This window comes from Corythoichthys intestinalis, chromosome 9, assembly GCF_030265065.1.
Source record: "Corythoichthys intestinalis isolate RoL2023-P3 chromosome 9, ASM3026506v1, whole genome shotgun sequence".
Lineage (NCBI taxonomy): Eukaryota > Metazoa > Chordata > Actinopteri > Syngnathiformes > Syngnathidae > Corythoichthys > Corythoichthys intestinalis.
Genome location: NC_080403.1, coordinates 33,312,693 through 33,372,529, shown reverse-complemented (window position 1 = coordinate 33,372,529; position 59,837 = coordinate 33,312,693). Strand labels below are relative to the sequence as shown.

At 38.7% G+C, this 59,837-nt stretch overlaps 3 protein-coding genes across 6 annotated transcripts; 1 reads left to right on the top strand and 2 right to left on the bottom strand.

Annotated features, from left to right (window-relative positions):
* Positions 1-8,770: 8,770 nt before the first annotated feature.
* Positions 8,771-26,534, bottom strand: taf4a (TAF4A RNA polymerase II, TATA box binding protein (TBP)-associated factor). Of its 3 annotated transcripts, none has more exons than XM_057847079.1 (16): positions 26,202-26,534; positions 25,108-25,867; positions 21,455-21,585; positions 20,208-20,327; positions 19,816-19,890; positions 19,556-19,675; positions 19,389-19,478; positions 19,106-19,318; positions 18,876-18,999; positions 18,689-18,791; positions 15,757-15,926; positions 15,271-15,401; positions 14,838-14,963; positions 14,665-14,721; positions 14,463-14,585; positions 8,771-9,878 (listed from the first exon to the last, which is right to left on the bottom strand). In XM_057847079.1, the coding sequence occupies exons 2-16, from the start codon at positions 25,610-25,612 to the stop codon at positions 9,720-9,722; spliced, it is 2,247 nt and encodes a 748-aa protein (XP_057703062.1). In that variant the 5' UTR covers positions 25,613-25,867; positions 26,202-26,534; the 3' UTR covers positions 8,771-9,719. The 3 variants fall into 3 exon arrangements, with proteins under 3 accessions (XP_057703062.1, XP_057703061.1, XP_057703063.1); XM_057847078.1 differs by lacking the exon at positions 26,202-26,534 and adding an exon at positions 26,101-26,194; XM_057847080.1 differs by lacking the exon at positions 26,202-26,534 and adding an exon at positions 26,014-26,160 and having other exon boundaries at positions 25,108-25,863.
* A 6,610-nt stretch (positions 26,535-33,144) lies between these two features.
* lsm14b (LSM family member 14B) lies at positions 33,145-39,541 on the top strand. Of its 2 annotated transcripts, XM_057847120.1 has the most exons (8): positions 33,145-33,340; positions 33,427-33,590; positions 34,279-34,405; positions 34,472-34,651; positions 35,860-35,937; positions 35,994-36,134; positions 38,795-38,918; positions 38,993-39,541. In XM_057847120.1, the coding sequence occupies exons 1-8, from the start codon at positions 33,214-33,216 to the stop codon at positions 39,141-39,143; spliced, it is 1,092 nt and encodes a 363-aa protein (XP_057703103.1). In that variant the 5' UTR covers positions 33,145-33,213; the 3' UTR covers positions 39,144-39,541. The 2 variants fall into 2 exon arrangements, with proteins under 2 accessions (XP_057703103.1, XP_057703104.1); XM_057847121.1 differs by lacking the exon at positions 35,994-36,134.
* Positions 39,542-39,986: 445 nt separating this feature from the next.
* LOC130922376 (dysbindin-like) lies at positions 39,987-57,610 on the bottom strand. The gene is made up of 4 exons (XM_057847122.1): positions 57,402-57,610; positions 45,741-45,893; positions 45,529-45,672; positions 39,987-45,454 (listed from the first exon to the last, which is right to left on the bottom strand). The coding sequence occupies exons 1-4, from the start codon at positions 57,442-57,444 to the stop codon at positions 45,210-45,212; spliced, it is 585 nt and encodes a 194-aa protein (XP_057703105.1). The 5' UTR covers positions 57,445-57,610; the 3' UTR covers positions 39,987-45,209.
* Between the last annotated feature and the right edge of the window lie 2,227 nt (positions 57,611-59,837).

Here is a 59,837-nt window from a genome sequence, read left to right as displayed (position 1 = left end):
ACATTATATATGTATGTAGAGAAAGTGCTATCGCTAAACCATATAAACATTAAAAGCCCTAGCTCTATTGACAAATGACATGAAATACATTAGACTCGACAGTGGATGTTAGCAAGAACAAAAGATTTTGAATTGAAAATTTCATAACTCACCTTCCCGAGGACAAGATAGATTCCTACCGAATTTTCGTGGACGAGGACCTGTTTCACCCAAGCAGCAACGAAGTATTTATATGCCTCCAAGCTCTTAAAGTTTTTCAAACTTTCGTGAGAATAGGCTGATTTTGTGTGGACAAGATAGTTGTAAATACCAGGGTAGCAGATGTCAGGCAGAGACGGCGAAGACAGCGGGTCGAAAAACATCGATTTGGGCATCAAATATGGATCTGGCGAATGGATAAACTGAAGCTTTTCCACATAACGCCTTTTATGCAACGCATCCAATGAGTTTACAGCGTCAGATAACACCGGGGCTTCCATGAATTGCTCTATAAATTGCACGACTAATTGAAACCATTGAGAATAGGGCTAAAAAATGACGGACAATATGGCGGCCGGATACAGCGACACGTCATTTTGTGACGTAGGTGAGTAGGGTCTATAGCAGCGTAAAGTGGCCATCTGCCCAGAGAGTGATTCATGCCAAAATGGCCAGTGCAAATAATGTTTTTCCTTAATGTGAAATATGTGATCCTTGGCTCAATAAATGTTGTGAAATGCTGCTTAAATCAATACTGTTGTGAAAGTCCATTAAATCTGAGCATTATTGTTTTGCTGATTTTTTTTTTTTTTTTTTAATGATACTGTCCGTGCGTAGCTAACGAGTTCTAAGACTGAAAGCGGGTCAGTGCAACAGCAAGCAGCATCATGTAAGAGTGGCATATCAGCTTGTTAGTTCCAGCGAGAGACATGCATGTCACAGATTTCTCTGTGTAAACCTCAAGAGAAGATACAACGCATTTTTGTACCTGTCCTGCCCCACAAATGCAATGACTTTGTAAATGGGATGTTCCCTCTCCTGTGGGCTGCCACGGCCTGCTGCCAGACCTGATGTAGCCCCATTAAAGAGGGCAACAGTCTATTAACCCCCACATCAATACCTCGCAGGTGCACACCATACTTACAAACCCATTTCAACAGCAGTCATAAACACTGGTCCTATAATAGCATCTGTGGGCCAAAGCAAACGGCCCTGGTCAACCTCGTGACAAAAGAGTCCTCAAGTCAGCATTAACCCAAGGGCCACAAGGTCATGGACACATAGGAAATGGAGTTGTTAAGCAGGGCAAACAGGCTGAAACTGCTGATGCACGGGCCTTAAAAAGTTATTATTTCATAAGAAAGGTGGTTAATGGTCAATGCATTTGTGGCTCTTAGCAAAATATAGATAAGGACTTTTCATTATGATTTTTTTTTTTTTACTTTCATTTATTCGTTTAAGGGCAGGGGTTTCAAACTTGTGGCCTAGGGCCCAATTGTGCCACAAGGGTTATTTGCCGTCCCCATTTGACATCCAAAGACCCTTTCAAACGGGTAGCCCTTATGTGTGAAAAAAATTTCCCGGGTCGACTGACACGGAGGTTACGCGAACATTTCACGGGTTGCGTCTTAGGGGCCGTTTACATGGTGACACGCCGAGAAGACGAAAAATTTCAGGTTTACCTTTATATGGGCCCGTCTCCATTCGAACAATGTCGCAATTCCACATGAAAACGATGTAGTATTCATGCCAGGCCCTAGGGGGCAGTGCAGATTTACAAGGCGACAGCGAATGATGCACTTTGACCCCACCAAAGTTCCTCAGCCTGGAAAAAAATACACCCGCCCACTGGAAGCGATGGCATTTTTCTGTTGTTCAAAAAGGCACAAAAATGGAAACATTCAACATATTTAAAAACATTATTAAAACAGTAAATTAAAGCCAACGTTCCGCTATATTTGATGTTATCAATGTTTAGTAGCACCGCTGCGGCCAATATGACATGTACAAGTGCTGAAGTTATCGGCGCGGTGTCGCGCCGTGGGAGCCTTTGATATGCATGCGGAGCAAGCCCCCCTCAATCCCCCGCAATCGAATTCTTCCACTTTGGAGGCAGGATTCAGAATTTTTCGCCTTCGCCGTCACCATATGCACGCGAGGCCACTCCGCAACTCAGTCATTGCGTCTTCGTGTCGCAGAGTCGCCATGTAAACTCCCCTTTAGTATAATGTCCGGGACTCTCTTGGGAAGCGGTGTGCGTGAAAGCAGGCGTTAAATTCCCGGGTCACAGCACAATTGCTGATGACGTAAATACCATGGCGGGTCGAACGTCACTTCCTCTTTCTTCGCAGTAAGATGAAAAGGGGTAACCAAACATCACAATTATCAACACAGCAAGTTTGAAAAAGCTAAATTAAACTGAAAACATGATGAAATTAAATTGCTATGGGGTCGTAGAGCCAAGGAAGAGAGTCCATCATCCATCTTTAGAAATGCGTGGTTTATTTTGCTGCCGATGTTAGGGTCCGCTACTGCGGAAACAAGGTTGTACTTCAAAGCACAAAACAACAGAGGGACGCGTTCAAGGGTTTATTAAATACAAACAAAAAGACACGCGATCGCGGAAAAGGGGAAAAACATACTGGGTCCATAACAGTAGGTCGACGGGGATCAATAAGTAAGCGGTAGGCAGAGAGTCAATAAGACAACAAAAAAAATACAGTACATTCAAATACCAGCACAACGTAGTGGCTTTCAAAACAAGGGCTGCAGAGGTGTCGAAAGGCGCCCAGCAAGTAATATCTTGACACCCTTCAATTGGATCGCCTGGGCTTAAATACAGTCTTGATGAGATTGAACTGGTTGTAGTTACGACGTCGGAAACGCTCACTCTGGAACAAAACACGATTTGACCAACATTGTGACAGCCAATGCCGACCAAAAATGACGTAATTTCCGGGATTCAAGCCAGAAGCACAGAGAGCACCAGTGGGCAAGTCTGTGAAAGTGTCCAACCCATGTCATTCTCGGGACATCTCTACATGCGTGAAAGCAATGACACAGGTAAATCCCACATGACCTTACAAGGGAATTTCCCTGCATATACTGTGTGAAAAGGGCTCAATTGTAGTATTGGTGTTGCCTGCATGTATTTTGCGATGGGCAATGAAAAAATATATATGAATAATTTTAGTTAAAATTAAGTGGAAGATCCATTTTGAGGGAAAAAATGTTCAATATCTAAGCATTATGAAATAATATATATATATATATGGTCGAAAACACTCAGGTGACTTGAAGTTCCGCTCTGAGCCCCCAATTTGGCCAAATTTCAAAATTGTCCGATATGCACATGTAATACATCATTGGATAGCTTAAAATCTAAATTTTCTGAGGAAAGAACAATTTTGAACAGGAGGTCTATTTTTTTTTTTAATGTTTTTTTAAACAGCAAAACCCTATCTGGAGGTGAGACCACACGAGAGCAGAATTACAGACGCCATGATTTTACCGAGATATTGTCGCGTACTTACCTCGTTTCGTTCCAAAAACTTCACGTAGCATGTATCACTGAGTATGAAGACACAGCTGTGAATGGCTAACGCTGGATTTTTGGGGGGATTTTATGGGTGAAACATGGTACTATAACAAGTGTCGTGATGCAGAAATCGCAGACATCAAGGAGTGGTCGAGATTTTTATTTTCATATATTTACCCTTTTAAACGTTATTTTTCAAATTTTCTTTGTTTGGATCGATTATTTATCATCTAGCATATCGGAGAAAGTGTGACGGTAACAAAAAAAATACATTTAAGCGATAGTTATGAGGTAGATATCTGACTTTTTTACAGACGCCATTTTTTTCATTGTGACATAATTTGTTTAGAAGTTTAAAATATGCGAGTGAATATTTTTTTAAGCCGTTTATTTATTTATTTATTTATTTTCAATAAAATATGAGACATCAATTAATGATTCTAAGCTAAACACGACAGACATTTTGAATAATAAATATCATTAATTACCTTCGTTTTATGGCTGGGTTGAAACAAAAGTGGTTGTGCGACGTCTGTAAACGAGGGTTTTCAGGGTAAAACGGACAAATTAAAAATAGTTAGGGGGCTTAATGCGCCAAGAATCTGCTATGGCAGCATATAGACTTACTGTTCTATCAAATACAACAACACTGTAATATTCTCCAACCTGTTCTCCTTCCCTTTAAAACAGCTGACTTTAAAATGAGGAAGTATAGAAGACAGTGATGTTACTTCACTCTTGTTCCCTCTGGCAAGCTCAGGGTGTTTACCCAACACCCTCAGGTGCAGTGACTGAGACGTCGCTAGGCAACCTCATCATCCCCTGTTGCTGCTCTGCCTCAAGCACTCAAGTGGGAGCTTATGTGGACTTAAGTCTGAAAGAGCAGCGGTGTTGATGAGTGGAAGGGGGATTACCATGAAAAATATTAGATTGGTTGGAGGCAAAATGGGTGAGGTCTCACCCGTTTCACCACTACCAGACAAACTTGCGGAAGGGTATCAAAGCCCTTAATCAGGCTGATCTTTCTCTCAGCATTACAAGTTCAGAAATGCAATTTTGAGCAACGGCTAAACTTGCAGGAAATTCAATCCATTTTCCATTGGTGCAAATGCATGCCGCAACAAATGTAAGTACTATAGTATCTTTGGTATCTGTACTTATATATTGCAATCAGTGTTGTTAATATCGGCGTTAGAATATAACGGCATTACTAACGGCGTTATTTTTTTCAGTAATGAGTAATCTAATTAATTACTTTTCCGCGCAGTTACCGTTACTGAGGTGGGAAAGGCGTGCGTTACTATGCGTTACTAGGTTGGTTGAATAAAAAAAGTCTGAGACAGACGGACTCACGGAGACGAGAGAGCAGAGCAGGAGTGGGGAAGACTGGTGCTAGGTGGCTCCAATAATACCTGACTGTAGCCATAGCCTACAAACTACGCCCACATGATACGGTAGATATCAAATATTATAGACCCCAATCACCAACGTCACACAATCACGTGATCGCTGTATTGTGCCGCCATATTGTCCGTCATTGTGTGTCGTATTGTCACTGATCGTAGTTTGAAAAGGTGGATTCACTTGCAAATTATGGAAGCTCCGGTGCTTTCAGACGCTGTAAACTCATCGGATGAGTTGCATAAAAGCCGTTATTTGGAAAAGCTTCAGTCGATCCAGTTGCCAGATCCATATTTGATGCCCAAACCGATGTTTCCTCCCGTCCAGTCCCGTCCCGTGCGTCAGAGAGCGTCCTGAGACCACAAAATTTCCAATCATACTCCAGTTTATGTCACGATGAGGAGTCGGGTACCCAAAATCGGCACCGGCCCGAATATAAACCGACATTTGGTCAGCTGAGCGTCAACGTTGTCACGATTGTAAAATGAAATTTGATCGACAACGGGTCGGTGTGTGCTGAAAAATAGCTGCCCCGCGAGAAATGTTCCCCCTGCCGGGAGCGCTTATTTATAACGCTTTATTGATGTGAAAACATCAAATGTTTTCATGGACGCATTACAGTAATGGATTTATGACTGTAAGATCAGTTTTAAATAATTAAATCACACAAAATACTAGTAATGTAATTTAGTAACAAATCGTGGACTGGGCCACATAACCATCTTTGAACAGAAATGTATTAGTCTACAGGTTTTCACGACTATATCCCAATGACAATCACACAGGTATGACATTTATTACTTCAAGCAGTGTAAAATAATACATATTCACGGTACAAGAAAGTCGATTCCGTGTGTGCGCTCCCGTCAGGGGGGACATTTCACGCAGGGCGGCTATTTTTCGGCACAACACCTGTTGTTGCGGTCACCTTCTTGCTGCGCGAATGTGGCGACGAGCTTCGTAGTCTCAGTCTGACGATGTCTGTGATCGTGTTGGCATCATATTGATGTTTTCACCGCTGTCGACACAAACGCATCATGGACCGAGATAAACAAACCGTGCTGCTTTCAAGATTTGCCCTTTTAACAATGGGCACACAGAAAATACTAAAATAACCGTTTATCTTCTCTGTTACTGCAACCAACCGCCACACATCCCTTCACCAATGATAACGATTGTCAGGAAGGTTTTTGGGTTCGTTTACTAGGCGGTGATTCCTTAGACAAGCAGAAAAACATGCAGTAATAGGAGGAATGTACGTAGCTGTAATATGTAAACACGATGAGCTGACAGACAATATGGCGCCACCAGTCAGGGCCAGTCAGGCGTCACGTGATTGGGGTCTATAGACCCTACTCACATGACGTCACAACCACGCCCCCGCGCCATATTGTCCGTCAACTCGTCACGGTTGATGCATTACCGCTACGTAAATTCCTCCTATTATGGCGTGTTTTTCTGATCGTTAACATTAATCATCAAAATGGTGAAGGCGTGTGTGGCGGTCGGTTGCAATAACAGAAAAGATAGATGGAGAGACTTGAAGTTCTACTGGATTCCGAGAGACCCGGAGAGGAGAGCGAGATGGGCTGCTGCAATTCGACGAGAAAACTGGGCTCCAAACGATTACCACAGATTATGTAGTAGTCATTTTATATCTGGTAAGATGCATTTAATATATATTTAGAGGGTTTTGGGCTGACAACCACAATTAAGATCATTGCTAGGCTAATCGCCGACAACATAGACTCAGACGTTGTGAAAATATATAATTATAAGGGGATAATAAGACAGTTGTCATAAAATTAATTTACAATTTCACTATTGAGGTCAAAAGCCAAAAAATAAATTCAACTAGGGACAATCTGGAGTAGTGCTATCGCACTTCATATTTATTACATATTAAATATGTATGTAGTGAGAGTGCTATCGCTAAACCATATAAACATTAAAAGCCCTAGCTCCATTGACAAATGACATGAAATACATTAGACTTGACAGTGCATGTTAGCAAGAACAAAAGATTTTGAATTGAAAATTTCGTAACTCACCTTCCCGAGCACAAGATAGATTCCTGCCGAATTTTCGTGGACGAGGACCTGTTTCACCCAACCAGCAACGAAGTATTTATAAGCCTCCAAGCTCTTATAGTTTTTCAAACTTTCGTGAGAATAGGCTGATTTTGTGTGGACAAGATAGTTGTAAATATCAGGGTAGCAGATGTCAGGCAGAGACGGCGAAGACAGTGGGTCGAAAAACATCGATTTAGGCATCAAATATGGATTTGGCGAATGGATAAACTGAAGCTTTTCCACATAACGCCTTTTATGCAACGTATACAATGAGTTTACAGCGTCAGATAACACCGGGGCTTCCATGAATTGCTCTATAAATTGCACGACTAATTGAAACCATTGAGAATAGGGCTAAAAAATGACGGACAATATGGCGGCCGGATACAGCGACACGTCATTTTGTGACGTAGGTGAGTAGGGTCTATAGAACTAGATGCAAATGACAGACACGGCTGCATTGGCAACATGTTTTAAGGACGACATGCGTTAGTAAACAGCCGCCATCTTAAAGCAGTAGACCTCTCAGGAAGCAAATGAGTTAAACATTGCCTTTTTTACGTTCAGTACGTATGTTACATTATACGACAGAAAAAAAAAAGATATTTATTGATGGATGGGCCATGATTTAAAACCTCGTAGATCACTACATCACCAAAACATAGAAATCAAGCAAATCAGTGCAGGGCAGTGGCTCCGCCCAAGGGATACAATTTTTGACGGGGGTAACTACATTGGCACGACACCAGGCAGGCGTACCATATTCAATGGATGACGATCTTGCCGAAAAGTAGAGATGTCCTGAGCAGCCTGATTTAGAATCCCCCGCAAGAATGATAGTAAACAAAAAAACGCTCATTTTCAACTTATTAATATAAATATTCTTGTAAGCTAATTTTATCACTGACACTACGTTTCAGGGTCATCAACATGTTGTGCCCTCCCTGCCCCAAAAGTCAAACTCCGCCTATGTATTTGTTGGCAATAGCATACAATTCTAAACTATTGGGGAAAAAGGGGTTGGATACCGAAACCCAGTATCAAGTTTGTACCGGTTCCAAAGCAAACACTGGTAGCCGGACTGTTAAAAAAAAAAAATGTTGCCTCATTTGGGTGCTTGTTTTTGTTTTTAACCCAACAGCTTGTTCTGTAAACATCAGTCGCACTATTCACAACCAACAGATTCAGGCAGCACAGTAGATACATTGCATATATTTATAGTGTTTTGTAATTATTTATTAAAACCAAGTTATTTGTATTTATAATGTTGAAACATTTAGTCTAAATTGTATCTGATAAAACCCAAACATTGGGCAACCCGAATTAGAGGTGACCCATTGTGACTGCATTGTGATTGTGAAGAAGCATGGAAATGTAATTTTTTTATTATTGGCCTTTGTGGGAAACATGAATATAAACAAATATAAAACCTTGCGTGCAGTTTATATAACCAAATAACACTTTAAAGTAGACCCTTTATCTTGTATGCATATGAACAGTTGCAGTGTGCTCTGCTCATTTAGGATCAGTAAGAAACAATGCACCTATACAGTAGTATAGTGTTTTCCATTCATTATAATGTTAGCTAGTTAAGCTAATTAAAGCTTTTAAACGTTTGAAATCCGCGGTCCAACTACTAACTACTAATTTCAAGTGTGCAAGGTATTTAACAAGTCATGGTCATAGGGAAACGCTTTCGTGTCACTATACAATGCTGCCCCCTAGTGTGGCATAAGAAATCAAATGCACCACAAAGAATAAGGTTACTGCAAAAATGTTAATTTATTAAAAATGTTCATTTGTGGAAACATTTTATTATATGGATAAATTCTATAAAACATGTAAAAGATGAAACATTTACAAATATACACCCCACCCCCCAACCATAGATACTAAAAGGGCTTCGAGCAAAAAAATATATTTAGATAGAATTAACTGCAGTAGCTATGAGAATGAGTAGAACAGCGCTGGGGAACTTTAAAAACAAATCAATTGCCTTCAACTTGAGTTATATAAATCAAGAAAATTGTTATTCGAACAGAAGCACACTTCACACACACACACACACACACAAATCTACACACCATGAGTTAAAAAAAAATAACGTATACATTTAAGGTACAATGCATCAAATAAATTAAACAATTATTTAATTTGGTAAATAAATATGAATCAAAATCTAGTCTAAAAAGGAGCTAGATATTTACGATTTACAGCAGAGTATGCTATGGCTTATAGTTAAGAAGGCAATTCAGTAGGACACACAGTGTGACTGTAAATTTGTTAATTCACTTAAAAACAAGTAAGTTTATGATTTAATATAAATGTGTGGAGTTAAAACGAAAATGGTTGTTTTCAGTGCTTTAAATTGTAATCCATTTACCAACAAGGAACAAAAAAAAAACTAAACAAAACGAGTGAGTGCATCATAGCATAATTTGAAATCAATAAAATTATTAACATTCATTGATAAATCTGATTTTTCAGAGCGAAGGTGCAGAGAGTCCATTGCTGTTCAGGAAGTAAATAAGCCTTTAAAGGGGAGGTAGAAAGGTGATTTAATATATCTTTACAGTATATACTTAACTGTTGCAGGTCCTTTATCTGCCAAAGTGAAGAACCCCAGTTTCAAATAGTCTGCTCGGGAGCCTTGTATGCCCTCGGTGTGCTGGGAGGGATCGGTCTCTCCGCACACTCCATTCTGGCTCCTCTCTTTGTTGATATCAAGTCTATTTGAGAAAGCCTTTGTAGAGAAAATTGGAGCTACTGGTAAATCTCTCGTTCTCCAAACAGAAGAGCAAATCCCTGAGATTGACACGTGTGATGCGCTGCCGTGTGGGCCTGCAGCCCGTTGAACCAACACCCCCTGAAATAATGGAGCCCGATCCCTGCAGAGCAAGAGAATTGAACAGAGGTGGGAAGGTTAGCCGCAAATTGTACTTAAAAGTACAGTCACTTTGGAATAATATGATGCAAGTAAAAAGTAGTCCTACAAATAATTACTTGACTAAATCTAATCTTCTTTTCCTTTTCAGCTTTTCCAATCAGGGGTCGCCACAGCCTCTAACCCAGTCTTCTGAATCCTCTTCACTCACAACAGCTATCTTCATGTCCTCCCTTCACCACATCCATAATCCTCCTCTTTGGTCTTCCTCTAGCATCCTGCCTAGCAGTTAGAGGCTCAGCATCCTTCTACCATCCCAGCCTGGCCTCTCTTACTTGACCTCCAAATCCGCCAACATGTGCTGTCCTTCTGACGGACTCATTCTTGATTCTATCCATTCTATTCACTCCCAAAGAGAACCTCAGCAGCTTACTTGACTAAGAATAATTCAGTTAAAAATTACTTATGAAATGTGAAAATATAAAATGGCAACTCAAATTATTACTCTAACTGGCAAATAATACAGATAATCATGAAATAGCAAATTGATGCAAATTCTCTTGAAAAGTGGCAAACTGCATTCAAATTGATCACACAATTTACATCATACTTGCATGAGTCACTGAAAATGTTCAAATTTGACAATCGTGACGATTGGGGGAAAAAAAACTTACTCGCCTCTGATCTTTTTGGCAGTCATTTTAAAACTGCAAATGTTTATTTGGTAAATATAAAAATTTTAATTTTTTGATCTAGGAAATCCTAGCATTTCGATCATTTCTTATTACCATCTCTTATTATTCTCTTATTATTACTTATTATTTCTTATTGCGAATCCTGCTCGTTGCACGCCTAGTCAGGGGCGCGTACAAACAAGGACTTGAGCTAAAAACTAATGTAAAACTAACGAGAAGTGTCAATGTTCACGGCAGGGTTAGGTAAACGAACAATTTAACAATCCAATAAAACCAAGAGTGATGGCACAAAAATCTTATTCATAGTAATTGAAACCTTAAAGCATGCCAATTAACCCCTTCAGACCTGCATTTTTTTCTGCTGGGCAAAAATAAAACCTGCTGATTTTTACTCAAATACAAGAAAGTGCAATTTTTGGGTTGGGGATATTTCATGCTTTTACTAGTTATTTTTTATGTTAAAGTTACATTGTTTTTTTTAATGAGAAATGAGCACGTACATTGCGTTTTGTCTCAGCCATTTTCCAAGCGCCAAAAATAACAAAGAGGGAGTGCTATAGGGCTGCAGCTATCGAATATTTTAGTAATCGAGTAATCGGATAAAACGTTTTTTAGGTAAAGAGCAATTATAAATACACATGAGAAAAAAAGACATTTCATTTAATATTGAACCATTTTCAGTCAGTCAATGTCTTTATTTTCAATGTACATTGTTGAAAACAGCCAACAACTGCCTCTCAGATGTGACTAGAAAAAAAAAAAAGACCAATTCACTGCTTTCACTCCAAAAACTTTTAGATCTTATAAAATATATATATTTCTTACCTAAAAATGCCATTACGCTTGATAACACACATCACTTAAAAGTTTTCCCACGTGTTTCAATTGAATTTCCATTTGTGTCAAGCCATTTTTAAGCTCTAGTTAAGTTTTAAGTTAGTCTAAACTGTAAGTCCTGATAGTAAATGTATTGTAACATATCAGGTTATAATATGGCGGGGATATTTGCATGCGTTCCTGAATGCACCGCGTGACGTGCGGGGGTGAGGGAGGTGCGGGAGAGCGATAGACGTGCCTTCCTGTTGTTGTTGTCGTTTCACAAGTTCCCAAAAACAGAAATAATTGCAACCTAACGAAGCGGGTGACTCTTTGTCAACGTTACAGTATGATACCTGCTGTATTGGAGCACATTAGGGGCCAGTGCTACTTGGTGTTTTATCCATCAATGACTACTGAGCTAAAATTGACAGTTAGCATTATCATATTTTCATTTTACACCCTCATCACTCTACAGCGCTATGTTTCACAGATTAAATAAAGCCTGTATGTAGGACACATTAGCCACGCATAGACAGTGGTCTTAATAGAAACCTAGCCCTCCGCAGGGCTAACGTTACGTATGTGAGCGAGTGACAGTAACGTTTATCTAAGTTATTAGCGCTGAGAAGTGTACTGCTTTAAGATGGCGGCTGTTTACTAACACCGGTGACTCTGTCATTTCAACATACATGTGATATCTATGAGACGCATCAGATTCTAACTGCTACCACCGCATCTTGCGGGTTAGTTATGAGCAATGACGGCGTAGTTTGTAGCGGCTGTCGGCTGCAAAAAAGTTTTTTTTTTTTACATCTTTTTATTGCTTCTTCCTCTACGCATGTGACATCAGCGCGTTGTCCCGCATTAAAAGTAACCCGGGCAAAACTTGATGCTTAGAGCAGGAAAAATTAAACGATTCCTCGAAGGGAATAAAATTACTCGGATCAGTTTTTAAACTCAAGTTACTTGAGTTGCTTGAGCATTCGTTTCAGCTCTAGAGTGCTAAACCTCATGATTTGATTTCGATGGGTAAAGTTCCATCCAATCATCTCCCAGAAGTGGCAATAGCAACTAAATTCAGTGTATTTATTGATTTAGAGACGCGAACGCGTCATGTACTTCAGCAGCATGCTCAAGGGGTTAAGAAACAATTATGGAATTTTGATTAAAAAATTATGGCCTTTAAATGGCATCCTCCAGCACGAAAGCATTCTTGAAATCTGCTGTTGATAAAATGTGAATTTTTGCGTATTGGCAAACATGAGCAAGTGGCAGCACTGCGAGACAGTGACCTTGAACAAGTAAACAAGCTGCCATTTTATCAACCATGCAGAATTCAGGATGAAATTCAGTATCCCAGCTAGGCATGTGCCGATTACCTGTTTCAAGGCATACCGTGTTATGAAAACGTCAAGGTTTCAAAACCACAAACATTTTCTGTCATAGCGTCCCTGAGGTATTATCCATTTTTTATGTCCTGAAAATGCATGGAGAGATCCCTCACTTGCAGCTGTAAAGCTCAACCCTCTCCTACTGGTTGTTGCTCACTGTCAGTGAGTCAGCTGTGCTACACGATGGCTGGAGGAGGTAAAACTCCTGAACTTTTTCCCCCATCGAAGAAAACAAAATCGCTGGTATTGGAATACTTTGGCTACAGAAAACCTACAGACAGCCGCGGCTTAGAGAAGAAGGGGCCTTCCAACATGTTTTAAAACATGTTTGCAGAGGGTGGCTGCCTAGGAGGCAATGCCTCCAATATGATTTCGCATTTATACAAAATTAAAAGTTAGTAAACACTGTCATCAATGCTTCCCACCAGCTAAGAGCGTTAACTCCAGCGTGTCTAGTGTGTCTAGCGGTGGTAAATCACGTGTTTTTTTTTCCTCTCTGGCAACTGTCTGTGTTGAGAAAGAGAGTGTGTGTGTGTGTATAATGTAAACATGATACGAGGCATACACACGTGCTTTTTATGGGAAAAATAATTGAATTATTTTTGTTCTGATTGCAATAATGTTGAGCTGAGGCTGTGGGCTTAGGCTCACCTAAAGGACAGGATTTATTTTTATTTAGAAATATATAATTTTTCAAAAAAATTTTTTAACATTATTCTTATGTTCCAATTTGCTCATATGTTTTGAAAATTAAAAATCTTGTTCAATGGATTTTTTTCCCCTTTTTTTTTAAACCCAGATATCTCAAAGTAACACATTTTAGAGCTGTAATTGCAATACCGTGATATTTTGGCTAAAGGTTATCGTACCGTCAGTATATCATACCAGCACATGCCTAATCCCAGCTCAGATGAGGAATCTGTCAAGAATGCATTCGTACAGGATGAAGGACGCCATTTAAAGAACATTTTTAAAAAATTAAAATTCCATCATTGTTTCTTAAATGGTATGTTTTAAAGTTTCAATTACTTCAAATATTTATTTTCCAATCACTCTTGGATTGATACAAAGTTCTCGTTTTTTGGGTCACACTGTATTTAAAAAAAGAAAAAAAAAACTTTTTTTTTTTTTTAATTCCCTTTTCATTTGTTTTTTTCCACATTTTGTTCGCTCTATAATCTTTGATGACCTTTTATCAGGGTTTCAAGATAACCTGCATTGAGTATGCTCAGAATGTCCTTTTTCAAGTTAATTCTAGTTGCTCTGCAAACAGCTGGATTCTCATTAATATGCGACTTAACCACAATCCGACATATGCATATTTATTATTTAAGATCTCAGTGATCAAGGATATATAACATAATGACCTTGCGTATTCATTTGTTACAGGGTCTTGGTAGGGTTACTCCCATTGGGAAGCAGAATTAATCAAGCGTTCGCCTTCCGCACAGAGGCACGCAGGGGGAGGAAATAAAAGCGAGGAAGAGATTTTGTTGAAGCCCTCACATTCAATTGACTGTAAATTCACTTGACTGGCTGAAACTGAATCTCTTGCTTACATTTTGCATCAGTGCTTAGGTATTTAAACGGGATGCAGTGAAGATTTATCGGCCAAAACATAATTTAAGTTGTGTTTTGATAATCATGGTAATGTGGCTAAAGTCAAAATACTGCAGATTTTACCTCTGTTACAGCTGTGGAAGAAGGCGCTTCAGGAATCTTCCTCTTTTTTCTAGGGCCAATGGCGGCAAGGGCAGTCAAATTGGCTTCCCTCTGTCTCATCTGTGCCAGCTCCTGCTGCTGCATCTGAAAGAAAAGAACACCATCCCCGACATAAACTGCACTGCATTTAAAGGAATTTTTAAAACTTAAAACTCCCTCTCACCTCCTTAGCTTTCTGTTTCAGACGTAGCTGCTCGGGGTCCTCTTGACGAGCTCGAGACTGCGGTGACAAAAAGGAGAAACATCAATACAAAAAACTTTATGTTAATAATGTGATTCGATGACAACGTGTGTTGCTACCCCTCAGCTAACTACATGAACCTTTTAATAATATACCTTAGCTGCTTTTAAGAGAATCTCTCTCTCTTGTTCCTCCTTCCGCTGTTTCTCTAACTGATCCAGCTGCTCAAAGAACTTGAGCTGAGAACGAACATCACTGCTCTGTTCATAGTTTTCTTCCTCCTGTTAGTAGACAAGCGCAGGGTTGCAGGTTGAGTGAAATAACTTTCAAAAAAATAAAAATTGAGATGCACAGAGAGCCTTGCATTCTAAATGTAGTTTTCATCTAATAATACTGTTCAGTACCATAAAAATCTCTGAAACAATTTATCAGTAATGCTATCTGCATATTCAGGAAGCGGACGTACCATTTTTATGCCTCCCCTCCCAAAAAAAAAAAAAACTTTAAGTATCTTTCCACAACATATTGTTACAATAAACTATGGGGAACCATGGACCCATTGTTGAAGTGCTAACGCTGTAAACAAACCTTGAAATTGCCATTTTTCTGCTGGGCCACTAGGGAAACTCTTTCCAGTAGATCACGTAGTCGCTGCTGAGTAGCATGTGAGACTAAATTTATTACCTCTGGACCGAGGTCTGTCACTCCAAGTCTGCGGGCTGAAATAGAAAAAGTGATGCATGTTATATCTTGAACAGCATGAAGAGCTACTTGTACAGTATGTTAGACCAGCTGGGGACAAAAATCGATACAGCCAGCAACTGACAGTATATTTTTATTGAACCAAAATTTTAATGGTGCCATTGTTAGCAGTCAGTGGCATTGAATAGGTTTAGGAAGAAGCAGTTTGTCCGGGCTGCTGTGCCAATAACAATATAAAGAGAGGAAATTGAATAGGACATGTATTTCTCCTGGGGATTTGCCACTATATAGTAAAATGTCAAACTATAATGACAACAATATTTAAACAGGTACACATAAGAGCATTTGGTGATAAGAGCTTTAATTTCTTACCAATCTCCAGCATTCTCCTCTGTAACATGACGTAGGAAAGAAAAGCCTCATCCTTACAGGAATGTGTCACTGCTCCTACAAGTCCTGATCCAGTTGCAAGGATGTTGGCACTTTCCTCAGATAGGTTAACTCCAGCCATGGAGGCTACATCATTGATGTCATCGTCATCTCTACGAAAAAAAGGTTGCAGCACTATCACTATCATACACAATAACACCATTCTACTTTGTCTTCTTTACAAGGGCGTAGGTTTGCATAGGGATGGTAGGGACATAACACTACCAACTTTTCAATATGCTCAAATTGTCCCCACCAACTTTTAAGCAACCTAATGTGCATTATACAGGCAAGAAAATGGGTCAGGGGATAAAAAAGTGAGAAGGGTGTGGAAGAAATATGTTCTGGTACACTGTAAAACTAGGGCTGTCCCAAACGACTAATTTTCTCCCGATTAGTCAGCCGACTATTTTTATGATTAGTCGACTAATCTAATAATTTTTTTTCCTTGTTTTTTTTTTTTTTTAATTATTAATTTAGAGATGAATTTTTGATTACGCTTATTCATTCACAAAAACGTTTTGGAACACTTAAATTCTTTAAGTACAAATAAACATGTAAATAACAACAATAAATCACAAATAAACAATGAGGTCAAATGCAGATAGCATTGACTAGTGCAAAAGAATGGAATGTAAACAGATTCAGAACACTGACTTAGCCTTTCCAGCACGTATCAAAACAATTTTTTTTTTTTTTTTTAAATCTAGCATTAATATTATGGTATACTACAATATAGTATTATAATCATTGCCAATCAGATTTTTCATAAAGGGTGTCATTTTAAAGCTATTCTTAGCGTAGAATCTGAATTTTAAAGTATGTGAGATTAACTCCAAAAATCGTTTTTTTATATGATGAACATGCTAAACCGCTAACAGTAAGCTTTACACTCCGCAAAAAAAGCTCTTTTCGTCATTGCATGCGGTGTCAGTAATCAATAATTTTTCAATTTTTTTCGTTTGCAAATGCTGTTAACCATCAATTTTCATGTTTTAACTTTCACCTTTTAACTGCAAGTTTGCATTTTGGAGAAGACTGACAGTGTTTTATAGCAAGCTAAAGTAGGTCATCTTTTTTTCCCCATTAGTCTCAATGTAGCTATGCTAACGTTTACAGTGTTTAATATAGATGGGTTTTCTTATTTTGTATGTCTGAACTTTAATTCTACGGCGTGTTGATGACCAATAAACTTTTGTGAAAGGAACTGGAGTCTCATATGCCATCAATACGCACGTGTACATGCACGCACAAATGTATGCACGCACGCACGCGACGATAAAATGCAGCCGTGAAAATTACCGCCCTCGTTTTTATTTATCATGCAATAAATGGACTCATTGCTGAATAGCGAAAGGCTTAGAAACTTCAATACAACATGTCGTTAGTTAGTTAGTTAGTTAGTTAGTTAGTTAGTTAGTTAGTTAGTTAGTTAGTTAGTTAGTTAGTTAGTTAGTTAGTTAGTTAGTTAGTTAGTTAGTTAGTTAGTTAGTTAGTTAGTTAGTTAGTTAGTTAGTTAGTTAGTTAGATTTACAATCTGCCAGCTTGTAATGGTCTCCTGTCGCCTTCCAAAATTACAACTGGGTGACAGCGCTTTAGGTGTTCATTCACGGCCGACGTGCAGCCAAGCTTGGCATTGAAGAGACAGGACACAACAGTACACCCTCCTTTGTTTTGTTAAAATAAGTCAATGTTTTGGCCACTCTGGTGCACTTTTTTGGCTTTGTGCCGCATTCCCCTCTTGCATACAAAGCGTCAGACATTACAAAAAATCTCCCTAACCCCCCCCCACCCCCCACCTAAAAATTTTCTCCTCTGATCTACACAATTTACCCAGGTCACCCCTTTTAATTTTCATGCCTGATTATAAAAGTAGTTCACTTATATAGGTAATTTCCCCATATGTTGCAAAGATAGAATTGACCCTACCATCATTTAGTGAATTATTTTTATTATGTTCATACTTATATTTACCCCTTTTCACTTGAATACGCCGGTCCATTTATTTCCCCCCCTTCAAACGCACGTTTGATTGGCCGATGACTTGACCCACCCAAGACACACACACACGCACACTCACACAGGGATATTAGTTTTTTGGGGCCAGCAGCAGCCACTGTAAGTAATTTAAAAAGACCGCCATGTTTTGGAGGTGGGAAACACATCACTAATTTTGCTACTGAAAGTCCGACCTGCATCCGAGTTAGCATAACATTAAGCTGCTAACCAACTTCTAACCAGCAAAACTAGAGTAGAAGGCTGCTTAGAGAGAAGTGTATTTCTGTTTTGTCTGTGTGTGTCTCTTAACTTTAATTCAACTGTGAGAAATGTAGTGAACTCTGCTGGAAACTTTAGAACGAGAAAAACTTGGGCAAGAAGCTGCTTAGAGAGAGAGAAAGGTGCTGCATAACTTCATATGTTGCTCACACAACACAACATAATCAATGCCGCGAGCTACCCACACTAGCGTTGCGATCAACTGGTCGATCATGATCGACGTAATGAGCACCTCTTATTTAGCATATCAATTAATTAGGTTAATGTTTGTGAGAAATGTAGCCGTGACCCCCATCCCCCAATCTTTTTGGTCCTATTAATGTTCCATCCCTAGCGAAAAGTGTACATGCAGGTTATGCTGTTATATCGTCCCTACCAATGTTGAGACCAAACCTATACCCTTGCTTCCTTACCACAATTTCTTAACGTAGAAACATGTTAGAATAATCTTTTAATGAAATTAAGTTTAGCAAATAAATATTTCTTTTGTTTTTCTTCAGAAACTTCAACATGAAGTCCAGGGCAACCAGAGCCTTAGTACAATTATGCATACAGTACTGTAAATTATAAGTCCGATAAAACTGCTTCGTAATCTTACTTGAAAGTACCAGCTGCTTCTTTCAGCCTATTATTTTGCATTGTAGTCACAACTGCAGCTGAGCTTTGTCTAGAAATGGTAGTCGCCACCGACTTCGCAGGAACTGTCAGAGATTGGGAAACCGTGGACAGTGTAAATGAAAATACCACCATTAAGTCAGCAAAAGGTACTGAAGTGATATGCTCACATGGTTGCAGCTCTTTAAGATGGACCTGCGGCTGTCCCAAAACGATGCGACCAGGGACCTGATTCCTGATATTCACCATAGGGGACATGGCTAAGGGTACCTGAGGTCTCAGCATTGCTCTCTGCTGCGGAGGCGTGAGAAAGTTAAGTCTATTAAGTCACTGGATGTGTGCTTTAATTGTAGAGACAACAAGTCAACATCAAACATGGGTATTAGTGGAAAATATTTACAATTGACGGCGTCTGTCCAGGTTTGCTAACATTTGGCTGAAGCTGGGGTCTGTTGAGTTGAGCGGCAAGGCGAGGTGCAGGGCTACTAAGGACAACTGTAGTAGGACTTGGTGAGGTGGACAAGACAGAGCCAGGGGCTGGCTGGGAAAGCTGACTCTGCTGAATGAAGGCTGCCGAGTCTGGTGTAAGTTGCCTCAAGGCGGGAAGATTTTTCTGAAGACAAATTTGCCAACATAACCATAATTTGGTCATGAAAAGAGATAGGAAAATATGAGGACTTTACCTCGAGGAAAGGCACTAAATATGGTTGGGGTGAAGAGTTAAGCTCTTTATATAGTCTGCTGGTGAATTCTTCAGCCTCCAGTTTACTCTCCTGATAAAACAAATATTAGTACATACAGTATATGCAGAGGTCACTAACACCTTCTTTGTTCTGTTTTTGTCTCTCACCAATAAGTCTTTCACCAGCTGTTTCACACTGGCAGCCTCACTTAATCGCTTGCCAGTACAGGTCAGCTTGATCAGTGTCGACAAGAAGTTCCTGCATTTGTTCACATTCTCCATTGTCTCCTTATAGGTGAGAAAGATGCATTTAGATTCTGTTTCACTTTACATGCACCAGTGTAGAACAGACAATGTGATATCATCTGAGGGATACATTTCCAAGGTTTTTCAACACATAAATATTTCATCCGAGTGACATGACTCACTTTACTCATAGTAACTGTGGTCCCAGCTGTTTGGCTTCTCTGGGCCATTCCCTGTATGGCCGTCCCCACTGAACTCTAAGAATAGGGAGAGAGTGCTGATTATATCATCATCATCAGGTTTAAACAAATGTTAACAATAAAAAGCCTTGAAAATGGAGACCTTCAAAATGTTAAGTGATTACAAATTATTAGTCGCTAAAGTGACACCATAGATTCAGTTTTGCTGGGTATATGGTTGGTTTGTAATATGATTAGGATCAAGTTTGTCAACTTTTTTTTTTACAATATGGGCAGTGATATGTTTACATTAAGTGGAAAATTACTAGCATCATCAATAGATTACAAAATTAAATGTGTTAAATAAACATATTAAAACATTCAGACTCGAGTACATGAAGGACAGGTGGTCTATGAAGAGTAGTAGTGGAAGGCAACGATGTTGGAGTTGGACAGCCCTGTCGGATAATGGTGCTCGGAGATGCTTGTCTGCTGATGATAGTGTTTAGAGGAACCTAGTAAAAAGCCAAAATAACACATTTATGAAGTCCAGTTTGCCTAAGTCAATATGCACACATCCCTATTCATGTGAATGTTCACATCTAATAAGATCTCATTCAAGTTCTACCTAAATCCGGTCTTGACACAGATTATTGACACAATTTAAAGACGTACCATTTTGACATTAGAAGAGCAAAATTCTAGACACAAACACAATAATACCGTATTGGCCCGTATATAAGAAAGTGTTTTTTGCATTGAAATAATACTGATAAAGAGGGGGTCGTCTTATATTCGCGGTCTAGACATTATACCCATTCACGCTAGATGGCGCCAGATATCATTGAAGTGATGTTCTGTCATGACAGATCTCTGCTACTCTCCCCATTTACGATGCTAGATGGCGCCAGATATCATTGAAGTGGTGTTCTGTCATGACAGATCTCAGCAACTCTCAAGTTTAACCAGTTTGCATTATTGCAATGTTTTTCCTTATTCAGATTTGTTTCAAGACCACAGTTACAGTTAGACTTCACTTTGATGGTTAATGCAGTTTTGCAATTTTGTTGTTTTATCACAATAGATCGGTTTATTTACATTTCGAAAAACCAGAAGCCATTCATTTACGAATGTGATTGCACTTTAGTTTACGTATTTAAATGTTCATATATTAAGATTTGAATGAGGCAAAATAACATGATTTTTCTCTCAAATATATTGTCATAATCATTTGTTTCAGATATGCTGTAACTATTTTCTGTACAAAAATTAAGTTGGTGTTCAAAAAGTCTTTTTTTTTTACAAACTTGAGTCCTGAAAAAGAGGGGGTTGTCTAATAATCAGGGCCGTCTTATATTCAGGCCAATATGGTAATAAGATTCTTCACTGCAGTGACCATACCAATCAAGGAAGTTTTTTTCTTGACAAACAGTTCTTATATTCTATCGTATATTGGTTCACATTCAATCATGCACATCTATCAAGAAACTAATTCTTTACAGAAATGCTCTCAAGACAAATCAAGATGAAGCCTCTGGGCTCACAACTTTTAACTTGACTAGAAATTACATACTTGAACTATGTCGGTTGGGATGTGTGCAGACACAAAACATGAAAAAGAAATTTAAGCATGTGAAACCACCTGGCCTGGAGGCATGTTAGGCGTAGCAGTTCGGGGTGCCATGCCACCTAAAGCCTGCGCCTGCATCTGGGCCAGTGCCTGCTGATGAATCATCAGGAGCTGTCCAGCCTCACTGCGTACAAGCACCATTCCTGGAGAAAGTATATGCGCTTCTATTTTCAACAGATAGTTACAGGTGTTACATTACATTCATGCTATAAGTTAAATAATGCGTTTCTGATAACAGTGGGGGAAAGTAACAAAGTCAAAATACTTTTGTGCTGAAAATTTGATTTTTTTTTTTTTACAGTTTGCAATGTTAGCAAAGCTATGGGAAAACCTAGTTTTGATGGCACCAGCAGCTTTTATTTTTAGTAGAAACGCCATGAAATTTAACGAAAAAGGGACTTTGTTGTGTTCAAAAGTCCACCGCTAATTTTGGCAACTGCCAAGTTGTCAAAGCCGTGTATTTTATTTCGTTTAACTAATGAGTAAAAGTACTTTTTGGCAATTGGCTGGAAACCAGTTAACCCTATATTGCAAAACGTATCACATTTGATACACCTAAAATTTCATGATTTTGAGACTAATTCAGAATTTTGACATTTCTTTTTTTTTTTTTTAAAAATGATGGCTGCAAGTCAACACATGCATCTGCAGGTTTTATGAAAAAAACAAACAGGATTTAGCAAGGGTTATAGATATCTGAGTGCTTATTACATATATTCATTTTGACTTTTCTTTTTACAAATTTGAAAACAAGGTTTCATAAGGACCTTATTTTTCAAATTTTGGGATTCTCTGATAATTGCTTCATATTGCTGGCATTAAAGGATTAAGGATGTACCCGTACTCCTGCCGATAGTTAGCTGGGATTAGCTCCAGCACCCTTATGAGCATAAGCGGTATGGAAAATGAGTGAAAAAAAAATAATGGTTTTTTTTTTTTTTTTTTTTTTAACACAAGTGAAGAAGTTAAATCAATACTTAATTTTGACACAGGCCACATCTTAAAGGTGTTAATGGATTGAAAGTCTTCCAGTTCTTAAAAGATAAACATTATGAGTTAATATAATTTGATATTGAAACCCCTCTTGATGTTTTCAGTTTTATACAATTTCTAAAATTAGTTTAACTAGGAGGTCGCCATTGTTGTTGACGTCGCAGAGCGGTGATGTCACATGGTTACGCTACCGTGCTTCCACAGTATGACTCTGGTGACATAAACATGTCATCTGTTCAACACTTTCAATTTTAACTCGAGAGGAACATTAATAAGCGTGACTGAACTATTGATATTTCACAAAATGAGCAGCAAAACCAAAATGATCAGGAAAGATGGGATGAGACCAGACGAGAGTAGGAAAAAAATACGGTGTTTTGCCAAAATTTGCTACGCCGGCGAAACGTCTACAAGAGGCGAATTTGACACCTAAAGTACTACCACGCGCTTTCAGCTTATTTTGTTTAGATACATACAGACAGAACATACTAAAGATGCCTTAAGAAAATACTTAAACGTAGTAATATCAAATAAGGGTGGTTTAAATATGCTCCGAGACTAATGTGGTCAACAGATTAGTGCTGCAACGATTAATCGATTAACTCGAGTAATCGATTAGAAAAAAATATTCAAATTAAATTTTGCCGCTTGGAGTATTCGTTTAATTAAAGTGGCGTTGTAATGGTTAATGCTTGTAAGTGTTTGCATGTAGTTTTATTGATTAGGGTGGATACACTGCCCTCTGGTCTGCCTCTTTTCACATGGCTGAATCCAACTGTTCCCTGTTAAGACCAACTTAAGCTAAGTTTTTGTTTGAGCTATTGTTTTTTAATGCATCCATAATTTTGTTTATAGGTATATTTAGCAGTTTTTTGAGGGAATATGTGTCTGAACCATTTTATAGCATCTAAGCTAGCAGACTTTTTCTATGTAAGTTAGCCAATTCTTCTTTTGTTGTACATAGATTCTCATTTAAAAAAAAAAAAAGATTCATACTGTTTGAGGCTCAGCTCAGGTATTTTAATTTTTCATGTTCCTTATCCGATTACTTGATTATTCGAACTAGTCTATCGATTAATCGACTACTAAAATACTCGATAGCTGCAGCCCTACAACAGATCAACAATCTGCTTTAAAGCTACCACAAGAAAACATAATGCTCCAAAGTATGAGGGGGAAACACATGCAAAAAGTATTTTGAGGCAATGAAAAGGTAATAAAACATACAAAAACACAAATAGTAAGTACCGTAATTTTCCGACTATAAGGCGCACCAGACTATAAGCCGCCACCCACCAAATTTGACACAAGAACAACATTTTTTCATAGAGAAGTCCCACTTGACTATAAGCCGCAGCTGTCCTCACTGTATTATGGGATATTTACACCAAAAGATATTAAAAGGTACACTTTATTTGACAGCGGCATCATAAGACTGTCATAAGATCAAATGAACCACCATGATCATTACTTCAAGAAGCTTCATTTGGCCATCGCTGCTCCCTTGGAGGAGACAGTCAACCTCTGCTACCACCTGCTGTCACCTAACCCTTGTTCAACATGCCTCATAGCATGCATTGCAGCACTACAGATGTAAATAACAATCAAAATTCATAATTGATGCTAATTATTTCTTCAGTTACTGTTCTAGTTGTTTCATTAATTGCTAGTTATTGTATGAGACAATCATAATTGAGACAAGATACTGTCATGAACATTAATGAATGATTATAAAAGATGTCATTTAGTGTGATCCATAATTTTCAGTCTGTCATAATCATTCAGTAATGCCCATGATAATTTCACATCATAATTATGATGGTTTTATGACAGTCTTATGACGCCACTGTCAAATAAAGTGTGACCTATTAACCCAAATAAATCAACAAATAAGCTGCATGGGACTATAAGCCACAGAATTCAAAATGAGGGAAAAAAGTAGCTGCTTATCGTCCGAAAATTACGGAACTCGCCGCTTTTAACTGACGCGCACATGTGTTGGACGTCTCGCCGGGTAGAAGGAATTGGAGAAACCCGGTAGTGTTCGTCTAGTGACAGTGACGATCTACGTCATCACCTCGAGCCTCCATTGCGTGCATAAAACATGACGCCCTCCGTAGGTCAAAACATGTACTAAATATTATAGATTTTTTAATCAATGGCAATATTTTATATGTTTCTAATAACATTTTAGTAAAAGAGAACAATTGTGGCTTATTAGAGCCTATAAGTCTTTAAGTCTGAGGGTCCCTTTAATAAGGGTTTTCCACAGAAGGCCATTATGACAGTAATAAAACATAAATAAAAGTATGTTAATATTACTATTAAATATTCACCCCAAAAATAACAATTTTACTTGGTTTTGAAACCAGAATCCAGTAAAACCATGCTGTTCAACCATTCAGTTTGTTTTAAAAGGCAGATTGGAAGCAAAACAATGCATGCATAATCTTAACCTTTTTAAAAATGGCAATCTGAGATATTGATATTTTAGCAAGAAACATGAAGACAGTGCACGATTTGCTTTCGTGATGGTCTAGTTTTGGCCCAGGGGCCTTTAGTTTAACACCTGAATGGTGCAAGTAATGTATCCAGTAAATTGAGTTATTTGTCTGTTTAATGGGGGATTTATAATATACTGCATAATAGTGGAATATGCAAGGCACACTCACCAGGGGGAAGCTGGATGTTATGCAAACTGGGCTGCCCGGTAGATGTAAGAGGGAGCCTAGGTGACAACATCTGTTGCGTCAGTGTTTGGACCCCACCTGGACCGGCAGCACGTGGGGCACTTGCAGCGTCAGACGTGACAGGCTGCTGCGCTGGAACTTGAAGGTTAGTGGCGGTTGGCTCCACCTTAACCGTGGGCGCAACCGTCCGAATCCCATCATTATTCCCGTTCAAAGTTGGACCTAACTGCACGGTTTGCATAGGAGGTCTGACGAGGGTCACGGTAGCTCCTGATGTCGGGGTCACAGTCGGACCTGAGGTGATGACACCTAGCGAGTTGGGGAGGGGCGTTTGGATGACAGAGTTTGACGAGGGAGGCACGATGGCAGTGCTCGACCCCTTGGACAACACGCTACTACTGACAGATGTCACGGGACAGCTGTTGTTACAACCCGCCACTGTCGTTCCCACGGGAGGCACAGCACTTCCTGAACTGTGACAGTTCATAGTTGGTCATTGAATGTCTGCGCAGAGTATAAGCCCACTTCCTCTTGACGAGTGAAGATGATAAATCACACAAACACTGATAATGACTGTTTTGTCAGCCTCGTGTCCCGTGGCAAAGTCCGCCGACTAACCATAGGGACGTTGTTATGTTGACACTCCATGCACTTCCAACTTGTTCGGATCAGAAACAATGAAGAAAGTGATGGAGCTAGGCTTTGGCGCATCTATTCATCTCTCCTGCCAGCGTGTTCCTTCCTACACACGGAGAGCAACACATTATTAGTAGGTACAGCATACCTGACTAGTCGTGCCTAGCTATCTTCTTGACCCAAGTCCTAAGTGGACGTTCGCGCGCTACGGTCTTGCCCAGAAGCAAGCAATTTTTAATGATCAAATATCACGTGCCTTATCCAGTGGTTATTGTGAGACAAGAACAATAATGGTGAGTCTACGGAGCGTTCAGCGTGACAAACTACGGCTTTCTTCACCTCTGTGTGTAATTTAACTTCATCCAGCAAACCAGGGCCAGGCGCCATCTTTACTCTCCCGCGAGCTAGCGAGAAGTGAAGGAAGCTACTGTTGTACTTACCAGTTGACGTGCGCATGCGCTGAACAACTCGGCGTCTTGTTGGAGGCACTTAGCTGAGCTGTGATTGGCTGTTCCGCGGCCTATAAGGCGGTCCTAATGGCTTCAACTGTCATTCCAGAGGATTCGTTTCTAGCAGTAAACACAGCGGCGGTTTCCGAGTGTTTTCGTCAAATACCGAATCCCAGACGGCTTGTTTGCACGGCTGCTTTAGCCCCTAAGTGAGAAATGCCGGTTGAGACTTTTAGTGAGTTATCAGTATGTTTCACAAAAAGAGAAACCGTCCTTTTTTGAGATTTAGACACGGTCGAGACGCGGTGCAAGATGGCTACGCTGCTGTGGCCAGAAAAGTGAAGTTGCTGTAGTGAAGAGGCGGAGTGGGCGTCACACCCGCTCTCAGAGGAAACACGCAGCCTCTAGTGGGACAGTGTGCGTTGCATACTACAAACAAATTATATTTGAATAAATTATTCTTCGTAGGGTGTTCATTTTGAAAACATGGTTGTCTGTTTAGAAAATAACGTAATAAAGTGTGAAGCACACCTTTGGACACCTTATGTTTGTAGTTACGTCACTCACTTATGAGGTAATTACTGATAGTGCAAGGAAAACCAGTGTCATAACCACAAAATCACAAATAATGTACTTTGTCTATAAATTGACCTGTTCTGTCCAGAATTAAATTCATAATAACAATGTTCATTGTTTTATCGTGTATAAATTTATTGGTAGCTAACAGGTACCAAAACTACTAGGAACTACTTTTTCGGGGGATTTAAAAAAAAAAAAAAAAAAACGCAGGCAGCAATATTAACATTTGGTATTGAATTTATACTTGTATATTTTAATTGTTGATGAATAAGTAATAATTCTTTAATAAAAAATAAATAAATAACATTAAAATAAATTAGAACAGAAACATACTCTGGTTGTGGCCCCCATACCCTAAATACAATACAATCAGAACAGCAATAACACTAGTTTTCTGTTTTGTTTTTGTTTTTTTGTAATTTTTAACTCATTGTTGAAAGCTTTCAATGGTGTACGGCAAGCAACACGTCCCTTTTGCTCATTAATATTCATGACGTTAGCAATTGTGGCTGGGCGGGTCAACGTCCCGCTTTTCCCTAATAGACCCCACTCACCAACGTCACACAATGACGTGTAGCTGTATCCGGCCACCATATTGTCCGTCATTGTTTATCCGTATTCTCAATGGTTTCAATTTGTCGTGCAATTTATAGTGCAATTCATGGAAGCCCCGGTGCTTTCAGACGCTGCAAACCCATTGGATGCGTTGCATAAAAGGCGTTATGTGGAAAAGCTTCAGTCTATCCATTCGCCAGATCCATATGTGATGCCTAAATCGATAATTTTCGACCCGCTGTCTTCGCCGTCTCTGCCTGACATCTGCTACCCTGATATCTACAACTATCTTGTCCACAGAAACTCAGCCTATTCTCACGAAACTTTGAAAAACTTTAAGAGCAGCACTCTAAGCAACATTACCCCGTGTGACCCTTTACTTTCAATTTTCTAAAATGGCGACAATAAAAAAAAGTTGACTGCGATGGCCGCCGCTTCAAGGATAGGTGGATATTGGACTATTTCTTCAATACAATACGCAACAACTGTGTCTGCCTCATTTGCAAAGAGACAGTCGCTGTTTTCAAAGAGTTCAATGTGACGCGATATTACCAAACAAGACACGCTGACATGTACGACAACATTACAGGGAAGATACGCAGCGAGAAATTATAGCAACTTGAAGCTAGTTTAATTTCACAGCAGCAGTATTTCGCAAAAGCCCAAGTGTCGAAAGAGAACACCACAAAGGCGAGATTGTTGAAATTATGAATTAAAAATAATAATAATAAAGCAAATGTGACACACAGAAGGGCTTGTAAAAATTGTTTAAATATATTGTTCTACGTAAATCAGCCAAGGTTGCCCCCCACATTTTTACCACACCAAATCTGGCCCCCTTTGCAAAAAGTTTGGACACCCCTGTTTAATGGATGATCCGTAGACGAGGCCAGCTTCTTTCACTTGGTACCAGCTAAATATTATTAAAAAATAATGATGGCGGAAGAAATAAACATCTTGAATTTGAAACTGTATGTTGTCGGCGATTAGCCTCGCAATGATCTTAATTATGGTTGTCAGCCCAAAACCCTCTAAATATATATTAAATGCATCTTACCAGGTATAAAATGACTACTACATAGTCTGTGGTGATCGTTTGGTGCCCAGTTTTCTCGTCGAATTGCAGCACTCCATCTCGCTCTCCTCTCCGGGTCTCTCAGAATACGGCAGAACTTCAAGTCTCTCCATCTATCTTCTCTGTTACTGCAACCACCCGCCACACACGCCTTCACCATTTTGATTATTAACGTTAACGAGCAGAAAAACACGCCATAATAGGAGGAATTTACGTAGCGGTAATGCGTAAACACGGCGAGCTGACGGACAATATGGCGCGGAGGCGTGCTTGTGACGTCATGTGAGTGGGGTCTATAGTAAATGAATGGAAAGAGTGTATTAACGAGATGTTTACTGAGCTAAACCTACCAATTCTGTCCGAAAATGATGTCCCTGGTGCCAAATTAACTGGTAAAGATGTGGAAGAACATGCAAATGTTCAGTTAAAGAGATGGCTTGAGTGTCGAAGGCTGAAAAAGACAAGCGGACCTGATCCAGAGTTAGCTTTTTTATCGACACCTTTTTTTGTGTGCATTGCCTTACGCCACTGACAATGACATTCTCCTGTTTCAGCAATCTATCCTTTACAACCATATGCCTTGTCTTTCTTATATATTATATCCTCTGGTTGTTTTACATCTCTGACATTTCTTGGGGGCAATTTACATTGCTATTTTTGTGTAGCGCTCGCAGTTCATTGTCAGAAGCAGCACGGCAAAACACCACGCTAAAAAATAAGTAAAAATATCAAAATGGCTTTCCTCTTAAGGACCATGGCCCCCAACAAAATGTTTACTGTATATAAAATGTGAATGGCTTCACCTTGCTGGCGTTAAACTGGTCTTTTGGATGTCAGCGCAAGTTGATCCAATCTTCACAATTTTTCCTCTGAGTTTTTGGTTTCGGGAAATGTATGGAGAAAACATCCTTCATATGTCGTAATGTCTAGAGTTGTTTCTACAAGCAAGTTCCATAGCAGCAGTGTTTGACCGGCATGTTCTTTTTTGAATGATTACAGAGAAAACAAGCAGAAATAACATGGTTTGTAGGCGAAGGCGTGTCGATAATGTCTGGTCTGCCTCGCATTTCTAAAATCAAAGGTCTAATCCCAATTTTACGGCCTTCCTGTGTGGAGTTTGCATGTTCTCTCCTTGCCTGTGTGGGTTTTCTCCGGGTACTCAAGCATCCTCATGCAACCTGAAACATGCGTGGTAGTCCGATTTCACACTCCAAAATCTCCATATAGTTGTGATCAGAGGTGGGTAGAGTAGCCAAAAAAATTACTCAAGTAGGAGTAGCGTTACTTCAAAATAATATTACTCAAGTAAAGTTATAAGTAGTCATCCCAAAAATGTACTCAAGTAAAAAAGTACTTGGTGAAAAGAATACTCATGTAATGAGTAACATTGTGAGTAACTGCTTGCATTTTTGTTTGATTTTTGATTTTTTTTAATTATCAATGTGTTTTTTTTTTTTTTTTTTAATCTCAGCACAGTTATCTATATGAACTGTTGTTATAATGATACTGTACAATAACAACATTAGGCCCAAGAAATACATTTTTTTAAATCATTGAATTCCGGCGAGAGAGAAAAAAAAAAGAGCAGAAATGAAACATTATTCATCCAAAGAGCATGAGTGACCTCTAGTGGAGAAGATAGTTCAACCCATGAATGAATGAAGATTAGTATTTACCACGCAGTGGAAACTGGCCATTAGAGGGTACTAGTATACCAATTTACCACTTTGCAAGAGGACTTTTAAAAAAAGGGGATAAATTGATACAAATATTTTTTGATTAAAGTGATCCCTCGCTACTTCGCGCTTAACACTTCCTGTCCTCAGTCCATTGCGGTTTTTTTTTTTTTTTTTCAATAAAAAAAAAAGAAAATACAGATAAGTTGTCCTGAGCCGATTGCGTAGTCTCACTCTCACTCCCTCCCTCTCCCTCCTCTCTGTTGGACAGGCAATGAGTTAACTGGAGTCGCGTATTAATGTTACGATAATTGACAGACGTATAATGTTTGAAGTTGCCAGGGAAGCGGATTTCAAAGCGCCGCATGCGTCAATCATCTTTATCTTGCTAAAAAGTTGCTGTGGCAACTCATTTTGTGTACAGTCCCTGAAGAAAGTCTTGTCGCGTATCCATTTTGTTGCTAATTGCTAATAACCTGACTTTTAATTATTCAATTGGTTTCAGAAATGGCTCATATGAAAGTAAGACCCTCCCAAATCAACCCAAATAACCCCAAAAAAACACCAAACTTCATTGTTTTGTGTCAAAATGTGGATTTTTCAGATGAATATTCCATTGAATTACAACACAGTGGCCGCAAATATTGCAGGAGACCTAACTGGAGCCTGCATGGATCTGAGATTCACTCAGCAAACAGTGAAGTTTGGTGGTGGCAAAATCATGGTCTGGGGTTACATCCAGTATGGGGGTGTGCAAGAGATCTGCAGGATGGAAGGCAACATAAATAGTCTGAAATATCAACAAATCTTAGCTGCCTCTTACATTCCTAACCATAAAAAGGGACAAATTCTGCAGCAGGATGGTGCTCCATCACATACTTCAATCTCTACCTCATAGTTTCTCAAGGCAAAGAAGATCGAGATCCTCCAGGACTGGCCAGCCCAGTCACCCCACATGAACATCACTGAGCATGTCTGGGGTAGGATGAAAGAGGAAGCATGGAAGACGAAACCCAAGAATGTTGATGAACTCTGGGAGGCATGCAAGACTTCTTTCTTTGATGTTCCTGATGACTTCATCAATAAATTGTATGAATCCTTGCCGAACCGCATGGATGCAGTCCTTCAAGCCCATGGAAGTCATACAAAATATTAAATTTGGATCTCACAGCACCACTACATAATTCGCTTGTGTTATGTAACATATTTTTGTATTTAAAGTACATTTTTTCATTTTTCACATTACTTTCTGTAGGCAACAAAACTTTTGTCTTGCCAAAATTTGACTTTTATGCCTTCATTAAATGATAAATCTTGTTGCCGTGAAACAAATCTATTTTGATACATTCAAAATCTTTTGGGAGGGTCTTAGCTTTCACATGAGCCATTTCTGAAACCACTTGAATAAGTAAAAGTCAGGTTATTAGCAATTGTTTCTACAAAATGGATAAGCGACAAGACTTTTGTCAGGGACTGTAAGTTAGCAGCTTGAGCAGATTCGAGTTGACTCACTCAATGAAGCGTTTAATAAAGCCACGCATTTTTCTGCTTTATTCTTGTTTTAAAATAATTTGGTGGCACAGTAACATGTTTAAACATTAAGTAATTATTACATTTGATGTGCTTAAAAAACATATATATATATATATATATATATGTATATATATATATGTGTGTATATATATATTATGGCTATCAAAATTATCACGTTAACAGGCGGGAATTAATTTTTTTAATTAATCACGTTAAAATATTTGACGCAATTAACGCACATGCCCCGCTCAGACAGATTTAAATGACCGTACAGTCAAATACCCACTTGTTAATTGTGTTTTTTGGAGTTTTGCTGCCCTCTGCTGGGGCTTGGGTGCGACTGATTTTATAGGCTTCAGCACCCATGAGCATTGTGTAAGTAATTATTGACATCAACAATGGCGGGCTACTAGATTATTTTTTGAATGAAAATTTTACAAATTTTATTAAAACGAAAACATTAAGAGGGGTTTTAATATAAAATTTCTGTAACTTGTACTAACATTTATCTTTTAAAAACTACAAGTCTTTCTATCCATGGATCGCTTTAACAGAATGTTAACAATGTTAATGCCGTCTTGTTGATTTATTGTTATAATAAATACAGTCCTTATGTACCGCATGTTAAATATATATATCCATCTTGTCTTATCTTTCCATTCCAACAATAATTTACAGAAAAATATGGCATATTTTATAGATGGTTTGAATTGCGATTAATTGCGATTAATTACGATTAATTAATTTTTAAGCTGTAATTAACTCGCTTAAAAATTTTAATCGTTTGACAGCCCTAATACATATATACATATATATACATATATATATATATACATATATATATATATATATATATATATATATATATATATATATATATATATATATATATATATATATGACGGGAAAAAAGTGAAAAAACACGTCTTATATAGATCTCTTTCCAATGCTCAATCTGAATAAATACATTGAACACGCACACACACACAAAAAGTGATTTTTTTTTTTTGGGGGGGTGGGTGGGTGGGGGTCTACTTACTACTACTACTAGTTTTTCACTTATCGCGGCGGGTTCTGGTCCCCATTAACCACGAAAAACGAGGGATCACTGTATATGTACTGCATTTGTAAATTCATGGCGGCACAATGACTGAGTGGTTGGCACGTCCGTCTCACAGTGCTGACATCAAAGTTTCAAGCCCGGGCTCTGGCCTTTCTGTGTGGAGTTTACATGTTCTCCCCGTGCCTGTCTCAGAAACATGTTTCTACACAAGTATCTAAGCTTCTATTAAGAACATGAGTGTGGAGCCCTTTCGTCTATTGAAGGGTCTTGTACTGCTGCGCAGGTTTGACAGCGCAACTATAGCTCACTAAAACCTATTTTTTTCTCCGCTCAAAACATCGGGTGTACCTGACAGAAAAATCAAACCAACCTTCCTCTGGTGCAGGTGACAGGGCAAATTGCTTTACTGCCAATCTTATAAATAAGACAGGTGCCGCCACTTTGCTCGTTGCTGATGACTTAATGTCCTGCTGCTCAGATAAACTGTGGCCAACCTCACGTCGATTGTGAATTGCTGGAAAAATGAGTACCCGAGGTGGAGTTCCCTATATTGGAAGCAAAATAAGTCTGATATCCAAGGCACAGATTCGTTATGAAGGTATATTATCTTCTGTAGACACGGAAAGGTCCACTGTTGCTTTAGCCAAAGGTAGGTTCCTTATGATCGCATAATTTGTATCCAGTTGTTGTGATCCATCAGAGCCAACATTGTGATTCTGTGTACATTTTAAACAGTCAAATCCTATGGGACGGAAGACCGGCGCACTGACAGTCCAGTTCCACCTAAAGTTGAAATGTATGAGTACATAATATTTCGAGGAAGTGACATTAAGGATATCACTGTGTCTGAGCCAGTGAAAACACACCATGGGCTCCCTCGAGATCCTGCTATTGTACAGGTTTGTTCTTGATTTTCTCTGATTTTTAATTGAACCATACTTGGGGTGTTGATAAAATAGATGTTTGTTGGTGTCAATGGCAGCCATTGTCGCTGATAGGATTTGACGTAAACTACAAACTTGGAATTCAAGCTAGAACAGACTTTGATGTTCCTAAACATATTTGCCATTGAGTTTATTTTTAGCTATTACATGGCTTCTGTTGAAACTACTCCCTCAAATTTGACATACTACAGATTTGCAGGAAATTGCAGATTTTTAAATAATATTTTGGAACATATCTTCCTAATTTCTGCTCCTAATTTATGTCCAGTTGTATTTAATATACAGGCTAAAGAGGAAGGTAGGTGGATACCTTATTCATTCCAAGAGAAATCAACCCTGTATAGCCCAAACCATTGAATAATTGACAGAAAATTCCAGTTATTTGAACTTGGACCTGTTATTGAAACCTCGGAACGAGCAAGTATTTGTATACATATGAAAATATGACATTAAAAATGTTGAGGGCTGGGGAAAAACGCCTGTATTTAATGTTTGGTGCTCATTTTAAACAGTTGAAAGGCAGTATTGGTTGTGTGAATTGTTTTTTTGTGTCCTAATAATGGGCTGAATGTGCTCAACACTGAGGACAAAGTGTAGCAGCACATGCTCAGATTATGCTCCATATTTGTTTTTCCTGTTTAAGTCATCTCTAGGATGCCCTAGTGGATATCACCCACGAAGGAGTTATTACAGAGACATGATGCCCACCTACAATCAGCTAGGAGAAACCGCTCTCCTCAACCAGCATTATAATGCGGCAATGGGTCTAGGTACAGTGTTTATCTTATACTTGCACACCTTAATGTTTTGTGTCAGTCATTTTTTCACTGTTCCAGGATTTCATGGTATTCCCGCCAGGAGAGTTCCTATGGTTGAGCAGGCAGTTCAGACAGTACCGTTAGCCAGCAGCGCTCAGAAAAAGGGGAAATCGTCACCGCAGCCACAGCAGGTCAAACGGACTGTTCGACCAGTCCCGCGCGCAGTTTCCCAAGTTCAGAAAGAGAATGTCCAAAGCGGTAAGATTATTCAATGGGCGGTCACTCATCTGCACCTCTTTATGTTTAAGTAATTCTCATAAGCGGATTTTAAAGGGGGGCCAGCCCCCCTGGTGGCCGAAAAGTGTCATTACATGAAATTGACTTTCCTATATACATAAAAGTTGTAAAGCAATAAACCTGCAACAAAAATGAATTAAATGAACAAAAAATATATATTTTTATTATGGGTCAAAATTATTTTTTGAAAAGATGTTGTGACTAGCACCTTAGATGGTCATTTTCTTTGCGTATAATTTTCACACACAAAAAATTAGGAAAGGGCAATTTTATTTTTCAAATTTTTTGCTTTGATTGAACATTTGTTTTTTGGGATTGAAGAAACTTTTTGGGGATGAATGATTTGGACACAAATGCCCTACCCATAATATGGCCCAAACAAAAAAAGGATTGCTTCAGTCAACTTTTTTAATGAAAAATTAAGTGTTCAAATGCAAATTTTCTAATCTCAAATATAGTTTCGCATTCAAAAACGTTTTCTATGATTGACTTTTTTAAATTTAAAAAAAAAAATTTTTTAGGCAACTTATTTTTTGATTGAACAATAAAGGCAAAAACGTCATAGCCAAAATGTGGCCCAAACACAAATCAACATTAATTTAAGCAAAAAAGTTGCTTGAATAAAAAAAACTTTGAATTTTTTTTTTTTTTTTTTTTTTTTTTTTAATCAACAAAAAATGCCTTTCGCAAATGACTTTTTTTGGTTGAAAATATATATTTTGATACAATGTTTTTTTTTGTTTTGTTTTGTTTGGTTTTTTTAAGCAACATTTTTTTTATTGAATAATAGACACAAATCCACCTCCAAATGGCTCCACCCAGGGGAAACAATTTTTGACTGGGGTAACTAAATTGGCACGACACCGGTGGGTGTACCATATTCAATGGATGACAATATTGGTGAAAAGTATTGCCTAAGCAGCCCGATTTAGAATTCCCCCTAAGGATGATGGGGAAGCAAAAAAACACTCATTGTCAACGTAAAGCGCTATGAGCACCTTGAAAGGTGGAAAAGCGCTATATAAGTATAACACCATTTATTATTATAAATATTCTTGTAAGTTAATTTTATTGCTGACACTGCATTTCAGGATCGTCAACATGTTGTGCCCCCCCCCTGCCCCAAAAGTCAAACTTTGCCTATGGTAATTCTATCATTTTCATTTTAGATCAAACTGCATCACAGCCAAGTGGAGGAAAGTCACAAGGCCAAAGCACAGATACTCAAAAACGAAGGCAAAAACAAGGTAACGTAACACTCCAAATGAAAAATAGCCCATCTACTTCTTATGCTGTCATACAGGGAGTCGCAGGTCCAGGAACCGTAGCAGAGGCCAGCTCCTTGTAAAGAACTCAAAGCCTACAACTTTGAAGTTTGAGTCAGATTTTGATTTTGAAACTGCAAATGCTCAGTTCAAAAGTGATCTCACGAAGGAGAGTGTAGGTATGTTCATTATAGGTGTACCCAATAATCATGTTTTTTTTTTTTCCCTTCCCTTTCTCAGAGGTGGGTGGATTAGCCAGAAATGGTACTCAAGTAAGAGTAGCATTACTTCAAAATATTACTCAAGTAAAGGTAAAAGTAGTCATCCAAAAAATGCAGTGAAGAGTAAAAAAAGTATTTGAAAATACTTAAGTAATGAGTAACATTGTAACTACTTACAAATCTTCTTTTCAGTACAGTACTTCAGTACTTTTTTTCAGTAAATCTATATAAATTGTTGTTACAATGATACTGTGCAATAACCCATTACATAACCACATTAAGTCAAAGAACCCCCCCCCCCCATCCAAAAAACAAATCATTGAATTTCAGCGTGGGGAAAGACAGAAATGAAGCATTTGTCCAAAGAGCATGAGTGCCCTCTTGTGGAGAAAATAGTTCGTAGTTTGAATAGTGAATAGTTCCTTCATAGTTACAATTATGAAATGATCATATCTCCGGTTTTCCGCGGTTCATCGGTGCCAAATAAAGACTGGGTGAGAGGTTTAAAATCTGTGCTTTCGAGTCATTAGGGCCAGCGCTCTGTCAATTACTTGATTTTTTTACAGTGGTTTCAGGACGCCACATGATTGAACAGGTTGCCGTGATCATAGAACAGCAAGATTGCGTCTGATTGGTATAATGGAGACTTAATTATTGTTGCGATGTCTCATTGATGAAATTGGTAGAGCATCGCAGACAAAAAATAATACTCGAGTAAAAGTAAAAAGTATGGCTTGGTAATACTACTCTTTGAAGTACATTTTTCTCAAAAAGTTAATCAAGTAAATGTAACTGAGTACATGTAACATATTACTACTCACCTCTGTAATTATTCCATTATTTTACCCATTTGCATTGGTGCCATTTAGCAGTAGTGCTAGATATATCTCACCCTGCAAATTTGTAACGTCTGAATAAAATTTTCTTAAATCTAGTCATAATTTTCTCAATCTTGTTTTGAGTGTTAACCCCTTATAGCCTAATGTATCACATTTGATACACTTAGAATTTCATTATTTTGAGACTAATTTAGAATTTGAAATTTATTTAAAAAAAAAAAAAAATGATGCAAGTCAACACATGCATCTGCAGGTTCCATGAGGGGAAAAAAAAGACAATACATCTACAAGTTAATATTTCACCTGAATAGAGAAAAAAATGCTTTCAAATGTTTTGAACAATAACTAGTCTTAAATTAAGAACATTTCTGCTGCATTTACGTTCCCATCGCCCTCAAATAAGAAAACTCCAGTATAATTAGTATAATTAGAACAAATCACTTTTATTGACGGTTCATCTCAAACTTCTGAAAAGAATTTTTTTTTTTTTTTTTTTAATAAATGTCAAAACGTGGTAAATAACTTGTAATCTTGGAAAACGACTACAACAAAAGACAAGTGTTTCAAGTATATTTCACAATTTGAGTTCTGTTTCGAATGAAATTTAAGCTTATTTTAAGGTTTAATTTCCTAGATTTGTTGCTTTGAATTTTTTGCTTGTTCCAAGCAGCATGTTGCTTAATGTGTTTAATGTTGTTTTTTTTTTTTTTTTTTTTAAAAACCTTGAATATACTTAAGCAACACTTTATAACTTTTCAGTTTTATTAGATTTTTGCAACGCCGGTGGAGAAAAGCGGCATGTTTTGCCTTAGTTTCCCATGAGGACCGGCGCACACCTGTACTGTGTCATAAAATCATCAATCAATTAATCTCTCTGTTGCCTCTAGATGGATAGTAATAAGGTAATGAATCCAGTTGTGGCTAAACAATGGCACATCAGCGAGTCAAAGCCGGGCCAATGTTTATTCTGTATATCCCGGTAGCCTCCCTTTTTTCCTCCTCAGACAAAACGTTTTCTCTTTTGTTGCGCTGCCATCTTTGCAGAATTTGTGCGAAAGCGTCTTTATAATGAATGGGGAAAGGGACAAGTGTCGTATGCCGTAAAGCAGTCAGCGCATGTGTAGGTTTGTGTTTTTGTTTGTTTGTTTGTGTGTGTGTGTGTGTGTGTGTGTGTGTGTGTGTGTGTGTGTGTGAGACAGGGTTCCTGGTCACCCTCAAAGTTAGTGCTGGCGGAAGCAATAGACCTCAAGATGGTATAAAGGAGGGATCATTCAACTAGTTGTCAGTCGACACATCACAAATGTTATGAAAATATTTCATAAAGGTTGAAAAGTTACCTAGTGTTGCTTTAATTTTTTGCTTGATATAAGGGTTTTTTGCTTATTGCACACAAGAGATCAAATATATGAATTCATTGCTTGAAATAAGTGTTAGGATTATTTTTTGCTTAATGAAAGCCTATTTTTCAAGAAATCTGAGAAAAATTAACGACCTGGCAGATAATTTCACTTTTTTCTAGTAGATTTACACTGAAAATAAGGGAATTTAACTAGTTTTAAGGTGTTTTTGCATTGTAGTCACATTAATAACATTTCAGTCATGTACAGCAAAAGTAGCTCGTTTATAAGTTGATCAGTTTTTAATTTTTATATATTTTTTTAATAAACTGCTGCATGAGGAGAATAACAGGCATGATAGCAACTTACAATATGAGCATAGTTTGGTTTTGCTAATCATGTCGAAAACGACCTGATGTTATGATTTGTCCCTCTGCTACAGTTGAAAAAGTGGACTCATTAGAAGCCCTTGAGAGTCCTTGTACACAAAAAGGGACACTTGGAGATAAATGCTATGACAAGAGTAAGGGCTTCTTTGACAATATGTCATCAGATATGAAGCCCAGGTGAGAATGCAGCTTTTTTTTTCTCGTGGTGGTTTCATCAAGTTAATGTAGTCACCATTTGTGGGCATTCCCAGGAGGACCACTTGGGCTGAGCAGAAAAAGTTGAACCTGGAGACTTTTGGAGTGCAGGGAAGTTTCCTGAGAGGCAGAGGATTCCGGGGCCGCAGAGGGCAGAGCAAAGCTGAAGAGCGACCCCTCCCAAAAATTGATGGTGGGAGAGTGTAAAAATATTTTTTCTCCCCCTCACCCCCTGTAAATAGATGATAGTTTTCTACTTATTTAAGAATTGCCCCCCTTTCAATCTGGAGCACGTAATGTATGTTTTTGTTACCAATTATGCCTTAAGGGGAATACTGTACATTTTCTATAATCCTAAAAGGTAGAGTAATTTATTTTATTCCAGCAGCTGTACACCAAGTGAATGCCTTGATTTGTAGTTCGGCATGCAACAAGTCTTGAACAGTGTTATCAGGCATGCAATTTAATTTTGTCACTGTACGTCCAGATGTTTGACTGTCCATTTCAATCCAGATTGGTAATTGACGGTTAACTCTACTTTATTTTCCCCTTACCTGTAAATCAATGGTGTAGACGTTGCTATTAAAAAAGGTGATTAATTGAAACTTTTCCTGGTCACTTTAAATAATTTGCATTTCTTCAGAAGGCATCTCACAATAATTTATAGTTGCGGAGGGTTTTTAACTTGAGGTTTTGTATTTGTTGTGCATGGCAAATAGATGCTCATAATCGGCGGTGAACCAGTGATTAGTATGCTGAAAGATCACCTCACTGACCATAACGCCATACTTTTGACCCATCCACAAGAAAAGCAGTGAGGCATAGAGGGGTTCATTATACCGAAAGGATGGAAGTGATATGCCTTTTAGATTAAAGGTGAAACGAAAACTGTTCTGATTTAAAGCTGCACAAATTCCTTGTTTAAAGGAATCACTTTTATTCAGTCCTTCTCAAATAGTGGGGCGGGGGGGGCACAAAGCAATGCCAGTGGGGGAGCATGAGACCACGTCGAACACTTTTTTTGCCGAACTAGAATAAAGTGAAATTGCACATTCACTCTGTGGATGGCAGTGTGTGTGCTCATATTTTCAGAGTGTGCGCAGTGTTTTTGAACCAAACAAGTGCAAACGGCAGGAGCTAATATGAAGAGCTAAGACGAGGAAATATGACTAAGCATATGTGGCATTTGGCTACACTTTTAATACAGTGATGAGACGATGAAAGACCAATGTGTTTAGTAGAGGTGCATGATAATTATCGGTCCGATAGTAGGAATTATGACGTCCCAATAAATCCGATGACATATATTATCGGGCTTATTAATATTTTTGGCACGGTGTCTGATTGGGATGTGTGCGTTTGTTTCCACTCCTGTTTTGGCAGTATGCAAAGTTACGGTTCTAGAGGCTGTATTTTTCCTTCACTGAGTTATAAACCTTACTATGGCAATTAGCAAATGTTTGCATTTTACAGTGTTATGTTTACAGTTCTTGAGAGGCCTTTTGGTTATTGATAGGCTTGCTGTTCTATAATTGCCAGGTTAAGAAAGTTGTTCTAAGAGGACAAGTCTCCTCTCCTGTTGCACCAAATGTTTTATATGCTGACAAAGAACAATACCTGTTGGGTTTTAGACCAGTGCTCATTGTTCAGGGGAACACATTGTCAATTATATTGACTGATCGATTGTGATTGACTCAAATTATATTTGATAAAAATAATATGGGCACTTTATTTGATGTCAAAACTGTTCTTGTCTTTGTTTTGTTCATTATAATAATGTTCATGACAATTCTGGTTAGGTCAAAGGCAAATATATATATATAATCTGTTATCGTATATGCCTTGAGGAGCAGGAAGTTATTGATATCGGTTTCCAAAAATGGATATCGTGCACCCCTAATGTTTAGTCTAAAAATGTTGGCAGTGGACAGCATTAAACCAAATCAATTAAGACCTCAGTTAAAGACATTAGACACCAATTACAGTGATATGCCGAATATTGCTAACGATCGTCCCGCTTTGTGTTACATCAGTAAACCAGCGAACACTGTTGGCATCATAGAAGGTGGCATACCAATCTGCTCAGTGCAAAATACCCCCTGGAGCCAAAAAGTTCCCTCTGTCCAATGACTTTCTGTTTTTTTGGGGGGTTTTTTTGGGGGGGGTCGGTGATTTTCTTGATTTTTCAGTATGAAATGGTGAAAAAATGTACCTTGAGTGCCTGTGTCTTTTGTCTTTTCTGTTATAGATCAACTTACAATCAAGTTATATATTTTATCATCTTTTGTGTGAACAAGGACAATGCAGAGGTGTACTTATATTTTTTTTATTTTTATTTTTTACTTTTTTTTTTTTAAGAGATATATATATATATATATAATATACTAGCCAATTTACAGTCGCGGCAGAGAGTTTGGGAAGGGGGAGCGCAAAACGTTTGCGTCTTCCTGAGGAGCGGACCAGAAAGTAATTGAGAAGCACTGCTTTAATTTCTTTAATGCACAACAAACGTTTATTTTCACAAACACCAATTCTAATGTGATGCATCAGAACACTTGATTAATTTCGCAGTTGCGTTAATGCCATACAAAGGTACAGAGGAAAATTTTAAGCAAAAGAAACCAGATCAAGGATATTTCGTGACTATATTTTGTCCACTGAAACAACATGGTTCACAGTCGGTGTTCAGTCCATTATTCCTACCTCCATTGTCTAAAATCAATAAGCAGAAGTGGGCAAAGGAGACAAAAATTTGACTCGAGTAGCATTACTTCAAAATGATTAAGAAACAGTAGTCATCCAAAAAAACGTACTCAAGTAAAAAAAAAATGTCCAGTGAAAAGAATACTTGATGAGTAATGTGAGTAACTGCTTATTTTTGTTTTTTTAAAACATTTTTTTCTTTTTCTCAGCAGTGGTGTTACCAGGATGCCAGGTGTGGGTGGGCATTAGTCTTACCTGGGGGGGCTACAATGCTCAAGTAGGTCGAAATCCAGCGTAGGGTTACTGCACCTTAAAACATGTTTTGTTTTCTCCTTGAGATAACTGTTGTTGTGATTTGGTCTAAACAAAAGTTGATTTTATTTGACTTAGAACACATCCATAACTGAACAGTATGGGCATGCAGGTGACAATGTTTGTTTGTGGGTTTTTTTTTTTTTTTTAGGTGACCTATTGTGGTTCCTCGGTTTTATTATTATTATTACCATAGTAATTCTTTGTTCCGCAGCCCCTTTGAGCTCAATTTGACCCCCTTAGAATGCTTCAAAATCGGCAGGCAGGTGAAGACCGGTGCAATCTTTGATATTGTGTAAAGACAAATTCCAAATACACTGTAGCGCCAAGCGCCCCCTAGCAGTGATTCTTTGTCCCGCCGACGCTTTAAGCCCTACTTTGGTGAGTTTTGAAGCATTCTGAGGGGGTCAAACTCAACAGCCAGATGAACACTGGTGAAAACTTTGATAAAATGTAAAAAAAAAAAAAAAAAAAAAAAAGCTGTTGCGCCCCCAAGGAACAAAACATTTATTTTTTATTTATTTTTTTAAAGGTTAAAGATGAGGTAACAGCGCAAAGGTTAAAACTTAGAACGCATCAGTACTATATGAATGGGATACCATACGCAGTGCCCAGACTGCCGTTAGTACTACCGTATTTTTCGGACTACAAGTCACGCCTGAGTATAAGTCGCACGAGCCATAAAATGCTCACTCAGAGCTACGTAGCTGTCAGTCAACTTCTGGCGTGTGAGCGCTCTTCTTCATGTAAACAAGTGCGAGTGCGCCCCCACGTGGGCGTGAAAGCACAAACTAAATGCATCCATTTCAATATAAAAAAAGTCAATAATACAATTGAACATACATTGCCAAAGGCAGAACGCGAACGTGGCCATAGCTATTAAGTTATTCAGATAACTATAGCATAAGAACATGCTAACAAGTTTACAAAACCATCAGTGTCACTCCAAAACACCAAAATGACATGTGAAATTATATCACAATGTGTTAATAATTTCACACATAAGTCGCTCCTGAGTATAAGTCGCACCCCCAGCCAAAATATGGAAAAAAAAAAGCGACTTCTAGTCCGAAAAATACGGTACATCCAGTTCTCTTTGGTTGGGCAGAGCGTGTCCGTGGGTGACCCCTACCCCCCCGGTAACGCCCCTGCTCAGCACAAACATCTATGCTCTCTTCACATCACAACCTGCATTAAGCCAGAGGAATACAAAAAAAACATTGAATTCCGGCGAGAGAAAAAAAATGAAGCATTATTCTTCCAAAGAGCATGAGTGCCCTCTAGTGGAGAAAATGGTTCCTAGTCTGAATAGTGAACACTGTAGTTCCTATTAATTTCATAATGGTAACTATGAAAGATAATATCTCCGGTGTTCCATGGTGGATCTGTGCCAAATAAAAACCGAGAGAGGTTTAAATCTGTGCTTCGTTGACGGCAGCGCACTGTCAAATACTCCACTCCCCCACCCCACCCCAGAGTTTAAAAGACACCACGTAATTGAACAGGCCGATGTGATCGTAGAACGGCAAGCATGAGTCTGATTGGTGTAATGGAGTCATGTGATTATTGTTGCAACATCTCATTGGTGAAATGGCGTACTGAACAGTATGGGCATGCAGGTGACAATGTTTGTTTGTGGGTTTTTTTTTTTTTTTTAGCATGACGTTGTGCCGTGCTGCTTTTGTCTGACAATGAATGACCTGAAAATAATTATAATGGTTTCTGACTGTCACTGTTACATTTTCTGTTGTAAGAAAAAAACTTTAGTAAGGGGGAAGTGTAAATAAATTATAGAATTAAGATTTGTTATCAATGAAAAAATTAAAAGTGTTCGGTGGCTGTCACTGAATAGCGTTTGCGATCGCGACACAAAACTAACAATATAAATTACCCCCAAGAACGATCAGAGACTTGGGTCAACCAGAGCATATAATATATAAGAAAGACAGGGCTGGTGTTAAAGGATAGCTTGTCGAAACCGGAGAATGTCATTGTCAGTCGCATAAAAATAAGGTGTCTATAAAAAAGCTAAGGCTATGCTTCGGTCGGCTCGTTTTTTTCGTCTTTTTCAGCCCTCGACACTCAAACCATCTCTTTAACTGAACATTTTTATGTTCTTCCTAGGGCTGTCAAAATTATCGCGTTAACGGGCGGTAATTTTTTTAATTACGCTAAAATATTTGACGCAATTAACGCACACGCGCTGCTCGGATTAAAACAACAGCAGTGTAATGTCCGCTTGTTACTTGTTACCTGTTTTTTTTGTTTGGCGCCCTCTGCTGACGCTTGGGTCCAAGTGATTTTATGGGTTTGGGGAGTGAGCATGGTGCATGACATCAACAATGGTGAGCTACAAGTTTATTTTTTGATTGAAAATTTTACAAATTTTAATAAAACGAAAACATTAAGAGGGGTTTTAATATAAAATTTCTATAACTTGTACTAATAATAATCTTTTAAGAAGTACAAGTTTTTCTATCCATGGATCGCTTTCAGAGAATGTTACCAATGTTAATGGCATCTTGTTGATTTATTGTTATAATAAACAAATACAGTACTTATATACCGTATGTTGAATGTATATATACAGTATCTCTTGTCTTTTTATTCCAACAATAATTTACAGAAAAATATGGCATATTTTATAGATGGTTTGAATTGCGATTAATTACGATTAATTTTTAAGCTGTAATTAACTCGATTAAAATTTTTAATCGTTTGACAGCCCTAGTTCTTCCACATCTTTGCCAGTGAATTTGGCATCAGGGACATCATTTTTGGAGAGAATTGGTAGGTTTAGCTCTGTAAACATCTCACTCGTACTCGATTTCCATTCATTTCCTATTGGGGACAAACAGTCGCTTGTCCCCCCCTTTAGCAACAGTAGCTAACGTCATGAATATTAATGAGCGGAAGTGACGTGTTGCTTGCGGTACACCATTGGTAGTGCTACTCTGGGCATTGCTGGCAAAAAAAATTAATAATCTAATATGTAGAATAAAGAGGTGTAATGACTTGCATAGCCCAAAATAGTGGAGTAAGAGTATTTTCTTCACAAATCTCAGGTAAAAATAAAAAGTATGGCATACTAAAACTACTCTTAGAAGTATGTACATTTCTCAAAAAGTTACTCAAGTAAATATAACTGAGTACATGTAACACACTACTACCAACCTCTGGATAGGAGTAGTGAATTGTTTTGGAGTGGCATTAGTTCTTATGGCTGGAGGTGGTGGTTTGATGATGGGAGCCTATTTTCTACACAGATGGTGTTAGACTTTCCTCCTCTGTCTGCTCCGGTGCTATTCTCTTGACCTTGTTGCTAGAAAAGACATGATCCTGTGACATCACTCCACAAGTGTCACCTAGATTGGCATTGGTAATCTGGCTGTTGAAAGATGAATTTGAACATGTGGAGGACACCCGGGATTTGGAGTCAAAACCCTCAAGGACATGTCGAAGGAGTCCATTAGTGATAACTCCATCAGGGTTATTGCCATTGACTGTTGATCAGAAGGAAAAATGTTAGAGGTTTATCTGTATTGTTTCCATATAATTTAAAGCCCATTCTATTTACCGGATATTGTGGGGTTCAGGACATTGTCTTCTCCCCCAGAACTCAAGAAGACATCCAAAACCTCCTGGTCAGAGATGTCAATCAGGTCCATCTGTTCCAGCATGTCCACATTCACTTCCATTGATGAGATGCTACCAATGGGTGCTACAAAGAGAGCATAAATTAAGTGTGACTTTTTGTGGAGTGTTAAATGGACAGAAATTACAGCTCACGTCTCGCGTAGTCTCTAATAGAAAGGTGTGCTGAAGACAGGTAGACATCCACATCATGTTGGAAGACTTCTTCGAAGAATCGCTGCCTCTCTCGGACTTTAAGCTGATGGGCTGCGTCCATCTCTGCAATCCTCTGACCTCGCTCTGTTTCCGCTGGAAAAATAGTGTGGCATCAAGTTGAAATATTTTGAATTTAAGTATTTCATCATTTACAAATGGTTCAACAAAGATGGCAGTCCCTGATCTGCTTGGACAAGACATACAAATTCAAAGACATTGACAATTGATGCATATGAGTGAATTCAAAAGGAACAAATTGAAATGTTTTTGTGCCTCTCCTACAACGTTTCATGTTTTCTGAGGCTCACTTATCTAATCAGGTGGCAGCTATCCACAACCAGAAGGGGGAGACATTGGTGTAAGGAGAAAATTGTGTGCAAGTGTGCCTTGACCACTCCACTTTCAGGGGTCTTTCACCACTGCGACTCCAATTTGACTTGATTTGTTTTTGCATTAATAAACAGCATGATTTCTTGCTACAACATGTCATGTGTCAGAGACAAAAATATAGCACATTTGCTTTTACCTTTAAACATTTTTGCTATTTCCACTGAGAAGGTGGAAAAAATCCGGAAATTTCCTAAACCAAGTTTCAAACTCAAGACCTCTTGGCTGTCACCTATATGAAGGCTCACCATTATCCCACCATGTTGCCCTAATTTACGCAAATTGTATGAAAGACAATGCACACAAAGCTGGGTTGGAAAAAGTCAGAAGCCAGCTAACTTCAGTGTATGCAAGTAGAACTTCTAAATAATGCAAGATGGATTAATACAGTATACACTGCAAATTTAAAACATCTTAATCAGATAATTTGTCTTAAATCTAGTCAATTTTCTCCATGTTTTGAGTGTTAAGAGTAGTTAACAGGTTAATGTGTCAGATTATTCCACTTTAAGTAAAGTATTAGTATTTGTTCTTATTAACCCCATACAAGTTGGACCTGACGCCGTCAGGAACTGCAGGACGGTGGCGACGCTGCTAGGGGACAAGGGGATCCTGACATGGCAAGAACTAGGTACTGTTTACACGAAGAAAAAAAAACGACTGGAGACGGAATGGTGGACGAGACTCTGGCGTCGTAAAGTCGAAAGTCAGGTATGTCATAACCCAGGGACTACCTGTATACAAATGTATTGCTTAAAATAAGTCTGTTAAACTTATTTTCAGTTAGCTATTTTTCTTATTTCAAGAAATCTGAGTAAAATGTACTTGAAGCACTGTCAGATCATTTATTTGTTGTAGATTTACACTGAAAACTAGGGAATTTAGTTTTAATGAGGTGTGTTTTTGCTGTCTATGTCAGCTTGCGCGATTCAGCAAAGTTAATAGTACCTAATTTACAACACCTCTGGGACAGAAAATCATAGCACCGTATTTTTTGGACTATAAGTCACACTTGAGTATAAGTCGCACCAGCCATAAAATGCCCAACGAAGAGAAGAAAAAGATATTTAAGTCACACCGGAGTATAACTCGCCTTTTGGTGGGAAATTTACTTGATAAAATCCAACACATAGAATAGATATGTCATCTTGAAAGGCAATTTAATATAAAAATACAATAGAGAACAACATGCTGAATAAGTACAGTAATACAGTGCCTTGCAAAAGTATTCGGCCTCCTTGAACCTTGCAACCTTTCGCCACATTTCAGGCTTCAAACATAAAGATATAAAATTTTAATTTTTTGTAAGGAATCAACAACAAGTGGGACACAATCGTAAAGTGGAACAAAATTTATTGGATAATTTAAACTTTTTTAACAAATAAAAAACTGAAAACTGGGGCGTGCAATATTATTCGGCCCCCTTGCGTTAATACTTTGTAGCGCCACCTTTTGCTCCAATTACAGCTGCATGTCGCTTGGGGTATGTTTCTATCAGTTTTGTACATCAAGAGACTGACATTCTTGCCCATTTTTCCTTGCAAAACAGCTCGAGCTCAGTGAGGTTGGATGGAGAGTGTTTGTGAACAGCAGTCTTCAGCTCTTTCCACAGATTCTCGATTGGATCCAGGTCTGGACTTTGACTTGGCCATTCTAACACCTGGATACGTTTATTTTTGAACCATTCCATTGTAGATTTGGCTTTATGTTTTGGATCATTGTCCTGTTGGAAGATAAATCTCCGTCCCAGTCTCAGGTCTTGTGCAGATACCAACAGGTTTTCTTCCAGAATGTTCCTGTATTTGGCTGCATCCATCTTCCCGTCAATTTTAACCATCTTCCCTGTCCCTGCTGAAGAAAAGCAGGCCCAAACCATGATGCTGCCACCACCATGTTTGACAGTGGGGATGGTGTGTTCAGGGTGATGAGCTGTGTTGCTTTTACGCCAAACATATCGTTTTGCATTGTGGCCAAAAAGTTCAATTTTGGTTTCATCTGACCAGAGCACCTTCTTCCACATGTTTGGTGTGTCTCCCAGGTGGCTTGTGGCAAACTTTAAACGAGACTTTTTATGGATATCTTTGAGAAATGGCTTTCTTCTTGCCACTCTTCCATAAAGGCCAGATTTGTGCAGTGTACGACTGATTGTTGTCCTATGGACAGACTCTCCCACCTCAGCTGTAGATCTTTGCAGTTCGTCCAGAGTGATCATGGGCCTCTTGGCTGCATCTCTGATCAGTTTTCTCCTTGTTTGAGAAGAAAGTTTGGAAGGACGGCCGGGTCTTGGTAGATTTGCAGTGGTCTGATGCTCCTTCCATTTCAATATGATGGCTTGCACAGTGCTCCTTGAGATGTTTAAAGCTTGGGAAATCTTTTTGTATCCAAATCCGGCTTTAAACTTCTCCACAACAGTATCTCGGACCTGCCTGGTGTGTTCCTTGGTTTTCATAATGCTCTCTGCACTTTAAACAGAACCCTGAGACTATCACAGAGCAGTTGCATTTATACGGAGACTTGATTACACACAGGTGGATTCAATTTATCATCATCGGTCATTTAGGACAACATTGGATCATTCAGAGATCCTCACTGAACTTCTGGAGTGAGTTTGCTGCACTGAAAGTAAAGGGGCCGAATAATATTGCACGCCCCACTTTTCAGTTTTTTATTTGTTAAAAAAGTTTAAATTATCCAATAAATGTTGTTCCACTTCACGATTGTGTCCCACTTGTTGTTGATTCTTGACAAAAAAATTAAATTTCATATATTTATGTTTGAAGCATGAAATGTGGCGAAAGGTTGCAAGATTCAAGGGGGCCGGATACTTTTGCAAGGCACTGTATGTTACATGATGCATGAACAACGAAATGCGAATATACTGTCCTCACCAGGACGCTACGGCTATACAGCGAGCTAAACTCCCAAATGACAATGCTGGACGTCCGTATAATTTACTGAATCAATCAATTTTTTGATTATTTTTTTATGAACTGTTGTTATAATGCTACTGTACAATAACCCAATACATAATCACATTAAGACTAAGAATTTTAAAAAAAAATAAAAATCATTGAATTCCGGTGAGAAAAAAAAAATGAAGCATTATTTGTCCAAAGAAAATGAGTGCCCTCCAGTGGAGAAAATGGTTCGTAGTTTGAATAGTTCCTTCATAGTTACTATTATGAAATTTAAAGGATCTTATCTCCGGTTTTCCGTGGTCAGTCGGTGCCAAATAAAAACTGGGAGAGAGGTTTAAATCCGCACTTTCGAGTCATGTTGCAGGCAACACTCTCTGTCAAATACTTCATTTTTTACGGTGCTTTAAAGATGCCACATGATTGAACAGCCTGGCGTGATTATAGGACGGCAAGCTTGCGTCTGATTGGTTCAACGGAGTCTCGTGATTATTGTTGATGCTCGTAGAGCGGTAAATGTTAGATACAGATGTATATCCTCAGATTGATTTTGGTGCTCTACCCAAGGTCTTTTTACCACTTAATCACCATGATCGATATTGCTTCGAGAGCCTACAGAGAATAACCTGTTTCCTAATTCCCCATTTAACTCTTTCTTGTGGTCTATTTTTGGTCTTGTATCCATCTTTCAGTCATTCTGTTTATTCTGTCCTTCATGCATTGAAGCACTTTTCTTCCCTGTTTCTTCTGTGTCCTTTTTCTTCCCTCAGCATGTGCTTTTGGGAGTTGAGAAAGAGAAGGTCATCGGTGAGGGCTCAGAACCAGCTGGAAATGCAGAGTGACAGGAACAGGCAGAAAGCTAAAATACTGCCGCAGTGTGAGCCGGACGTGCTCGCGTGACATTCTGCCTTCCCACAAAAAGTCGGACAACCACTCCAAGGGGAAAGGGGAAGGCTATTCAGAGTTGCATAAAAGCAGAACTTTAAGTGAAGGGAATTGACCCGGACTGCTTAGACATGATCCGAGTTGGAGGAAACCACTCAAAATGAAGCGGAGCATGAACATCTTGGACTTTCATTTGACTTTCTCAAGAGTAGGCTTTTTATCATCCTTCCTAAGTGAAGGTGTATTATGAGGCATCACGAGGACACACACTATAGTGATGTTGTGTTTTTTAATTGCCTCCAAATGTGTAAAGCATAATCTCCACATGGTGATAAAGACATTATTCATAGGTCATCTCTTACTTCATAAAGACATTATTCATTGGTCATCTCTTACTTCAGTCTAAATAAGTTAGGTCACTCCACCAAGGACATGACTCCGAAGCTGTTATTCACAAGCGCCAACTGCATGAACAGCAGAGGCAACACATTGATCTGGGGGCTAAATGCAGGGACGTCAGGCCCCACTGTCACCAACGGGCTGCCATTAACTCCTCTCTGTGTCAAATGAATAAGTGAGATCACCGCATGACTCCTCTGTGACAAGGAGAACGAAGGTCAGGCCAGAAAACGACCTGTTCAAATGATCCTGTGTGATCAGTGTGAGGGAGGAAAACTAAAACCCGGTTTGGATATTTGGTTTCCTCCTGTAGTACGTTGCCAGGCTTTATCTTTTACAATTGGTGACTATGGTTTGGACATTTGTAACAATCCATCATTGAGAATATTGATGCTGGTGTGAATTGTCAGAGAAAAACGTTATGAACTAGAAACTGCAATTTCTGGAGAAATTACTTCGGGTCTTTGCTGTGTGGAGATACAGATCTTAACCCCGTCCAGGTTGGTTTGGGGACAATTCTTGGACAATATCAGGTCACTTCCTGTTGATTTGGGGGGCGTGGCCTGGTCATATCAGGTCATTTGGCGACATTTGGAGGATGTGGCCTGGTCATATCAGGTCATTTGGGGACATTTAGGGGGCGTTGCCTTGTCATATCAGGTCATTTGAGGACATGTTGGGGGTGTGGCCTGGTGATAACAGGTCATTTGGGAACATGTAGGGATCGTGGCCTGGTCATATCAGGTCATTTGGGGACATTTGGGGGGCGTGGCCTGGTCATATCAGGTCATTGGGGGCATGTCCTTTTTTATATCTGGTCATTTCCTGTTGATTTGGGGACTTTTTTTTTTTTTTTTTCCATTGAAAATGAATGGGAAAAAAATTGGACGTCCATGGCTGTCAATGGCATCCAAGTACATTGGCATCAATAGAATGGACAAACATGCCCGTCAATTGCATTAAAGTAAATGCCATTAGAAATGAAAGGGAATTTTGGACGTCCATGGCCGTCAATGGCAGCACCCTCTATAAGCATCAGTGGAATGGTGGACGTTTGGGGACACGTCCTTTTGATAGCTGGTCATTTCCTGTTGATTTGGGGGCATTATTATTTTTTTTTTTGTCATTGAAAATGAATGGGAAAAAAATTTGGACGTCCATGGCCGTCAATGGCATCGACTTACATAGGCGCCAATGAAATCCAAGTACATTGGCATCAATAGAATGGAGAAACATGCCTGTCAATGGCATCAAGCAATGTAAATGCCATTAGAAATGAATGGAAAATTTGGACGTCCATGGCCGTCAATGGCATCCAAGTACATTGGCATCAATAGAATGTACAAACATGCCCGTCAATGGCATTAAACAAAGTAAATGCCATTAGAAATGAATGGGAAATTTGGACGTTCATGGCAGCACCCTCTATAAGCATCAATGGAATGGGGGACGTTTGGGGGGGACGTCCTATTGATATCTGGTCCTTTCCTGTTGATTTGGGGACATTTTTTTTTTTTTGGCCATTGAAAATAAATGGGACGTCCATGGCCGTCAATGGCATCGACTTACATAGGCGCCAATGAAATCCAAGTACATTGGCATCAACAGAATGGAGAAACGTGCCTGTCAATGGCATTAAACAAAGTAAATGTCATTAGAAATGAATGGGTAATTTGGACGTCCATGGTCGGAAAATCGACATTTATGTGAAAACGGAAATTTTCTTCGAGGGCGTTTGAATAGTTCCCTGGGTCGCGCAAAAATTCCGGTCGTGTCGATACTTGAACGGTGACGATCGGTCAAACGGTTCGGGCTGTGCGGCGCGCCGAAAAAACGCGAAGAATAAGATGATTAATAATAAAAAGTTGAATTTTACCATCTGGCTTTTGCCAAAAAGGCAAAGACCCGATAACAATACCCTTTTATGGGCCGTTTAAAATTCATGCCATTTTTCTTTTCACTTGTGGACATTACAGTTTTTAATAGTTTTTTTATGGATCACATCAGTCCAGATTTTCCTAGGCAAATAACCTAATCCAGACAGTGTTAACTGTCAAGCTATTTCCCTACTTCTGTTTGTAGGTCATTGTCTTGCCCTACTGCCCTCCCTAAACCCTGAAGCACCACGTGATTTATCAGCTGACAAAGCCATGGTTTTATCTGTATTTTCAAATCCCCTTATCCAGGACAGGATAATTAAGGAACTCTAATAGAAAGGGCTTTTTTGGTAAACGAACAGTTTGGGTGGCACTCCAACACAGTTTTCTGAATTTCATTAAACACCAAATGTAATAAGTGTTGTGGATGTACTGGTAAACTTAAATATGGAGGGGAAAACAGGCAATGCTCTCTCAGAAATTTAATGAGATATGTTGAAGGCTCTGCCGCAAAAAGGAAAAGCTTTTAGAATTTTTTTTTTTTTCGGTGCTCTTGCACAAAATGCTAGCAGCTAATTGGTGTGAGGGTCATCTCTGCTGCTACTAATACTGTAATGACGTAATTCCACTGACAAATGGAGAGTGAGGGATCCAGGTGACTAATGACTGAACTTTGACACTGTGTAAATGACATTAGTGTAAATCTATGTCAGCAGGTCTTTCTTTTTTTTTTTTGGTCTTAAAGAACTACTAATGTAGATGCAATTAATGACAACAAATGAAATACTTCAAACAAAAATTGTGACATTGATTCTGTAAATATATATAGCGGAAAACACAGACAAGACTGAAAAAGCAGTTTCTGCTCTTGCACTCCTCTTTAAAAGAAACTGCTGTATTTTAATCCAAAACAACTGTTGTGTTTGATAGAACAATATGTCTATATGCTGCCATAGCAGATTCATGGCACATTAAGCCCCCAAACTATTTTTAAATTTGTCCGTTTTACCCTGGAAACCCCCGTTTACAGACGTTGCGCAACCGCTTTTGTTTCAACCCAGCCATAAAACGAAGGTAAATAATCATATTTAAGATTGAAAACGTATGTCATGTTTAGCTTAGAGTCATTAATTGATGTCTAATATTTCATTGTTTTTTAAAAATGACTTAAAAAATTTTTTTACTCGCATATTTTAAACTTTTAAACAATTTACGTCACAATGAAAAAAATGGTGTCTGTAAAAAAGTCACGGATATCTACCTCATAACTAGAGATGTCCCGATCGATCGGGATGTCCGATCACGTCATTTTCAAAGTATCGGAATCGGCAAAAAAATATCGGCCATGCCTTTTTTAATATATATATATATTTTTTTTAATTAAATCGTTTTCTAAATGTATTTAACATTATAGACATAATATGTTACACTGACCCAGAGTCTTTAGTTTAGGCTTAGGGTGCCGATAACGGCGGGAATTAATTTCTTTAAAATGTATCACGTTAAATATTTAACGCAAGTAATGCATGCATTGCACGACCCACTCATGTATTGTCGCGCCCTTTCTGTAATGGCGTCGTTCTACCAATTTAGAGAGAAAAGGCAGCGTAAAGTGCTTAGAGTGCATTTTGGCAGCCTTTGGAGCCTCTTTGTAATAGGCTAATACCTTACAATCCCTCTCCCTACGATTAGAAATATCATGGGAAGCAATGTGGGGAAGTAAGGTGGCTATTGACCTTTTTCTTAACACCGTATTTTATTTCCCAACGCAGAGAAGATATATCCATTGGTAGCACTACACACAGTCATGGGTCCACTTCCCATCTTGCATTTGGGTTGAATGGCTGCAGTATCATTTACTGAAAGCTCAACAAATACACCAGATGGCAATATTTAGTCACAATATACAAAGTCACAAGTCTTTCTATCCGTGGATCCCTCTCACAGAGAGAATGTTAATAATGTAAATGCCATCTTGAGGATTTATTGTCATAATAAACAAATACAGTACTTATGTACTGTATGTTGAATGTATATATTCGTCCGAGTTTTTTCATTTTTTTCTTAATGCATTGCCAAAATGTATATGATTGGGAAAAATTATCGGGAATGATTGGAATTGAATCGGGAGCAAAAAAAAGCAATCGGATCGGGAAATAACGGGATCGGCAGATACTCAAACTAAAACGATCGGGATCGGATCGGGAGCAAAAAAACATGATCGGAACAACCCTACTCATAACTATCACAAAATTTTTATTTATTTTTTTTCTTACTGTCACATTTTCTCTGATATGTTATAGATAATAAATAATCGATCCAAACAAAGAAAAACAAAAACATTTAAAAGGGTAGATATATGAAAAAGAAAATCTCGACTACTACTTGATGTCTGCGATTTCTGCATCGCGATTCGCGACCCTTGTTATATTATCGTGTTCCACCCATAAAATCCCCCAAAACTCCGGCTGTGGCCATTCACAGCTGTATCTTGACATTCGGTGAGACATGCTACACAGAGTTTTTGTATCGAAACAAAGTAAGTACGCAATAAAATCTCGCTAAAATCATGGTGCCTTTAATTATGCTCTCTCATGCTCTCACCTCCAGTTAGGTTTTTTTTTGTTGTTTTTTTGAATGCCCTCCTGTTAAAATTTTTTATTCCCCCATAAAAATGAGATTTAAAGCTTTCCAATGATGTATCACACATGCATATAAGACAATTTTGAAATTTGGCCAAATTGGGGCTCTCAGATCGGAAATTCAAGTCACCTGAGTGTTTTCCGCCATATGTATTTTTTAATTATAATGTTTAATATTGAAACTTGAAAATAATGCTTGCAAAACTAGTGTATGTGTAACTATAGTTCTTGTGAATCGGTAGTAGCAATTATTGACAACAAATGAAACAGTTCAAACAAAAATTGTGACATTGATTTTGTAAATATATATAGCGAAAACAATCAGGTGACTTGAAGTTCCGCTCTGAGACCCCCAATTTGGCCAGCTTTCAAAATTCCGATATGCATGTGTGATACATCATTGGAAAGCTTAAAATCTCAATTTTCTGGGGGAAGAAGAGTTTTGACAGGATGGCATTTTGCCAAAAAAAAAAAAAAAAGTTTTTTAAACAGCAACACCCTGTCTGGAGGCGAGAGCACGCGAGAGCAGAATTACAGACGCCATGACTTTAACAAGATATTATTGCGTACTTACCTTGTTTCGATCCAAAAACTCCATGTCGCATGTATCACTGAGTGTCAAGTCACAGCTGTGAATGGCCACAGCTGGATTTTGGGGGGATTTTATCAGTGAAACATGGTAATATAACAAGGGTCGCGATGTAGAAATCGCAGACATCAAGGAGTGGTCGAGATTTTCTTTTTCATATATTTACCCTTAAAAATTTTTTTTCAATTTTTCTTTGTTTGGATCGATTATTTATCATCTAACATATCGGAGAAAATGCGACAGTAACAAAAATATATATATACAATTAAGAGATAGTTATGAGGTAGATAACCGTGACTTTTTATACAGACGTTTTTTTTTTGTGATGTCATTTGTTTAAAAGTTAAGAATATGCGAGTGAATAATTTTATAAAGTCGTTTATTTTTTTTTTAACAAAATATTAGACATCAATTAATGATTCTAAGCTAAGAATAATAGACATTTTGAATAATAAATATAATTAATTACCTTCGTTTTACGGCTGGGTTGAAACAAAAGCGGTTGCGCGACGTCTGTAAACGGGGGTTTCCAGGGTAAAACGGACAAATTAAAAATAGTTCGGGGGCTTCATGCGTCATGAATCAGCTATGGCAGCACATAGACATGTTGTTCTATCAAATACAACAGTTCTTTTGGCTTAAAATACAGCAGTTTCTTTTAAGGAGTGCAAGAGCAGAAACTGCTTTTTGAGGCTTGTGTTTTTTCCGCCATATGTGTTTTTTAATTATATGTTTAAAATTAAAACTTAAATTATGCTTTTAAAACTAATGTAAGTGTAACTATAGTTCTTGTGAAAATGTCTTGTTTTCACCTTGTCAAAAATTTCATTCATGAGCTTTCCAGGGTTGATTTTGAATTTTTACGACAGCTACTGTATACTGTGCAGTATACACTTGCTCTTAGTGTAATGTTTTTTGATCTTGCGCAAAAAATATAACCCCTATTTAAAATATAATTTAAAAAATATAAATAATAATAGCTACATAAAAATGAAGCATTTTTAAAGAAATAACAAATTTGCTTTAAAAGATCGTTTGATCACTGCCAGGCCTCCCGGTCAAAATGGATTGGACATCTATTGCTGTCAATGGCAACCAATTAGTTAATACTTAAAATTAAATATGTTGTAAAACTGTTTTTTTAATGCAATTCCGATCCCCTGTTTAACAAATGAATAAGGAGGGTTTTCAAGTTGGCCCTTGCATCCTTCAGTTTTCCTTAAAGCAGCCCTCAGAGAAAAATCTTGGACACCCCTACACTAGAACATGTTTACAACAGCTGACAAGAAGCTCATTCTTCAACATGCCAATGTGTCTTTCACATGTTCCCACAGTAATCAAGACACAGACAGGTGAAGTAGAGACTGGAGCACAGCAGCAGATGGTCAACATATCACTGGAATCACTTTCAGATCTAAGTAAATCCTTTCGGAGGCGGCGTGTTTGAGCAAACGGCACTCCAATGGTCTCCCATAATCCAATTAGAAATAGGAGGTCATGGATGGAGCCGTCTGTGTTTGTGGGGGTTAAATGGGGCATGTAGTTCTTCTTGTTCCTGCACCAGTGATGACTAGTGTGACCTATTCCGATGGAATTAGTGAACATTACTCAGGCTGATGATTCAACATTCCTGTCTGATTTTGGCTGCGAATGCACTCTTCGTTGCAGTCACTTCAAGCAACGTCAACACACATTATGTCTCGCTGCCCGATCCTTTTAGCACACACACATTATGTAGCCTCAAATCAAATCAGATTCTGGCAAAAGTACATTAAACTCAAAGTCATGACCAGAAAAGTACTGGAATCATGGCACAGCTCAGTTAGAAAAGGAAAACACAAATATAAAAACATTTAATACTTAAAGTTGAGTCACCTATAAGCTGATAAATTCAAGAAATTACTTACAAGGAAGGCGTTTGCTCTGAAAGTTGCCCGATGAGGAGCTCATGTTGTTGTTGTTGATGATGTCTTAGCCTTGTGAGCATTCAGCAGAGATGTTGTCAATCATCTCCAACCTATTGAGCATCTCAGAAGAATTGATGCCGACTACCACAGAGCAATTCTTTACCTTTTCCCCCTCAGTGAACGAAGAAACCCTTGGATGGGGTGGGGAAACAAGTTGGGGGCTTTGTGAAGTCCATCAGCTGACCAATGACACACAGGAGGGAGGAGCTGAGAGAAGGGAAGGGATTGACAAGAGGGATTTCATGTAATGGGGTGGAAAACACCAAGGAGAGACTTGGGAGTTATTCCTGTCTTCCTGCACACCCACTTCTCACTTCCCTTTCAGTTTTCTTGTTTCTTTAACTATACATAAATAAATGTGTGGATTTCTTATTTATTGTGTTTATTAATAATTATTTTTTTATTGTACTGTTCAATGCTATGAAATTAAGTTGTAGTCGTGGAAAACGAGGTCATTTTAGGTACAAGGTCAACTGCGGGAGTCATAATCTGCATGACAAATCCAGTAAATTTCTTAAATCAATCTGCGCATGTGAAATATGAAGTAGCAAAAAAAATAAAATAAAAATAAATAAAACATTATTACTATTTTTTAAAATTCTTTATCATTTTTTTACACATCGCATGCAAACCATCAGGGTCGCGCTGATCAATACAACACACGTCCAGTCCAGTACGAAATCTATCAATGACCAATGATCATCCAGAAGAGGCGAGAAGGTCATGAGATTGACACAAAACTTGTTGGTACATATAAATTAGGCTGTGTTTGGAAAAGAAAAAACAATCAGAACAATTAAAAAAAAAACATTATTCCAGCTGTTCAATTCGGAAGTGTTATGGGAATGGACTGATTCGCCTATAGCAGGGGTCGGGAACCTTTTAGACAGAGAGAGCCAAATCCCAACATATTTCAAAATGTGTATGTATGTATGTATGTATGTATACAGAGGCGTCGCGTCCCATTAGGCAAACCAGGCAATTGCCTAGGGCCCCCAGCCAGCAGGGGCCCCCAGAGGGCCAACAGCTTTAGCACACGCAGCTTTACTGCACTGTCCCAGTGACAAATGTAGGGAGTGTTTCAATACCATGGAATCATTTGGCAGATTATCTAACGATTCTGTTATCAATCCCAATCAACACTAATCATGTCACGTAGATTATACATGTTTAAGAAAGTCCAACCAGCTATTAATACCAGATGATTGTCTAAAGACTCACCAAGTACTCTCTGGAAAGTCCTTGCCGAACTGTTTTATGTTGATTTTCACAGGCCACCTCATTATTCATGTGACTACTTAAAGAAATGGGGATTTTTTTCCCCCAAAAGTTGGTCTACCTCGTCGAACACTCTATGAGGAAAAATATAACCTATATGCGTCTAAAATAATCCTAAACAATTTTATTAGCAAATTTAATACTCATTTCGGTCGGTAGTCCACCAATCAGTGGTTTTTACGGAATAATTTGAATTTGGTGGGTCGTAGGGCCAGTCTGACTACTGGTTTCACACAAAAGTATATACCTCCGCATCCGATGGTGGTATTTTGTGTTGCTACTCTTTCTTCTATTGCTCCAAGTCCAACAGCCCCCCTCACTTGCACACACTCGAAGGGCCCCATGTTGCTTGTTGCCTGGGGCCCCCTGCTACGTTTCTGTATGTATATAAACACACACTGTATATTCTATGTTCTTTTGCCAGCTTGTCCGAGTCCATTCTGTAAGCACTGTGTTTTTCGTGAACACATTTCAATGCATTACATGGGAGGCAGAGGGTGGTCAGGCTCCGCTTTGACGAGCAGTCGCCAAGTTGCGATTTAATAAATCTCGAACATCGTTACTTGGGTTATTACAATCGTTGCACAGTTGTGCACTCACCACAAGGAAAATAACAAATAGAAACATGGTGTGCTGCCACGTATATTTCCTGCAATAGGAAACTACAATCGGGGACGACCAGGGGGACGTGTGCGTAACAGTGGCCAAGACAGGAGGAGCCTTCCGGGGTAATCGTTCCGTGAGTCTCGCTCCCCTGGAAGTGGCGACAATTTGACGGTCCAAAAAGTCACGAAAGTGAAGCGGCTCTGTGACTTGGGGTACCATGCGGTTCCCTTTCGTGGTTTAATTTTCCCCTATGTATTTTTTATATACTCCAGTTCGCTCGGCATTTAGTCGGAAGAGGCCAACCCCGCCACTGGCTGATTGGTACGACTTGAAGCATATTATTGCGACGCACACTTGAAGTGTCCAAGTACGAATGCGCCATCAACTCATCATAGCTGGTTCATGTCAAGCGAGCCGGCGTTTTGCACATTGTGTCTAAGTGTCATTTTGTCAGTGTTGTCCCATGAAAAGATATACTTAAATATCTGCAGA

Coding starts and splice junctions, on each gene's coding strand:
- taf4a (XM_057847079.1), bottom strand. CDS start 25,612: ATGAACTGTCACAGTTCAGGAAGTGCTGTGCCTCCCGTGGGAACGACA. Junction 19,000..19,105: donor CTGGACAGACGCCGTCAATT/GTAAATATTTTC, acceptor ACGCCTCCGCAG/CAGAGAGCAATGCTGAGACC. Junction 14,964..15,270: donor AGAAAAATGGCAATTTCAAG/GTTTGTTTACAG, acceptor GTCTACTAACAG/GAGGAAGAAAACTATGAACA.
- lsm14b (XM_057847120.1), top strand. CDS start 33,214: ATGAGTACCCGAGGTGGAGTTCCCTATATTGGAAGCAAAATAAGTCTG. Junction 35,938..35,993: donor AAAACGAAGGCAAAAACAAG/GTAACGTAACAC, acceptor GCTGTCATACAG/GGAGTCGCAGGTCCAGGAAC. Junction 38,919..38,992: donor TCATCAGATATGAAGCCCAG/GTGAGAATGCAG, acceptor GGGCATTCCCAG/GAGGACCACTTGGGCTGAGC.
- LOC130922376 (XM_057847122.1), bottom strand. CDS start 57,444: ATGAGCTCCTCATCGGGCAACTTTCAGAGCAAACGCCTTCCTT. Junction 45,894..57,401: donor TCAGAGCAAACGCCTTCCTT/GTAAGTAATTTC, acceptor CTATTTTTCCAG/CGGAAACAGAGCGAGGTCAG. Junction 45,673..45,740: donor TATTAGAGACTACGCGAGAC/GTGAGCTGTAAT, acceptor CTCTCTTTGTAG/CACCCATTGGTAGCATCTCA.